The sequence below is a fragment of the Gopherus flavomarginatus genome, chromosome 5 (genome assembly GCF_025201925.1).
Source record: "Gopherus flavomarginatus isolate rGopFla2 chromosome 5, rGopFla2.mat.asm, whole genome shotgun sequence".
Classification (NCBI taxonomy): Eukaryota; Metazoa; Chordata; order Testudines; family Testudinidae; genus Gopherus; species Gopherus flavomarginatus.
The window spans coordinates 96,420,059-96,481,006 of NC_066621.1; the positions used below are offsets into that span (position 1 = coordinate 96,420,059).

At 43.9% G+C, this 60,948-nt stretch overlaps 1 protein-coding gene across 1 annotated transcript; it reads left to right on the forward strand.

Annotated features, from left to right (window-relative positions):
* The first annotated feature begins 18,888 nt into the window (after positions 1–18,888).
* LOC127051949 (cytosolic phospholipase A2 epsilon-like) lies at positions 18,889–58,915 on the forward strand. The gene is made up of 19 exons (XM_050954965.1): positions 18,889–18,955; positions 22,664–22,800; positions 23,661–23,792; positions 26,382–26,422; positions 30,500–30,542; positions 31,160–31,223; positions 32,551–32,717; positions 32,862–32,939; positions 33,864–33,901; positions 37,023–37,158; positions 38,740–38,876; positions 39,596–39,818; positions 41,142–41,256; positions 44,019–44,156; positions 46,004–46,111; positions 53,291–53,482; positions 53,902–54,071; positions 56,717–56,903; positions 58,680–58,915. The coding sequence occupies exons 1-19, from the start codon at positions 18,928–18,930 to the stop codon at positions 58,913–58,915; spliced, it is 2,370 nt and encodes a 789-aa protein (XP_050810922.1). The 5' UTR covers positions 18,889–18,927.
* The last annotated feature ends 2,033 nt before the right edge of the window (positions 58,916–60,948 follow it).

Genomic DNA, 60,948 nt, shown 5'->3' on the forward strand with positions numbered 1-60,948 from the left:
ATAAATGGTTTGTCCGATTAGTCTGTCGACATTTTTTACTACAAACAGACTACCAATGAAAGATCTGATGGTGACTTGATTTTCCTCTAGAGGAATATTCCTCATCCAAAGGCTAGAAAAACCAGTTTTACAAGATGCACAAGGAAACTGCACCTCAATTGTGGGTGCTCCACCCAAATTTATTCATAATAATTTAACATAGATTTGTTTCAGGGAGGTGTTGTGAAACAGGGATAAGGGGAGGTTTTAGTTCTCTTTGGGATGCAGGTGCTCAGTGTCCTTTAAAAATACATTTCTAAGGAGTCCTTCAGAGGCTGAACATTCAGATTTCCATCCAGAGCTTTTATACTTCAAATTGGGTTTGCATCAGCACCAGATTATAGCTGTCTGTATAGTGTACTATTGTGGAGTCAGGGACATTACTCTATTAGTAAGTACCAGGTCGTTCCTCTGTGTGTGTTATGAGATCTTATGAATAAGGTTAAGATTTTGTGATAGTTATTTTTAGTAAAAGCCACAGACAAGTCATGGGCAATAAACAAACATCCATGGAAGCCTTGACCTGTCTGTGACTTGGTGCTGCGGCTCCATGGTTTCCCCTGCCACCTTGATGACTGGGAGCTGTGAGGCCTCCCCCGTCCATGGTGGCTGGGAGCTGCAGAGTGACCATATTTCCCAAAGAGAAAAATGGGACACCTCCAGCTGCTCACCTGAGGCATTCCCCCCACATGAGGCTGTCACAATCATGGAATATTAGGGTTGGAAGGGACCTCAGGAGATCATCTAGTCCACCCCCTGCTCAAAGCAGGGCCAATCTCCAAATGGCCCCCCCAAGGATTGAACTCACAGCCCAGGGTTTAGCAGGCTAATGCTCAAACCACTGAGCTATCCCTCCCCCCTCAGGAGTCTGTCACTCATCACTGGAACCTCACAGGGGGTTCCCTGTTGCTGCTCTCACCGGAACCCTGCCAGGGCCCTGCTGACTGCCAGCTCCAGAGTCCCGCAGCCCCGGGGCTGAGGCAGAGAATGTCACAGAGATCTCTGGAAGTCACAGATTCCGTGACTTCCATGACCTCTGTGACATAAATGTAGCCTTATTTATGAACTGTGTGCGCTACACAGACACTAAAAACACACCAAAAACTTTGGTAAGAATAATAGGGGTTGTCACTGGACAAAATTACCAGTCCTTCCTTTCCAAGTGCTGTGCTGTTGGTTGCTAGCCTCCACCCTACAGATGACTGCATTTTAGAGGTGTTGTATATAGTTTATAAAGTGATTTTCTTTGGTGCCCTCAATAAGTGAGTTAACAATAACAGTCAGCCTGAGCTAGATTGTGACTGGGACTAATTACATACCTCTGGAGGGAACTATAACTTCCTTGTATGGGCTTCCTAAGTCCTGGAGCAGGTGGGGGAGGAAAGAGTGAACTAGGCAGAGTAGGGGCATGAACCTGCATCGCCCACATTATAGGCAAGCACCCTAACATTTAGGCCGTTGGATATTCTGAGGTGCTCTCTTTGTCTTTGGTTTTGACCAGCAATTTCATCCTGGACCTGAGAAACCTTCCCTGACAAGAGCTGTGTTGAAACTGGCACATTCCCATGACAAACTGGCATTTTCTGACTGAAAAACCATTTTGTTGAAAAATTCCTGAGTAGCTCTAATTATTACACTCTGGTGCATGGAGGACATAGGGAAGCCATTGTCCCTCAGAAGGTGTCTCTCAGGTGTAGTGCTGGCAGGGACTACTTCTGGGATGGATTATATTTATATATATATATTAATTCCTTTTAACTGAACCACTAAAATGAGCAAATTCTTACTGTGAAACTGCAGGTTCTTATTACTGTAACCCTTTTCCTTCCTCATCCTGTCCCCCCCTACTGTTCATCGTCTCCACTAGTCACATCTAAAATTAGATTGTAAGTTTCAGGGCAGGGACTTTATAGTTGTACTGGAAAGTGTCCAGTATGCTTTTCAGTGCTGTAAGATTAATTGGCCATATGTGTGTTGATATCCTTTGGGGACTACAGGCACTGTATAACTGTACTACATTATTTATTATTGTTAATTATTATTGTTTTTTGCTAGAAGGTTGTACTTGGGAGGATGGAGCCCCACTGATCTCAGTGTCCTCAGTAAGGTAAATCAAGGTGGCTGCACAATAAATAATCCCATCTTCCATTAACTCAGTAGACTTTCCTTAATAGGCTGAGGAAAGGAGGAAGAGATTGCTTAATTTTTGGAAATGACAGAGGGGTGGGGCTCCGAGTCAGTTAATAAAACACCTGCTTGTCCACTTCTGCCAGTGTAAAGACTGTAAATCTCCATCAGGAATCACTGCCAGCTGTGCAGGACATAGTACTCAAGTGCCTTTTTAACAGCTGACTTGTATGCAAGGGGGAGCGCAATGGGATCAAATTCAAGTTCCAATCAGGTAAGGAAAACCTCACTAAACCTCAACAAAATTGTGTGAGGTTCCAAATCAGATATTTCACATGAGAAGAAGTGGCGAGGGTTCTGCTTGAACTGTGAGGAGAATCTGGGAAGAGCAAGTCTGATGTTCCTCAGGTATCCGCAGTTGCAAGGGCTGTCCTCCTTCTGCATGTGGTTGTTGTAACTAAACTATATGCCCAACAACATTAATAAAACAAATGTATGAGGAATAACCTGTTGTTCAGGGCAGTGGGGAACTATCATGGTCTCCGAGGGCTTATTGTGTATCTTTAAATTTGGTTTTAATGTGGGATTGTAAATGTGAAATTATAATAAAAGCAGAAATGGAAGATTTTTTTAAATGTAACAATTTCTGCTCTCTTGATTTTTCAGGGCCTAAGCAGCATCTCAGGACAAAAAACGAGGCAGGTGGGTACTAAACAAATGGAACATCACTAAATGCTGTCCAGTGCTGATTATAAGATTCAGTACAGAAAATGTTAGGAACAAAATCTGGAGGTTTGGGGTGGGGGGAAGAAAAGTGACATATTGCTAATCACCATTCAATTTAACTTTAGGTGTGAAATACCTGTATGTATAACAGTTGAATCTATCCAGTCTAATCTATCTATCTATGATATTTCTAATGTGTGCCTAGCATTGTCATACTGCATCTAGGCAGTAGTTCATCTATTCTGTGTTCATTTTAAAATGTCTTGCTCCCCTCTGTGTTTTTTGGTGCAGGAACATGCATTCTTTCAGTGTCTCCAACCCTTCAGAGACAGGATTTATGTAAGCGGAGCCTCTGTCATTTTTTAATTTCAATTTGTTTGATTTACTTTTTGTAGTTGTAGTGCTTTGCCATAGCAGTTTAAGTGCACTATGCAATACAACATTTTAAAGCATACCCTACAAGGAATGTGTCAGAAATGTGTTTATTGGTGTATTGGTACACATTTGTTCCCCCCTTGGAGAATTTAGAGGCTAACGATAGGACGGGGAACACTATGGGAGAAAAAACAATGAGGAGTCCTTGTGGCATCTTAGAGACTAACAAATTTGTTTGGGCATAAGCTTTCATGGGCTAGAACCCACTTCATCAGATACATTAAGTGAAAAATACAGGAGCAGGTATAAATACATGAAAGGACGGGGGTTGCTTTACCAAATGTGAGATCAGTCTAACGAGATAAGTCAATTAACAGCAGGATACCAAGGAAGGAAAAATAATTTTTGAAGTGGTAAGACAGTGGCCCATTACAGACAGTTGACAAGAAGCTGTGAGTAACAGTAGGGAGAAATAAGTATTGGGGAAATTAAGTTTAGATTTTGTAATGACCTAACCACTCCCAGTCTTTATTCAGGACTAATGTGATGGTATCCAGTTTGCAAATTAATTCCAGTTCTGCAACTTCACTTTGGAGTCTGTTTATGAGGGTTTTTTTGTTGAAGAATTGCCACTTAGAGGTCTGTTATTGAGTGACCAGAGAGATTGAAGTGTTCTCCTGCTGGTTTTTGAATGTTATGATTCCTGATGTCAGATTTGTGTCCATTTATTCTTTTGCATAGAGACTGTCCGGTTTGGCCAATGTACATGGCAGAGGGGCATTGCTGGCACATGATAACATATATCACATTGGTAGGTGTGCAGGTAAAAGAGAGAGAAGAAATGCTTCAAATGAAAGAAGGCTCCCAGAGGGATGGGGGTATAGTGATTGTAGCTGGAATGTTCCTCTAAACAAATGGGCTTTCCTGAAGTTCTTAAGGGCCAGATTGTGGACCCCTTACTCACACTGATAAACCCTTACTCATGCAAGTAATTCCTTTGAAACTAAGGGCTCCACAATTCAGTCCTAAAGAGTGCTTCTACTCATAGAAGTGCCTGAGGGCTAGATTCTGGTGCTCTTAGTCATGCTGAGTAGCACCTTGCTCCAGAACGGTTGCACTGATTTCAGTGGGACAACTCAGGAAGTAAGGTACTAGTCAGCAAAATCTGGCCCTCAGTAAAAACAATCACTTCTTGCTCCACCTGTATGTGGATTTCTTATATAGGATTTGGGGTATTGTTTCTAGAGAAGGTTTCTTCTGGTATAAATTGTAAATTTGAAGGTAAAAGATATATATTTGGGGATTTTATCTTGGTCTTCAGAGGTTTCCAGAGAGCCTGGAGTATGGAATAGTTTTGTTGTAAGGCCTTCCATAATGTTTTAGAAATACGTTTAAAAGTCATCGTTGAAGATTATTATTAAGAAGTAGTTCAGATTTTCACTGAGCAGACTGGAGAAGTAATTAGCATGAAGCTGCATCCTACAGTTACAGTAGGAAAAAAAGTTGGGGGGATGGAGGGAAAGGATTTTCCCCAGGTTTATGGCAACATGTCCACAGCTAGAGAGTAGAGACAGAAGCTAGTGTATAGCTTGTGTTGAGAACCATATGGGCAGGTTCTGAGGTTTTTTTCATATCTTCAGAGATGGGCCACTGTTGGAGATGGGCCACGGTATGGGAGGCCAAGTGCTCTGTGGTGTTACAGAGAATCTTCTTTCTAGATGCTTGGCTGGTGGGTCTTGCTCATGTGTTCATGGTCACATCAGTCACCCCTTCTGGGGTCAGGAAGGAATTTCTCCCCAGGTCAGATTGGCTGGGACTTTGGAGGTTGTTTGCCTTCCTCTACAGCATGGGGCAGCATGGTTCACCTGCTGGGATCTTTTGGGCATCTCTCACCTAATCAATTCCCTGCCATTGACAGGGCCTCTGCCACCTGGTCTTTCCTGTTCTCTGCCTGTGGCACACAATTTAGTCTCCTGAGAACTGAAATGTTCTGGTCTAACTAAAGTCTTTGTGCTTAATATTTGGGTATCTATGGTACCTTCTAGCCTTAAACTCTATGAAACTATTCCTGTGCTCATGCAAAGCCTTGTTGATGTCAGTGAGGTTCTGCATGGGTACCAGGGTCTGCCTGTGCAGTTCTCAGTACAGACTCAGGGCCTAAAGCATTATATATAAGAGACTTAATTTGAAAAAGATGGAGCCATAGTTAATGCAGACATTTTCAGGAGGCAATTCCACATCAAAGCGGAGAACAGCAGAAACTTATCCAGCAACTAAAAAGGAGCTATAGCATGAACCAGTAGCATGTACCAAAAGTGTCATATACCAGGGCAAATGCTGTCTGCCTATTGAGAGAAATGGTGACCATCTAGGTCAAATAAGGGATGCAGTGCCAGATTATTATTAATTATTATTGTTACTATTTATTTATTATTACTTATTTTAAGTGCCGTGAATGTACTTGGTACTGTTTGCAGCCAATAACAGAAAAGCCTGCAATGGGCACTGAAAGAACACTGACTGTAAATTTTGTTTTCTGTCTTTGTCAGAATGTGAGAGATCATTTTTTGAATGAGCAGGGTTATTCTGATAGAGGGAAGAAAAATGTACAAAACATTTTCTGAGTCAATTCAGTGTATTACACACGACTGTAGAAATGTTCACACTGAGGTTAAAAATAATGGTTTTTGAAAATATACATTTTCTTTCCTGTGTTATAAATAGCACCTCAGTTTTTTAAAATGGAAAGAATTTTGAAGTCAGATTTAGTTTGTTGTTTATATTTGCTGTCTGTACTTTTGATGTTTTTTCCTCATTGTGAATAACAAAAATAGATCAGTCAGTTACTCTTTAGCTTCTACTCAGTTTCCCTCTGATGCACTTGCCACATGCTATAACGATTGGGTTACAAACACTAAAGAAAATATTTTTATTTAAAAAACATTTACATTAATTACCACTGGCAGTGTTTTAAAAAAAAATCATAGAAGCATTTATATTGATTTAAACTTTAGTAAAACTTATTTTTCACAAAATCTAAACTTGGAGCTCAATTTGACCTGACAGTTTACCATGAAATTGGGGTTGGAATTTGGAATTGGGGTCTGCCATAAGCGTTTAACTCTGCACACCCATTCATTTGGTAATAGAGAACCGAGGAAGTTTTTTGGCTCACAGCATATATGTGGAAGAAAATTCTCACAAATTAATGTTTCACTGGTCTTCTTGGAAAGAGGCTGAAGGACTGGAGTGAACGGGATGAGGAGGATGGAGAAGTGCATATGAGGCAAGGAGAAGTAGAGCAGATGACAGAAGGGGCAGCTTTAGGGCAGATGTGATCAGTAGTGGTGAAAAAGGGAGGAAGTGTGAGGAGGATGCTGGGCAGCTGGGAGAGAAGCAGGTGTGGCAGCAAGGGGGAAAGTTTAAGAATATGGATGCCAAATAGGGAGGGATGGTGAAATTTGAAAACTGAATGGGAGAAGCAGAAGGCAAGACAAGGCAGGAGATCAGGGATCAGGAGCCAGGAGATGAATGAGAGAAGCATGGTAGTGAGGAGAATGGGATTAGAAAGAAGTTAGACAATTACTGAGGATGGTAAATGATCCAAAAGACTAGGCAGGCAATATATCTGTTAACAATGAGAAGACAATTAAAGAAGTGAACAAACAAAAAGGCTTCCAAGTAGTCTCAGTGAGAGACTGTTGTAGTGGAAACTATGCAGATGAGTAAAGTTGTGGAGCAAGTTGCAAGGAACTGAGGATATGATGGCAGTGATAATGGTGAGGGAATATGTGAGGGCATTCCTTCTGGATGCACTGCTTCTGGCAGCTGTGATAGCTCTGTGGGGACTACGTGTTAGATGTCTTTAGAAGAAGAGTTCTATTCCTTACTGCATGGAGTGGTCACTCTGGTCATCAGTGATTGGAGACTCAGCCTGGTCTTCTAGAGCTCTTTTCTGTGAGGTTGCAGTGTCAGAATCCCAGGAGACTATTTATAGCTCACCTCAGTAAGTGGAGATTTGGTCCTTGCCTCATGGAGAAGTCACTCTCATTGCTAGTGGCAAAATCTGCTGACAATACAGTAATTGTATCCTGGAATCATTTTGTGCTTTACTTCTTGGGTTTGAAGTATATATACGAGAGTGCAGTGAGGATTTAAACTGCAGAGTTCTCTCGAAAGTGACTCTATAAAAATGGTACAGTGGGGTTCCTTGTTTATTATCTATCAAATGATCTCAATCAGGAGTGCTCAGTGTACAAGTAAAAAACCATGTTTATTTTAACTACCAGCCTGGGCTTTCAGTGTTAAGCAGGGTTCAATCCTCCATACACTTCATCACCTTGTTAATGGATCTGTAGTCCAAATATTTCCTTTCATGACACCCCTACAATCCCATTGTCTTTAAATTATGACTTCTGTCTTCAAGAAACGTGCACAGGTGTAACTGTGATTTGAACTTAGTAAACTTTTCTGTTGATGATGCACAAGATGGACTAGGATCCAACTCCTTTTCTCTCAGGTGGGTTGGCTGTTCAGTGCTGATAGGAATAAAAAGCAGTTAAAACCTTATTTTTGTCACTGAAGTTGGCAGATGTCACTGTGGATACACAGGGTAGATCTGTACATAAGAAGATGCCATTTTTACACAGTTACCTTTTCAGAGAAGTGCCAAACTTTAAAACTTGACTCTGAGGGCAACGTGCAGTTTTGCTTTAGTACAGATGATACTTAAATCAGATCAGTTGGCCGACATAAAACATATTTATTTGGTGGAAAGTTGTTGGCTGTGACCCAAAAGAATATGGCACTCATGCCAAAATGCAATATAATTAATAATTATCCAGCTACTTAAGGCACTGCACCCTGTCAAAAGAATGTGAAGCATGCAGATTAGCACTGTATTGATGCACAGTCATCTGAATCATGGCAATGATTAGGTCAATTTCTCTTTGCGTTTTTGAACCCATCAGAATGAGAAACTCGGAGCATGGGCCTATGCAGATCAGAAGTGAAGAAAAGTTTCACAAGAATTCTTGCAATCTGAAACCAGTGTAGTTTGCATAACCCTGAAAAAGAGATGGGTCCTGATTCATCACTGTGTTACTCCAATTTCATGCTGGGTAACTCCAGTGAATTCTGTTGAATACAGTAGCAAATCAACAGGGGCGGCTCCAGGCCCCAGCACGCCAAGTGCGTGCTTGGGGCAGTAAGCCACTGGCGATGCTCTGCTGGTGGCCATGAGGGCAGCAGGCAGGCTGCCTTTGGCGGCACGCCTGCGGGAGGTCCACCGAAGCTGCAGGACCAGCGGACCCTCCGCAGGCAAGCTGCTGAAGGCAGCCTGCCTGCCGTGCTTGGGGCGGCAGAATGCCTAGAGCTGCCCCTGCAAATCAGACCCTTTAGGGGACATTTCAAAGGGAGAGAAATGAGAAAGTTACAGCAGCAAATACAAGTGGAGGTGCTTTAAGTGCAGTTAACTTTGCTTGAGCTAGGGGGCATATAAAGGGAGGAAATGAAATCCTGCCTCCCAGGAACCTCTGGTGCACTCTAATGGTTATTAGCTGCTTCCTACCTGACAGACAGAGCTGAGAACTGAGCCTGTGGTCTGCACTTGAAGGGCTCCAGATTTCACAGAATCAACATTCTTCTTCGAGTGATTGCTCATATCCATTCCAGTTAGGTGTGCGCGCCGCGCGTGCACGTTCGTCGGAAACTTTTTACCCTAGCAACTCCAGTGGGCCGGCAGGTCGCCCCCTAGAGTGGCGCCACCATGGCGCTCGATATATACCCCTGCCGGCCCACCCGCTCCTCAGTTCCTTCTTACCGCCATGTCGGTCGTTGGAACTGTGGAGTGCGGCATTGCTGTCCTCCACGTCCCTAGCTCTCCTTCATTTTACGGTTCATAGTTGTAGTTAGTCAGTTAATTGTTGTTTGTAAATAGTTGTAAATACTTGTTCGCGGGTTTGGGCCGTAGCCCTTCCCGGCACCGGGCCCATGCCTGGTTCGCCGAGCTTCAAACAATGCGCGGCCTGTAAGAAGCCGATGCCGACCAACGATCCCCATGACGCTTGCCTAAAGTGCCTGGGGGAATCGCACATTTCAGACAAGTGCCGCATTTGCAAGGCTTTTAAGCCTAGGACAAAAAAGGAGAGGGATCAGAGATTAAGGACTCTCCTTATGGAAGCGGCACTCAACCTGGTAACTTCGCAGACCATCGCCTCTACACCGGCACTGGACCGCGCCGGCACCGGAAAGACACCCCGGCACCGTCCTTCCCCGGCACCAGGACCCGAAGGAAGGCCCTCGAAGACTGCGACTCCATCCAGGCAGACTCGAGTGGAGCGCCCGGCACCTACCTCGGCCGCGGCACCACCAGCAGGGATCCCGTCGACTCCGGGCCCTGAGGGTCCGTCGAGTCCGGTCCCTTCTAGCTCCCCCATAAGATCTGGGGTTGAGCTATTGGTCCCATCGACGCCGGAGACTTTTGCTTCTGCACGGGACCTGATCGCTCTTACAGAGCCAGCCCAGCCTCGACCCCTGGTATCCCCGGTGCGGGTTGTGTCCAGAGGCAAGCCGACAATGAGAGCGCCGTCTCAGGACTCACGATCTCTGTTGAGGTCCCGTCGCCATGGACGCTCTCGCTCCCGGCGCCGCTTGCAGTCCCGGCACCACTCCCCTCGGCGGTACCGGTCGCACTCGTGGCGCTAGTCATCCTCCAAACAGTCCCGGTCTGGTTCAAGTCACCGCTACCGGCACCAGGACTCTAGGAGCCGTTCCCATCGGCGATCAACTCCCCGGTCGACCTCCCGGCACCGAGCTGGTGGCAGGTCCCGGTCCCAGTCGACCTCCCGGCACCGGGTCGGTGGCAGGTCCCGGTCCCGATCGGCCTCCCGGCGCCGCGTCGGAGACAGGTCCCGGTCCCGATCCTGGCACCAAGTTGGAGGCAGGTACCGGTCCTGATCCCGGCACCGAGTCGGAAGCAGGTCCCGATCCCGGCACCGGTATGATTCCCGGTACCGGTCCCCGGCACCGAGAACATCTTCGGCGTCAGGACTAAGGGATCCCTACCAGCCGCGTTTGGCCCCTCCATGGCCTTCCAGACAGCCGTCTGTGTCGTCACAGGCAGACAGTGTTTATGCGCTGGACACAGACAGACAAGCGGCCCTTTTTCAGGACCCTCCTCCGCAGGACCAGGGACCGCAGAAGTGGGGGTTCTGGACACCCTGGGCGTACCACCAAGCCCAGGGCCCCCAGCAACTTCCTCCTCGGCCTGCGACGGCTGAGCACACGGCGCCGGAGGCATCGCTGTCTCGCCCCCCTCCCTCTCCGGAAGGGGAGGACAGGCCCAAACAGCAGGACCCTGAGCTCCCTCCGGAGTCAGAGGCGCGGGTTCAGACAGACCCCCCCATGGACGCTCTTTTGCCAGGGGTCTCCTCATCGTCCTCTCCCGATGATGCAGTGGCAGGCACATCTTCCACCAGCCCTTCCCCACTCGACCTCAGGGCGCACCAGGACCTCCTCAGGCGCGTAGCGCAGAATTTAAACCTGCAAGCTGAGGAGGTCTCCGAGATCGAAGATCCCGTGGTGAGCATCCTCTCCTCAGATGCTCCCACCAGGGTCGCCCTGCCCTTTATTCGGACTATCCAGGCCAACGCCAATACAATCTGGCAGTCGCCGGCCTCCATCCCTCCTGCTGCACGAGGCGTGGAGCGTAAGTACATGGCTCCCTCCAGGGGCTATGAGTACCTCCATGTTCACCCGACACCGTGCTACCTCGTAGTGCAGTCGGTGAACGAGAGGGAGAGTCATGGACAAGAGGCCCCAGCACCCAAGTCCAAGGAGGCGAGGCATATGGACCTCCTAGGCCGCAAGGTCTATTCGGCGGGTGCCCTTCAGCTCAGGGTTTCCAACCAACAAGCTCTCCTTAGCCGCTACGCCTTTAACTCTTGGGTGGCAGCGGATAAGTTTAAGGAGCTGTTGCCACAGGAGGCGCGTCAAGAATTTGCAGCAATTCTTGACGAGGGCAAGAAGGTCGCAAGAACCTCGTTGCAGGCCTCCTTGGACGCAGCAGACTCGGCCGCTCGAACCCTCGCCTCAGGGGTTACAATGAGCCGCATCTCCTGGCTTCAGGTTTCTGGCCTTCCACCGGAGCTCCAATATACCATCCAGGACCTCCCATTCGAAGGTCAGGGCCTGTTCTCGGAGAAGACAGACCCCAGGCTAAAAAGTCTGAAGGACAATCGGGTCATCATGCGCTCCCTTGGGATGCACACTCCCGGGACATAGCGCAGACCCTTCCGGCCTCAACAACAGCAGCAGCGCCGGCCGTACCCCCAGTTCCGCCAGCGGCAGGACCTCAATAGGCGCCGTGGCAGGAATGGCAGGCGCAGACAGTCGGGCAACCAAGGGGGGCAGAACCAGAGCTCCTCCAAAGCCCCACCCGGGCCCAAACCTTCGTTTTGAAGGTGCGCCCGAGGGCGCGGTACCAGTTTCCCCCACGGATCCTTCCCCCCCATTTTCCAACCGCCTTTCGTTTTTCCTCCAGGTGTGGATCCAAATAACATCCGACCGCTGGGTCTTACGCACTGTGCAGACGGGATACCGTCTGCAGTTTACGTCTTACCCTCCCTCCCGCCCCCCACCCTTGTCCCTCTTCAGGGACCCCTCTCACGAGCAATTCCTCCTCCAGGAGGTGCAGACGCTCCTCGACAAAGGAGCCATAGAGGCGGTTCCGGAGAACGAGAAGGGCAAGGGGTTTTATTCCTGCTACTTCCTGATCCCCAAGGCCAAGGGAGGCCTCAGACCTATCCTTGACCTGCGGGAACTCAACAAACATATGGTGAAGTTGAAGTTCCGCATGGTATCCCTGGGGACCATTATCCCATCTCTGGATCCTGGAGACTGGTACGCCGCCCTCGACATGCAGGACGCTTACTTTCATATTGCCATATTGCCACAACACAGACGTTTCCTTCGGTTCGTGGTCGACCGCCATCATTACCAATTTGCGGTCCTCCCATTTGGCCTTTCCACAGCCCCGAGGGTATTCACGAAATGAATGGCAGTCGTCGTCGCATACCTTCTGCGCAGTCGCATTCACGTGTTCCCTTACCTCGACGACTGGCTGATTCGAGGCACATCAGAGCTGCAGGTCCGCAACCACATCCGCAGGATCAGCGGACTCTTTGCTACCTTGGGCCTCATTATCAACGTGGACAAGTCCACTCTGCTCCCCACGCAGAGGATAGAGTTCATCGGGGCCATTCTGGACTCCACCTTGGCCAGGGCCCTTCTACCGTTGCCCAGGTTCCAGTCACTGTCGGCCATCATTCAACGCTTGCAGGCTGCCCCCTTGACCTCTATAAGGACATGCCTAACCCTCTTAGGCCACATGGCGGCCTGCACATTTATGACAGGTTATGCGCGGCTCCGCATGAGGCCCCTCCAATCTTGGCTCATCGCGCAGTACCGGCCGACCAGACATTCGCTGGACACAGTTATCACCATCCCCGAGGGGGTATTGGATTCCCTCCAGTGGTGGCTAGACCAGTCTGTCATGTGTGCAGGGCTCCCGTTTCATCCCCCCAACCCTCGGTGTCCCTAACAACGGATGCCTCAGACCTGGGCTGGGGGGCCCACCTGGGAACCCTGAGGACACAGGGCCTGTGGTCCCCTCAGGAAGTGGACCTCCACATCAACATACAGGAGTTGAGAGCGGTCCGTCTTGCTTGTCAAGCGTTCTCCCATCAGCTTTGAGGTCGTTGTGTCGCGGTGTTCACCGACAACACGACGACCATGTACTATATCAACAAGCAGGGCGGCACGAGATCCTCTCCCCTATGTCAGGAGGCGATGCGGCTCTGGGACTTTTGTATAGCCCACTCCATTCACCTCATGGCTTCCTTCCTCCCTGGAGTACGGAACACGCTGGTAGACCGCCTGAGCAGATCCTTCCTCTCACACGAGTGGTCCCTTCGCCCGGACGTCGCCCTCTCACTCTTCCAGAGGTGGGGTTGTCCCCGGGTGGACCTCTTCACGTCCAGGGAGAACAGGAAATGCCAGGCGTTCTGCTCCTTTCAGGGCTGGGAGCCCGGGTCGGTAGCGGACGCCTTCCTTATCCCGTGGACGACCCACTTGTTCTACGTGTTCCCTCCGTTCCTGCTGGTCCACAAGGTCCTTCTGAAGGTGCGCAGGGACAGGGCCCGCGTGATTATGATAGCTCCAGCGTGGCCCAGGCAACATTGGTACCCCATGTTGCTGGACCTGGCCATAGCCGACCCAGTCCCCCTGCCCCTTCACCCGGACCTGATCACCCAGGACCACGGCAGACTCTGTCACCCGGACCTCCAGTCGCTGCACCTTGCGGCGTGGCTCCTGCGTGGCTGACCAGATCCAAATTACGCTGCTCTACCCCAGTACGTGAAGTACTCCTGGGCAACAGGAAGCCTTCCACCAGAGCGACGTACTCGGTCAAGTGGAAGCGTTTCTCTTGTTGGTGCCCGGAGAGGGGTTTCCTCCCTATGGAGGTTTCTGTAGCCAATATTTTGGACTACATCTGGTCCCTCAAGCAACAGGGCCTGGCGATATCGTCCCTTCGGGTTCACCTGGCGGCTATCTCCACCTTTCATCCGGGTGGGGATGGCCACTCGGTTTTCTCTCATCCGACGGTGACTAGATTCCTGAAGGGACTAAAACGTCTTTACCCCAACATCCGACCCCCTGCCCCTACCTGGGATCTCAACCTGGTTCTGGCTCGGCTCATGGGCCCTCCTTTTGAGCCGTTAGCGACTTGTTCCTTGCTCTATCTTTCCTGGAAGACTGCCTTTCTAGTGGCCATCACCTCAGCTAGACGGGTGTCGGAACTCCGGGCCCTCACGGTAGATCCCCCGTATACGGTCTTCCATAAAGATAAGGTGCAGCTGAGACAGCACCCTGCCTTTCTCCCCAAGGTGGTCTCAGCCTTTCACGTCAACCAGGAGATCTTCCTCCCCGTCTTTTTCCCGAAGCCTCATTCGTCACGCAGGGAGCAACAACTCCACTCGCTTGATGTCCATCGGGCTCTCGCGTTTTATCTGGACAGGACCAAACCGTTCCGCAAATCCCCCCAGCTTTTCGTGGCAGTAGCTGACTGAATTAAGGGGTTTCCCATTTCCTCACAGAGGATATCCTCGTGGGTAACGTCCTGTATCAGGACCTGCTATGACTTGGCTCACGTCCCTACGGGCCGTGTGACTGCGCACTCTACCAGGGCACAGGCGTCGTCGCTGGCTTTCCTCGCCCGCGTACCCATCCAAGAGATATGTTGGGCAGCGACCTGGTCATCGGTCCACACCTTTGCTTCCCACTACGCCCTGGTCCAGCAGGCCAGAGATGATGCGGCCTTTGGCTCTGCAGTGCTCCATGCCGTGACTTCTCATTCCGACCCCACCACCTACGTAAGGCTTGGGATTCACCTAACTGGAATGGATATGAGCAATCACTTGAAGAAGAAAAGACGGTTACTCACCTTTGTAACTGTTGTTCTTCGAGATGTGTTGCTCATATCCATTCCACACCCGCCCTCCTTCCCCACTGTCGGAGTAGCTGGCAAGAAGGAACTGAGGAGCGGGTGGGCCAGCAGGGGTGTATATCGAGCGCCATGGCGGCGCCACTCTAGGGGGCGACCTGCCAGCCCACTGGAGTTGCTAGGGTAAAAAGTTTCCGACGAACGTGCACTTGCGGCGCGCACACCTAACTGGAATGGATATGAGCAACACATCTCGAAGAACAACAGTTACAAAGGTGAGTAACCGTCTTTTTTATGTATTTTATTCTTCTATTTTAATAACATTTTAAATAAGAAGTGCATATCCTAGTTCTCTCTCTCTCTCTCTCTCTTTTTTTTTAAAGAACTTGAAATATAGAAGAGAGGAAAATGTTTTTTATCATAAGTATAGTATTTGGCAGACTATTTTACTTCGGTATTTACCCTTTTCTCTTGATATAACAGAAATGTTTCTCATGTTTCATTTTATTTTTCACATAAGACTATTCATATTTTCATAAGTCGTGACTTATTGGGATCTGAGATCAATTTCTCCTCTTTTATTGCATGTTATATCAATCTATTGTCTAAGGATTCTTTTGCCACTGTTAAACTGAGTGTAAGAAACCTGTTTGGCCATTGTGTAGGAAATATCTGACAGTACTGAGCAGTCAGGGTACGTTGACTAAATATCATTAGGATAAAGACAATCATAATCGTAGTTGTCAGTAGGATATTCCAGAATTTCTGGGTTCATGGGGGACCCCAAAATACGTGATCCTAAGCCTGGAGGCATCAGTTAGCAAAACACTCCTCGGATCTACTTGTACAACTCTTACATGAGCACTTATGCATGTGGGTGGTTCCATTGACTTCAGTGAGAATAAATGTGTAAGTCAGCATTGCACAATTAGGTTCATAGACATTAATGAGACTTTTGCTTGAGGTATGACTGCATGAAGCATGACTGTATGATCAGGCCCTGTGTTTGTAACCTCATATTTTTTTAGCAGTTCTGGCAGTAATAATTATAGTGATTACACCGTGCTTCCTGTTTACGAGGTAATAAGTGATGTCCAAAATAGATACAGAGACTGAAAGCTGAGGTGTTTGTAACCAATGAACTCAGAGGCCTTTGGCCTCCAAACTTATTAGCCTATGATAGGGCTATTGTTGAGTTTAACAGGGAAGACCGAAAAGTTGTTGGTTATTGATAAAGAGAAGGAGGATTGTCTATGGTTAGAGAATTAGACTTTGACTTTGGAGACCTCCATTCAATTAACTGCTCCTCCACAGACTTCCTATGTGTCCATGGGCAAGTCACTTAGCAACTCTGTGCCTCAGTCCCCCATCTGTAAAATGTACTAGTCAGTAAATACTTCCTTAGTAACTAGTACTGCCTTACCTCAAGAAATTTAATTGAAAAATGTGGCAAAATTATTAACCCTGTACTTTTTTTCCCAATATTATTTGACCAGCTCACTTCAACTTTCTTATCCATCAACCAATTAGTGCCAATTCTGAAGAATGCTGATGACAACAGAACATAGCTTTGCCAAACTCCTGTGGAGATAGAAAACCATGTCTTGTGTCTGCCATTAACTCAAACGCAGCTTTCCATTCTATCAACGATACTACCTTCCCAGGGATGCTGAGTCACCTCATCAGATCCCACAAACTTGCTTGATGCTCTGAATCAAAGGCCTGATGGAAATCTAAAGTGCTGCACGGGGTTTATTAAACTCATCCATCTTCTCAGAAGCTGCGTCAAGGTACAGATCTGGTTGACAGTGGAACAACCTGGTCTAAAGATGCACTGAGTATCCCAGCCTTTGCTACCCAGTGCAATATTGGCATTGAATGGCTGATGGATAAGCTTGAGGAAGGAGCTAACAGTGGCATTGTGGGCTGAATGTTATTCTGCTTTGTGATCTCAAATATGCCATAGGTTGGCTCAGTTTGATGTATCGCTGCAGATGATGGCTGAACTAGTTAGGCAAAGAACAGCACGAATTGGTCTGGTTATTAAGCTGAATAAAAAGAGGTCACTGGTCATTACCATCACGCAGCCTCCTGTTCCAGATTACAACCAGGTCAGTATTAACTTGTCCAGGCATGACACTGAGCAGGTGGCAACTGTCAAATATTTGAGCAATGTCACAATCAGTGCTTGGAGGATGCTTGAAAATGTGGCCACTTGAATAGCAACAGCTGCTGCCATGTTTCAGCCCCTTTAGAGGTCTCTGTGGGGATGCCATGTCATTAAACTTGCTAATGAGCTGTGGATTTATAGAACCACAGTTATGCCAACTGCAGTGTATGGCAGTGAAACATGGGCACTGAGGAAGGTCGGAGAACAGTGGATTCATGTTTTCGATTCTTGTTGTCTTCTTCAACTGCTCCATATCAAGTGGCAGGACAAGATCGGAAATGAGGATATTTGAAGCCTAACCCAGCAATTGCCTCCAACAGCAATGAATCAGTTTTGCAGGCTTTCTTTGTATAGATATATTATTTGAATGGAAGACCAACAAATACAGAAGCCTATGTACCAAGGAATGTGGCTACATGGCAAATGATCACATGGATGTCAAAACTCCAGTGGTACCACAAGATTGCCAGGAAGGACATAAATAGAATATATAACCAGACACCACCTGCAGCACCTTGCCAGAGATGGATCTGGGAGGAGCTCAATTTGCACAGAGGCCAGTCCCTTAGATATTTGACCAGCTCTGCTAGCAGACAGTGATCTTGCCATGCCCCTTTTCATTTGCAGTTGTGAAAAATGTGGTATTTTGTCAAACAAGTCAAACTTTTAAAATTGTTTTCTGGCTCTGCTTATCCCTAACTATGAGTAGCCTGTTTCCCTTTACTATCTCACAGATGTATATGCTTATGTGAGTATTTCCTTGTACGCATTTTTTTCAGAGTATTTTCTTCCATGTTTTCCACATGTGCATTGGACTAGAATCAGTATCATGTAAATCAGAACATGAATAAAAAAATAGTGTCCTGAATGTTTGGTATTAGTAATACCTTGTTCAGTGTTTCCCTAGGGCGTTCATGTTTGTTGATGTACTTGCAAATACTTTAACTTTTGGCATATATAATAAGCTATTTGATGTACTCTTAAATTTGACAGTTTGAACCCTGCATTGCATAGACCACTATGTCATTTGAACCATTTTAATTTGAGTTTGTAATGTTGCTACAAAAAGATTGAAAGTGTTCTTTCTGTGGCCATGAAGGACCTTGGGCACAGCAAAACAGGTGCAGTTTTGCTGCACTGGGGTATGGATGGTAGGATTTCTGGAGCCCATGTAGAGTGTCTATGTCTCCACGGTGCCAAAAAATCTTGCTCTTTATGGATGAGTGTGCAGTGGAGCGGAGTTTGGGCAGGCTGAGGAAATGTAGAGCTAATTCACCTGCTGGGGCAAAAGGATTGCTCTAAATGATATAAGTTTCCTGGCAACTGCTCTGCTGCCAGAGAATTGCTAGGATGGATCGTGCTTCAGCTCTGCCTCTTCGTGCCGCCTTCTGCATTCTGTGCTCAGGAATGGGGTGGGTGGACTATGCTGGCTTTACGTACCTATGCTATTGGTATCCCAAGCTGTGTTCATGTGACAACTGTGCTGATTCTTTGAAACATCAGAGTGGCTCAAAGAGGAGAAACTGGGGCTAGGGTCTGTTCCATTACTTATATTGTGTTAATGTCCAAAGCAAATGAAGTTGGGTCCCCATTGTGCTAGGCCCTGTACAAACAGGTAAGATTTGTTTCACAGATGTAGAGATACTATACAACTGAACATTTTTAGCTCTAGTAGATTTAAAAAAAACAGTTAAATATACTGAGAAAATGATGGTAAAATACACAGATTTTATTAGCACTTATTTCGGATGACCTATGTATCAGTAACTCGCTTATGCCTTTTCCTCTCTTGAGTAATATGGTTATTGCAAACTCAGGCCAATACAGCCTTTGTACCATGCCATATCATCATGTGTCTCATTTCTCTGTATTCGATGTGTGTCTATTGATGAATACACACCTTAATATGCATCTGTGTATCTTGTTAATCATTCTTCTGCAGGAAGAAGTAATTTCTATCAACTTGCTCCATGTAAAAATAATAGGAATGAGAAATCTCCGGAAGGCTGACTTGTGTGAGTATTTCTACTGTTCTTAGCTGTTTCTTATAGTTCTTGAAAGCAACGAGAGTATTTAATAAAAGTATTATTGTCATTGGGATGCACTCAAGCACTAAGAGCTCCCATAGCACCCTGTTTATTATCAGAGTACAAGTACCTGTATGGGTGTCCAAGTATAACTAGGATTTGAAAAAGCATACGGTACCTGACACACTACAGTCTACATGGACTGCCATATTTATCACCTGTAATGTCAGATTTCAATCCTAAATGGAGTTACTATAGTCTGTACCTTGTACTACAGGATACCCACAGAAATGTGAGACTCCAGCATCTTGGAGCTAACTGGAGGAAAAAAGAGATAATCTTAGGGTAAATAATTCTAACATACAACAATTTTCTAGGGTGAAAGGAAAAGGAATAATCTTTTTTGTATATCTGTGCTAGCATTGTATTTTGTTTCTGCAAACTTGCAAGAACTATTTTTTGTGGTGTTAAAATAATATATTTTATTCTTGTTAGTCTTATGGATTGATATTTGTAACAAGGAGGACAATAGATTACCCAATAGGTTACAGGTTAAAAGGGTGAAATGATCCAGTGATTTTTAGGATTAAAAAAAATCTCACTGTGCCAGATTTTCTTTCAAATAATGATATCAGGACTCAGTTCCAATCAAAAAGACATGTATGAAAGAGTGAAGAATTGATTGACATACTTTTCATTTAGCAACCTGAGTAAACTCTAAACAATCCCAAAGGGGAGAACCTTATAATTCAAATTTTAGTGCAATTTCCTTTAACATCAAAGCTCAAAAATAAACACAAAGAAAACCACACCTGAGTTTTTATTATAAAACATTTTGGCGACAAGTAACAAAAGAGAAAAAGCTACATGCAGAAGACGTGGTAAAACTCAACATGCATGGAAAATGTTCACCACCCACAAAGCCGAATAATATAAGAGTCAGGAAAAAGAACACTGTATGGCACTGTGTGGACCTTAAAATAGGTGGAAATTATGCATAGTGAAGAAGAATCAGGGAAGGGGTGATGTCCGCAACAGAGGTAGTTAAAGAACTGTCACTTATCAGATCACAGCACTAGAGATAATAGCAAAGAAGAGCCCAAGATAGTGGAGACCTTTACAATAGAAGTGGTCACAGAGCTCTACCGATGTCTGATCATGGCAGTGCTGGGATTGGGAATGAAGTTCCATCTTCTCCACCAATACATCTTAGTGAGAAGTAGCTTACTGAAGATTGTGATAATAGATCAGTGATGTATTTAGATGCAAATTTAACACTGATAGCCTTAGAAAGCAGGGAACTTGTAGTAAGTGGAAAGTAAAGTTAGCTCACTGAGTGGATACTAATTTGACTCTCCCAGCAAAGAATTTGGGTCCCCCTCTGGGTTTAAAAAGGTCCAGCTCCTGGAAGAGCTTGCAGATGGCTGATGATCAAGTTAGGAGGAGTGAGCTTCTTTTCCACCAAACCAGGTCTTGTATGGCCCAAGTCCCAGGCTGCAATGAGACCTATTGAAATGCCATTTGTAATTGTTATGATGGAAAAGAGAATGATCTGTGTGCTCACTTTGTTTCTGAACTTCTGAGTGGTCCATCGGGTTCTTCAGAGAATCCTGAGCTACAGAATGTGGAAAGGTAGAGAAAGAAAGAGGTAAAATTAAGAAAAAAAAAGAAAAAGAAAAATGCCAGATATAAAGACTAAGGGAAGAAAAGGAGAGAGCCCAAAATCAAAGAGGGAAAAAAGGTAATACATTGTTAGAGAGCCTGCTGAATAGGACTCTGAATAATCTTGTTGGTAGGCGAGGAGGTAGGCTACCATGTTCTCCCATTAAAACTTATATTCAGCCTTGTTGATATTAATATGTGTTATAAATTAAGATTATAAACAAGTATGAATAACCATGGTTTGGGAAGAATGTTTTTGGATTTGGCACGTGCTAGAAGGCACTCAAAGTTAATTCTGTGGGTAATTAATATGCCCAGAAGTAGGGCTGACTAGCTGGGTCACTTCCTGATTATTGCTAATCTCTGCTGCAATCACATGTGACTTCGCTTCCTGCTCCTACCTGACCCACAGTATGACACTGGTACAGTAGTATGCAGGGTTGTTGTAGCTGTGTTGGGCCCAGCGTGTTAGAGAAACAAGGTGGGTGAGATCATATCGTTTATTGCAGGGGTTCTGAACCTTTTTCTTTCTGAGGCTCCCCCAACATGCTATAAAAATTCCACGGCCCAGCTGTGCCGCAATTGATTTTCTGCATATAAAAGCCAGGACCAGCATTAGAGAGTAGCAAGCAGGACAGTTGCCTAGGGCCCCAAGCCACAGGGGCCCTGGTGAAGCTAAGTTGCTCAGGCTTTGGCTTCAACCCCAAGTGGCAGGGATCAGAGACCTGGGCTTCAGCCCCATGTGGCAAGGCTTCAGCTTTCTGCCCTGGGCCCCAGTGAGTCTAATGCTGGCCCTGCTTGGCAGCTCCCCTGAAACCTGCTTGTGACCCCCAGGCGATCCTGGACCCCTGGTTGAGAACCACTGTTTTATTGGACCCACTTCTGTTGGTAAGAGAGACAAGTTTTCAAAATAACACAGAGCTCTTTTTCAGGTCTGGAAAATATACTGAGAATGTCGCAGCTAAATACAAGATGGAACAGATTGTTTAGTATAAATAGTTAAAACAACCACAAGACACTAAAAAGTCATGGACTTAGTAAGTCATAAATCCAGTGTCTCTGTTGCAAAGATCTATAACCGACTATGACTGCAGAGGTGCTAATTAGCCACTTCACCTTGAATGGTCCCTTGAAATATGTGTTAACTACTTGTGCTAAACAATCTGTTTCATTTTGTATTTAGCTGTTTACATTTCCCAGACCTGAAAGAAGAGCTCAGTGTAAGCTCGAAAGCTTGTCTCTTTTGCCCACTGTTGGTTCAATAAAAGATATCCCCTTACCCTCCTTGCCTCATTAGTGATGTAACTCTGTCAAACATTACTGTCAGGCACCTCTTATTCTCAGGTTTTAAAGGCATATCATACAGGTGGCATAATCTAAAGTCTTAGCATCTTGTAAAGGACAAAGAAGGGTATGTTTTATGTACAAAGCAACTTTACCGCACACACATCTTAGTGGTTTGTGTAAATATGAATGCAAGTGTATGTAGAGATGTGTTTGCACATTATTATTTTTCTGATAAAAATGTTTTAAGAAAAAACCTGGGTAGATGTATAGAAGCTGGAAAAGGGCTGAGAGATGTGTTTTGTGGATTGTAAAATGGTTGGGGGACCTATCTTACAGCACCTGCCTCCTACCAGACCAGGCTTTGCTCTTGTTGAGTCAGCTCACTCCCTGGGTTAATTCTGTCTGGGCTCTCTGAAGGAATCTAGAGAAGCAGTTTCCAGTAGGGTTAGCTGTTTTATTTAAGCCTTATTTAAGCCTTCTTAATGAACAAATCAAAACCTAGTAGACTCTTCCCTCAAATGTCTGTGGAGGCTGAGTAGCCCCTCCCTCAATTCTCCCCCTCATGCTAGCAACTTCAGTAATCAATATTTCCTGGCTATTACCTCAGACCCTCAGCAATGAAGGACTCCACACACTCCCTTCTGTCTGTTTGATTTTTAAGTTTTAAATGAGTCTGATTCACTAATTCCTTCAGTGATACTGCAGATCGGGTAGACTGTTACTTATAATTTACCTTCTTTTATACAGTAAGCCAGTCCGATTGCTATGTGGAACTGTGGCTGCCAACTGCCTCAACTCAAAGGGTCCGGACCAAAACAATCAAAAACTGTAAAAATCCAGTCTGGAATGAAACCTTCTGTTACAGGATTGACAGTCGTCTTAAGGTATGATACACGAGAGCTCCCCACTCCTGTCAGGGATCTGAAGCTCTCCTGTAGATCTAAACTGAGCCAGAATTTCTTTAGAATTCACCCTGAAATTAATTACCCACTCATTTACTGGAACTCTTTGAAGGACCCTTAACAGATGTGTGCATATCTCAGCTGTCCTCTACCCATTAATTCGTCTCCTCAAGTACTTATTCTAACATTCCCAAGTCCTGGACAGCTTCAAGGGGCAGCCATTTTATTTTCCAGTCAACCTATCTCAAAAATGCTTCCTCCTCCTTCCCCAGAAAATTACCCCCATCTGAGGTCTAGGACAGGCAAAATTCAGTCCTGGGCCAGTGACTGTTTTCCTAGCCATAACATTGTTATGAATATGTAAAGTCCTAAATCTTGGAATTCTGCAGGATTAAATATGAACATCCTACACCATTGGACGGGAAAGTTTCTTACTGGGGACCATAACCTGTTTCTAGTCCTACAAGGTACCAAGATAATAGACTTAAAAATGGAGACATTTTAAAGCATGGAAATACTATTTTAGGTCATTTTTCGATGTTTTATTCTCACTCAGAACCCTATAGTTACATAGGTCCAGAATCAGACTCTAGAGAGATATACATATGCATATACATATGGCCTGAGTGGAACCCGCACCCCTATTACTCAGTTTATTTCTTTAAAGTAGAATAAGTGTAATATGGCCTCACCCATTCTGTCTTACTCTCTCACTTCTCCCATTCCTTCTTTTACTACTTGTCCTATGTGCAGAGACTAAACACGCATAGCCTCAAGGATTTCCTACTAACAGGGTTCTTTGAAATTATATAATTTGTAAAAACCTTTACTTCTGTTCCCAGAACATGCTGGAGCTGAAAGTCTGTGATGAAGATAGATTCAGCAACGATGATGAACTCTGCACAGTTCTTTTTGACGTAGCTAAACTTCAAGTTGGGTATAAAGGTCGTGTGAAGTTTGTGTTGAATCCCCAGGTGAGCAATGAAATCATAGTGAGAACTGAAGGAAGAGACACTTGTGTGGGTTTTTCTTCTAAATATTTTCTTGTATTGTATTTTATTGGTCCTTCCTGTGGATTGGACATCCTCATCCGTCTATCAATCTTTATTCTGCCATTATTATAATGAAGAGTTTGGCCAGAATTTCAACATCCTTGACCAGTGGAAGTTGACTGTGGTTTGATACGGTTGGTCAGGTTTGTTTTTTTCTGGGAACAAATCTCTCCACTGACTTTCGAAGGTTGTATTTTCCTGACATTATGAGCACCCGATAGCACTATTCATAATTACTCTGTCATAATTTGTTTCCTGTGAGTTAGTAGCTCTGACTTTCCAATCAGTTTGGTATAAAACAGCTGATAATTTTTACATAGGTAGTGCAATGTTCAAACATGAGCAGCCTAGGTAGAATAGCCAAATCCCACCTCTGGATATTCACACTGGCACTGAGGCACCTAAATGTTGATTCAAGCAATCTATGGCATGATTTCAGCATGAAGTTTAGGTGCTCTGTTTTGGAAATTGGGCCCACTATTTCAAAGAATTTTCCTAACTGATAATTTACAAAGTATATATAGCTGGGAAAAGACTATGTTGAAGAGCTGTACAATGTGCGGAACACAGGTGATGAAATGGTGCTGGGGAAGCTTCCTGGCACTAATGAGGGAGAGCAGATACCAGAATTCTTAGAAGAAGTAGAAAAGATTTTGATAGAAAGCTGAAAACAAAAAGGTGCCAGGAAGTGACAATATAATTGTAGAACTGCTTCAAGTAGGTGAGGAACACACAGTAAAGATGATGCACCAGCTATTTAACAAGATTCACAAACAAGACTGTGCTGGGAAAAGCATTCACCAAGATTTGCAGAAGAGAATGAAGAGCTATGTGGAACTGATACTTGCAGGTGAACAGGCCAGATTTAGGCTGGGACAAAGTACAATAAATCAGCTCTTTGTAATAAGACAGATATTGGAGATATAGAACATTCTCTGGGAACCAAACCTATTACAGCAACTTTATAAATTTCAAACTTACATTTGTCAGAAAGGGCTATGGCAAGTCTTGGGAATGTCTGGCATCCCTGCAAAGTTGATCAAGGTGATAGAAAATGTCTACAGTGGGGGTAGTCAATTATTTTTTTGCAAGGTCCAAATTTCTTGGTCAAGGTATAGTCAAGGTCCAGACTCCAGAGAAAATAATAATTAAAAAAGATAATATGTAAATAAAAAGATTTTGGGGCCCATTCAAAAGTGTCTAGCAGTCCAGATTTGACTCGTGTTCCTCCTATTGATTACCCCGGTCTACAGCATGTAGATGAGTGCAGTGAGAGTACCAAGAAGCTGATAGAATGATTTAAGATGGCTATAAGAGTAAGACAAGGATTCATGCTATCACCAGATTTGTTCAACTTGATAGTGGAAGCAACAATGGTTGTAGGGCTGAGAGATGAAATGGGAGAAGTCATATTATATTGGAGGACAGTGAATAATCTTAGAATCTCAGATAATTTTGACCTCAAAGCATTGATCAAGGAGGATTTACAGGGACTAACTGACAAGGTAGATCAAGAAAGCAGAAAATTTGGACTGAAGAGCAGCACCAGAGAAGAGAAATGTTATGGCAACTGGGAGACAAGAGGAAAAGATAAAAGTCAGAAACAAAGAACTTGAACAATTGAAAAAACGTGTACACTGGAAGACTAATATCAAAGAATGGGAATTGTGAAGATGACATAAGAAGCAGCCTCAGACTGATTGCTACTGCATTTGAAAAACTCTAAGATCTGGAAAGCCAAACACATTTCCATAAAAATGAAATTCAGCATATATGAGACAATTGTGCCATTACTGCTGCTTAGGTCAGAAAGCTGGAGTATAAGGAAAGACATTGACAGCAGATATGAACTGACTGAAGCTGAAGGACATACCAAGAATTTCAAGAACATAGAAAATAAAGAACAGAGTGATAAGAAAACAGCAAGGGCAAAAAATAATGCTTTTACAGAAAATTCAAGAAAGATGACTGTGATGGTTTAAACATGTGTCAAGAATGGACTTGGAAAGGATACCATACGTGGTGATATATACCAGAGTGCAAGGAACTAGACTAGAAGAAAATGTGTTGGATAGACATTGAACAATAAGGTTTAAAGATGAAGAAAGCCAGGAAGCTGGTACAAGACAGAAAGTGGTGGAAAGACTTCATTTGGCCCAATCATTGCTGTTTAGCTGATGGATGGGAATCATAGAAGAAGAAGAATATAGCTGGGATGGTGGGTGTTGGCAGAAAACAGACTGCCCAATGTCTTATGTCCAGGTAACAATGATGGCAATTGTGGTAAGGTGCTAGACATATTAGCTAGGAGAGTTAAGAATCTCTCTTCCTCATTCAGTGATGTCCATCTCCACTGAAGTGCAGGGAGCTTTTTCAAAGTAACCTTTGCTATTTTTTTCCTGCTGATAGTCTCCTTGTACACCTGTGGATCCAGGCTCATATAATCAACAGTTACCTTTATGTGGAAGGGTTATTTCATATTGACTTAATTCACTTCTTTTTGATTTTCAGGAACAGGAGGAGCTGGAGGTGGAGTTCATACTGCAGAACCTGTGAGTAAAACCTTGAATGTTATAGACTCTCTAACTGATAGAAGAAAAACAATTTGAACAGTAATAAATTGGCAATGGGGAATGTATTCTATGTGCCTGCTGCCTCCTAAGGAATATCCAGACCCACCAGAATTCTGTCTTTTTCCAAATTCTTATGGATTCTTGAGTGGAACAATGTACACAACTTATTTCCATAGCTGAATATGGTAGCTTCTCTTGTAATGTAATCATCGTCAAGATTAAGTTTTTGTCCCGGATATTTTTAGTAAAAGTCAGGGACAGGTCATAGGCAATAAATAAAAATTCATGGAAACCCGTGACCTGTCCCTGACTTTTACTAAAAATATCCCTGACAAAAGGGGTTCAGCACCCACTGCTGCTAGGGCTCCCAGGTGCTCACTGCTGCGATGCCTGGGAGCTCTGGGGTCCCCCTGCCCATGGGGCTGGGCTGCTGCTTGGTCCCCCCTCCCCTATGGTAGCTGTGGGGTCCTCCAGCTGCTGGCTATAACTGGGCAGCTGCCGGGGGTCCTCCCATGGCTCGCTGCTGCTGGGCAGCTGCAGGGGTTACCCCCCCCAGCTACTGCTGCTGGACAGTTTTGGGGTCTGCTGGCCAGCTGCCATGGATCAGCAGCTGTGGGGAGTCCCCCTCCATTTGTCACAGCAGCGAGGAGTCACTGCCCCCCTGCAGTGCTGTGCAGCTGCAAGGTCTGCCGGTCCCTTGCTGCCTGCCTTGGCTAGGCAGCTGTTGGGTCACCCAACAGGGTCACCAACAGGGTGGGGGCTGGGAGCTATGGGGGCAGGGCTGGCTGGGAGCTCCAGCCCCAGGGCAGAAAATGTCATGGAACTCAATAGAAGTCATGGATTTCGTGACATAATCGTAGTCTTAATCATCATTCATGTAAAGAAATTTCGCCTGATGTGGTTATTGCCTATTGTCTCCCCAGCTTAGGGTGACCAGATGTCCTGATTTTATAGGGACAGTCCCGATTTTTGGGTCTTTTTCGTACATTGGCTCCTATTACACCCCACCCCATCCCGATTTTTCACATTTGCTGTGTTGTTACCCTACCCCACCTTAAATCAAGGTCTTGTTGATTGCTATTAAGAAAAGCTTATTTGTATGGGTCTGTTACTTTGTTACCAAGATCTTAAAATAATAATTTTATTTAGAAAGTGTAATCGCAGGCCCAGAAAGGTGGTTGCAGCACAGTACAGTGACTTTTTAACATTTTCCTTTGTTGATTTCATGACTCTGGCCTGCAGTGTGACCTCAGTGGAAAAGTTATGCCTTTTGACTTCTAAAAAATGTTTGTTGAATTTTCCGTATTATTTCATCACCAGATGGCAGCACGAAATTAATTTTATGCATTCATTCCAATTCACTTTTATTTAAAGGGGAAGAAAATATTTTGGTTGTTTAGTTTCTGTGACTGTGATGAAAACCTTCTTTAGCCTTCTGCCTCCACTCCTTACATCACTATCCGCAGTCTGACAGGTGTATACCTGTCACTAGAGAGTCCCACTTCTTAGTATCAATATCAATAGTATGGTCCAAGAACCAGATACTTTGGTTCTGACCAGCCCAAGTAGCTGCATATGCGCTTACCTGCAGACTGCCTCTGCACCAACAGCTGAGCCAAACCATGGCAGACACATTGCCCACTGTCTGTGGGCCCATAACCCAGGCCTGTGTGTGGGTGACAACTGCTTGCCCCTGGGTAGCAATGACTGAAGAGGTAAGTTATTTTTATTTAGGTGGTTGTTTTGTGCCTTTTGTGTTGATTTTTGTTGTGTATTAAACTTTGTGTTTAATCAATACTCATGTTTCCTTTCTCTTTCATGTTTGCACTGGTAGGATCCAGAAACGGGGCGACCCTGTGAGAAGGGCTGAGGGGATAGGATCCAGGCTAGCTGGGTGGCTTGGCTTGGCCAATATTCCCTTTCTCCGTGATCTAATATAGCCCAGGCCCTGATACCAAGGGGCAGGCAAGGACTTGTGGCAGATCCTGGCAAACCAAAAGGTACTGTCAGTGTATAAAGAGGTTGTGGGGACCTAGAGGGCCCAATGGGTTGTTGACTCTTGACATTCTTTCTTCCTTCTGTCTGTCTTTCAGATGTCCCAACTTGAGGAGGTGCTTCAGTCTTCTAGGAACTGCAGCAGAAGGCCCTTCAGTCCCCCTCCAAAGGCTTTCATGTCACACACACTCCCTCCCTTGTTTGGAAATGTGAAGGAAAATATTTTTTAAAAACATGTAAAATAGAAGAAATAAATGTAAATAGATGTACAAAAAGTTGTGTAAAATGTGAATGTTAAAAGATAATAATCACAAAAGGTGAAAGCATGTTTTTTGCAATTTTTAGTAAATAAACGGTCCTTGGTTGCTTTAACTCTGGTATATTATTTCTAGAAGTTTCCCCTACTGTGCTAAGAGCAGCTGATTCCATTAGTTAGCTGTTTTGGATCCTGCAGAAGGAAATCAGAGCAACAGGCACAGGGGATGGTGGCTTCTGAAGCTTTATGTATATTGTATCTTTAAATCTGAAGCAGGAAGTCAGGCATAATGGTGGGACTGGGGAAAATTCTTGACAGAAGCTTGAAAATGAAGGCGAGGGACAGACAAAGTAGCTTTGGGGCTCGTAATTGTTTCTTTATTCCAATATACTGTTAGAAGTGACACTTTCTGTGATTCTTTACCATGTTCACAGGACAGTGGAATTTTCAAGAGATGAGAGGCTGGTGACATGAAAACCCAGACTTATAGCCTGATCCTGAGGTCACCCAGGTTTTACACCCTTGTAACTTCATGGTCTTCAGAACACGTACTCCAGATTTATACTAGTGTCTCCGAGAACAGAATCAGGTCCACAGCGAGCTTATGAATCAAGAGGCCACTGAGCTGTGTGTGGCAGCTATTGAAAAACAGGGAGGCCAGGTCTTCCCTGTGAAAAAGTTTAAAAAGTACATATTTATCTAGGAATTCATCTTATCTTGTATTTATTAAACACAGCATAATTGCCCACCCCTGCCTGAAACAAGAACTGTAATGACAGTATCTGTCTAACAACAACTTTAACTACTAACACAGGAACCAAATATCAGGAGCTTTGGTGTCCATTTCCTGGAATCGGCTTTGTGTAACTGAGAATGTGTAGGGCACAGGTTGCGACATCTCCACACACCCTCCAGAATAACATGCCATCCATCTCTGGTTTTATGTGCTCATGTTCCCTATACAGCTCCATTGGGTAGCATATTTACATATTTAATACTTAAGGGCCAGATTTGCAACTGGTGGAAGTCATTTAAGTCAATGGAGCAACAATGTACATGAACTTGAGGATCTGACTCTAAGTTATTATGACTATGTTCCATACCTCACTAATAACATGAGTTACATGGGCTGCAATGTGAGTTTGCGACTGTAATATCAAAGAATAATGCATTATATGATGTCTTGAATATATCAGGAATTGCCTGATTAATCAGAGAGGGGGACATTTTTATACACACACACACACACACACACACACACACACACACACACACACACACACACACACACACACACACACACACACACACAAAATCTGGTATTATTTTGAGTTTCATTTCCATCTTGCAGTTCACCTTTAAAATGAGTGTAGAAAATTCTCCCCTCATTGTGCTAGTATGGAATCTTAGATGAATGTATCCGATTTTCATTTATGGAGGCCTGGGTTTGAACTGTTCTGACAGATCTCAAACTCTTCACAGTTTAGGTGTACAGTATATAAGAAATTGCTGCATGCTTTGACACAGTGCACAGCTTCTGCTTGGCACAGTGCCAGGGCTGGAATATCAGGGGCTTTAAAGATTAACTTCTATTTTTCACGGTTAAAGAAGTGCATGGAAACTTGCACAATACCCATATGCTAGAACTGGCTTCTAGTGCTAGTCCCACTTCCGGGACATCTATGAGTTTAAAAAAAAAATTAAGTGAGCAATACAAAAGTTGAGGGGAAAAGTCTGTGTCTGATATACTTAGTCATTTAAATAATTCTAATCTTGACATTTGTATTTTTAATTTTGTTTTTTAGTCTGGACTGTCCTGAAAACATCATTACTAATGGAGTACTAGTGGTAATCTTATTTCCTGAGATCTTTCCTGTCCCGCACAAGTACTGCCATTACTGCTAGCACTAGGAAAATGTGCTGTCCAGTGCTTGAATAGCACACTCCTCTGGAGAGACAGTCTGGAACTGGGATAGCTGTGAACTCTCTGCTACTCTAGCAGACTGTCACCTTCTGCCAAAGTCTGAAAGTGGTACAGCTGTGAGCACTCACCTTTTAATGCAAGTGTGAGAATTTCCCTAGCCACTACTCCTATGCTCTTCCCTGAAGTGGTTAGTGCTTGATTATTCAAAGTGATAAAAACACACACAAGCCGCTTCCCTCAAGCTATTCTCTCTAAAAACCCCCTGTTATCTGAATAGCTTTCCATTCCATTATTCCCCCTCCCTTGAAGAGTACATTACTTTTCTGTTCATACTTGTAAGATGCACTTATTTTCTCCTCCTTTATACTCCCCAACATGGAAACAATATGTCCCAGTCACCACCCCCCCATCTAAGGACTAGGTATGATTCCCTTTGTTGTCACTGCTTAATCAACTAGAGGAGTTAATGGAGGACAATGTGACTCACTTAGAACCCCATCTGTGTCACTCTTTGTCATTTATTTGGTCATCTCTCTTACAGTCTCGTGAAGTTTCCTGTTTGGAAGTTAATGGGCAGGCAAAGAAGCTCAAGCAACAATCCACAAGTGAGGTTATTGCTTCATTAACTGGCTTTTTATATGTTATGATTCAGTAGTTATAATAGAAGTTAGAAAATGAGTAATCCATTATTAAGGGCTTTATAAAAGGGACTGTGTTCAGTTGTTCTCCCTGCTCACTGACTGTAGGACAAGAAGTAATGTGCTTAATCTGCACTTTGGGAGATTTAGATTAGATATTAGGAGCCACTTGCCAACTGTAAGGGTGGTTAAGCACTGGACTAGGCTTCCAAGGGAGGTTGTGGAATCCCCATCATTGGAGGTTATTAAGAACAGATTGGACAAACACCTGTCAGGGATGGTCCTGCCCAAAGCTGTCCCTAGCCATTTGGGTGCCCTATGCAGTCCCCCTGCATGGGGAGGAGGGCTGTGTTGGGCTCCAGGCCTCCCCTACCCCAGGATCTGTGAGGCAGGGGCTGTGGGAAGTCTGCTTCTGTACCGTGGAGTGCAGGGTAGTCTGCAGAGAACTTCACCCCTGGCAGTACTGGCTTGGCTCGTGTGCTGTGTGGATTAGAGACAGGGTACTTTCTGGCTGAGGAGACCTAGGGACTCTGTGAGAATGGGGACCAGAACAGGGTCCCTGCCAGGGAGGGAAGGAGTGGAATTTTCCCCCCATGCCACCTCCAAGAAATATCTGAATTGACGCCACTGAATGGAAAGATCGTTTCAACTGTAACAACACCATTGCTGCCGCTTGTTAATGTGTGTGCAATGTGCCTCAGGTGGCATGTGACCAGGATTCATCACTGAATTTGGTCCACTGGTTGGATCATTAGCTTCCCTGGGCTGGGCCGGGCACTGACAGGGAGTGCAACATGAATGCTGATCCATGTCCTCCACCATCGCTACTCAACAGTTATCACAGAAAGACACTGATAAATCAGTCTATTTGAATTGCAATTAGGACCTTTGGCTTTTATAAGGAGTATGGCATATAGTACAATGCATATCAGAATAGCAGAATGGCAGTGAATAAATGGCTCCCATATCCAGTTTGAATCATATTTATCCAAAAAAACCCTTTAATCTGAAATTCCTTCTAATCTAAATCTTGGTTAGAGTCCTCCAATTAAAGCACTTACTCAGTGACTCACTGAATTATTTGAATCCTCATTTACCTGAATATTTGTTATGGGATTTTAGATAGATGGGATTTTTAGTATCTTTTGGGGGCAGTCTCTAGATTTACTAAGCAACCACTATTATGAGGACAATGCAAAGAACTCCTCAGTGAACGCAGTGTATAAATCATGAAAAGTTTATTTCTGGGCAACTACTGTTAAGGTTCTCCTTGTTCACTGTCTTTTGTCTTTAGAGGAGGAACTCACACTTACAGTCAAAGGATCCTATGAAGAAACCCAGAAGATTTCATTGGATGCTGACTCCAGCCTCAGGAATAGAGATTCCACTGTGTTTCACTACGTAAAGAATAACCAAACAAAATTGGATGTTACACTGCCAAAGAAGATGCATGACTGTGGTGTATGTAATCATTAGCCTTAATGAAAATATCATTTGGAGTAGAATGTAAACAGCAACATCAATCTAATTCATGTGTTTTGGGGAGAGTTAGCCCCTTTCTTCTTGTGATAAATCACCACCATTTCCACTTTTCTTTTAATTCAGCAGACCTCAGATAAAGAAGAATCCCTGCCTCTGCCTCTAAATTCACTCCCTTTGCAAAAGAAAATAACAATAGCAATGGTGAGTGCTGCAAACTCTTTTGGAATAAATATTTTAACTACATTTCTACTCTGATATAAAGTGACCTGATATAACATGAATTCGGATATAATGTGGTAAAGCAGTGCTCGGGGGGCGGGGGAGCTGCTCACTCTGGCGGATCAAAGCGAGTTTGATATAACACAGTTTCACCTATAACACGGTAAGATTTTTTGGCTCCCAAGGACAGCATTATATCGGGGTAGAGGTGTATGTTTAAATTTTTATTAATGCGAGGAAGTTATTAACATCATAATTGTTGTGCAAAGTGTAGCTGATTATGTAGGTTTATAAAAATTGCTCAAAAAAATCATCATACTTATTATTAAAGTACAAAATAGCAACACTGATTTTTTTTGTCCTGATAACCATTTGAAACCTACAACCTTAAGATTCTATACTTAAATGATCTATAAGACCACAAATCCCTCTGTCACACACACACCAGAATGCATTTATAAAAAATGGGGGTAATGCCTTTTCGTTATTGTTGTGATAAAATGAAATTTCAGTGTACATTGTTTAATTACAATCAGATGTTCCTTCGGTGTTGATTTCCTTCATTATATTGAAGGCAACCACAATTTATTGATAATACTTCTCCCACTATATTCTATCTAACACATGGTATTTTATCAAACTAACAATTAATATTGCATTCTATTACTAACATCCTGTCACAATAAACCTCCAAATAGAACATGAGACTGTTCCACTTATTACTTTATCCATTGTATATTTGCATTTTTCCATTATCTGCAAATACATTTGCAGTTATTTGAGCATATACTATAGTTACACGTTTCAGATATTGCTAACTGAAGAGCAGGAAAAACTCACTCTAAGACTAAGAGAAAGGAGGGTTTAAAAATATGATGGTAATTTATCTACTTTCTTAATTTCCAGGACAAAACATCTGACTTGCATGTGAAGGCAAAAGGCTGGTAAGATTTCTTATCTTGGTTCTTAGGCATTGTCTATGCTGGCAAGTGAAAGACAAAACTTTTGTCCTTCAGAGGTGTGACAAAACACATAGCCCTGAAAGTGAGAAGGGTTCCATTGCTTCTCATGCATCATCAAAGGAAATGTTACCTGAGATTCAACCAGTTGTATCTACGCAGGCATTGCCGAAAGCATAATGTGAAGACAATGAGGTTGCACTGATATAACCGAGGCACAATTTGGCTGACAGAATCTCTATTACTGGGTCTGATGCACAAGAGAAAAAGAACACAGCTTGACTTTCAGGTGGAATTTGTAGGGCCAGAAGTCAGGGGAAAAACTTTTTACTTGTAAACTTAGCACATTTGATATGGAATCACTGAAACAGTAAACATGGAATTCCATGCTGCCATTTCTGCAGTTGCTTTCGGGGGGAATAATTACACTTTACAAACCAACCAAACATAAAAGAGCACATGTTGTGTGTATTATAACACACAATTGGCCAGATTCTGGAGTCCAGGTGAAGGTCTTCCAGCGCAAGGTGTGGGCAGGGTGGAAAGGTGACTAAGTCACCTATGTAGTCTCCCAATGCTGGTGCTGCTCTAAGCTAGGTCAAACCCCAGGTGTCAATGGCCTGAAGGAGCTTTTGGCTGTTGGGAATCACTGGGATGCAAGGATTTTTTGGTGACCCCCCCCATTTCTCCTTTCCATATCCTCTGCTCTAGACAAGAGGAGAGAGTGGCTTAGGCACTGTCAGAATAGCTCAATGTCACCAGAGAATCCTCTTGTATTGGATAAATCTTTCTGTGGGCTGGTTAAACAAAGATTCTGTCTGCATGAGTGAGTCTGGTTCAGTATGATCATTATTTTCATGGGGCTCATAAAACAGAAGTTAGCCAGCAATCTGAAATTTAGACACACACTGAATGATGCTTCCCTTCTCCTCAAATGAACCTATAATCTTGCAAGGTTAAACTAATATTACATGTAATATTGTAATTAGAGCTGGTTGAGAATTTTTGATGAAACGTTGTTTCACTGGAAAATGTCAATTCATGGAAATGGACCCTCTCTCATGGAAAGTTTCAGTTTCAGCAAACTTTTTAACTGGATTTTTTTTTAAAAAAGGTTTGAATTATTGAAATATTTCATTTCAACATTTTCTTAATGAAAAATTCCAGTTTTCCAGGCTGAAATGTCTTTTTGTTTAAAAATTCAAGGTAATTATAGTACTGTAAAAATGTTTTTTTAAAGGTCAAAAATCTAAACAAAATGTTTCAGAATTATTAAAACAAAGTTCTTCAACTGAATTTTTTTCAGATTTTGTTTTGTGGAAATTTTTGAGATTCTGACTTTTCATCCTGATTCAAGATGGGAATTTTTTTTTCAAAATCTTGGTTTTTTGCAGAATGGGAAAAGTGTTTCCTGTTTGGCTATAACTGCAATATCTTATAGAATATTATCTAGTCAGATCAGAGAAGACATGGTAAAGAATGTGTCACTGCAGCCTTGAAAATTTTTTTCAGATCTTGACAGTACTGTAGTTTACAAAGAAAAAGGACCACATAAACTAAACCCTTCCACTTTCTAGAAAAGAGGAAGAGCTGTGTGCTTAATCTCAATCCAGAAGTGAACTTTATTAGAAAGTCTGAAGAAAATAGGTACAGCTGTTTGGGACTTTTTTTGGGTGTGAGGGTTTTTTTCCCTACCATTCTGAAAATATTCAGACACATTTTTACATTCAGAAAATCATTAAAATGAATTTGTTTTTAAAGATTAAACTTGGTAAGTGAATGATGCGTGCTTTGCAAAGGTGGCTGGGAATGGAAAATTATTATAGTCACACATGAACATAGGTTTCAGAGTAGCAGCCGTGTTAGTCTGTATCTGCAAAAAGAACAGGAGTATTTGTGGCATCTGATGAAGTGGGCTGTAGCCCACGAAAGCTTATGCTCAAATAAATTTGTTAGTCTCTAAGGTGCCACAAGTACTCCTGTTCTTTTTCCATGAAACATACATACTCATGAACTATCATTTCAGCTAATATCCTGTGTAAGTTTGCAACCACCAGAGGGTAATATCACCAAAGCCTCTTGGGAAATTCTGACATTCTATCCTGTAGGAGTTTTTGAAGACAAACACACAGATATGAATCACAATCTGTGTTTTTGTCTTTTAAGTCCCAATTCTGCAAACACTTAAGCACATGCTTAATTTTACTCATGTGAGGAAATTCATTGGAATTGTCCATGTGCTTAAGTGTTTGCAGGGACAGAAACTTAGATTAACCCAAATGGCCATGGAGGTCTACTTGGGAGGGGAGGTCTTGAGGTATCTGTGCCTTAGATTGCAAGATCTCCGTGCATATCTCTAGGCAACACTTACCACATTTTGGGTGCTAATGTAATATAAACAAATGAAAATAGAACATTGCCCAGCATACTTGTTTATTACCAATGTAAGAAGTGCACACAGAGTGGGGTTATCCAGCTGTTTTCTGTTATCCAGCAAATTATACACAGAACTCCACCTGTATAACTGCACACAAGTCAATAGGGTTTCATGAGTTAGCTGAGGGCAGAATTTGACCAGGTGCAATGGTAACTGTATCACAGTTAAGGTTGTGTTGCAGAATTCAGTTTAACAGGAACACTAAACATTTACTTTGTACACAACCTCATTGCAAGGGCAAAAACCAAAAGATGAAACTATAAACTCGGAATGCTATTTGAATTTTTCAGGGTGGTTTGATGAGAAATAGATTGACACAGAAAGACTACTAAGAGTTCAAAAATCACCCTTCAGATGAAAATTTGCCAAATTGTCACACTTTCCCTTGTGACTCCTTTTGCAAGAAACCTGAAGCATGCTGGGACCTATCCTTTGTCCACATTGTTGCTCCTCATGTGCCAGTAATAGAAATATCACTCTCTCTTTTACATTGCTCAGTCTATATACAGGTGTGGAAATAGCCTGTCGTGTAAGTCTGATGATGGAGTTTATTGATTGTCTGCTCTGTATAGGCCCTAAGTAATAATATATGTGCATACATTTTTTGTCATTGCTGAGCTGATGGATGGGAATCAAAGAAGACGACATTTGCTGTGGTTTGTGTTTCAGGCCAAAAGACATGGACGTGCGCTTTGGGTTTGACTTGTGCACAGAGGAGCAGGATTTCCTGTGTAAAAGGAAGAAGTATGTTGCTGCTGCTGTGAAGAAAGTGCTCCAGCTAGAGGAGGACCTGCAGGACCATGAAGTATGTGGAACTGAATTGTGGGTATCCCCGCTTTCCTCTTTCCAATGGTAGTGCTGCGAGCAGCTGGTGGTATTTTTCTTACAGGAGCTGTACATCTTCCGAGTAGTCAGGAAGCCTTAGAAGTAAGCAGTGGGTTATTTGCTTTCAAGGAGTGCAATGAGTGGCTCCAGGATTATTCAGATATATTAGACTACATTTATTGGTAGCTTTGAACAGAGATGACACTCCCTGGACAGATGCTGACCACTGGCAGGAGAAACGAGTCTAGGAGTTGTACAGCCTGCCAGTGCCTCCTCCCTCCCACACATCCCCAGGCAAAAGTTTGAGGATGTCCAGGATACTGGGTCCCAGTCACTCACCTCCACCTCCAGCACCATGCAGGGCAGGAGTCCTTTCCCTCCTGTTACCTCCCAAGGGCAGGTCCAGATCTCTGGACCGAGAGACTGGGAGCATAGGAGCTGCCAGAGCAATATGGTGAGCCAGGTGGGGCAGAGCAGGTCAGGTGGGATGTATGTCTTTACAGCCTCTCTACAGTCCCCTGATGTTATGAGTTACAGTTTCCTTTTGTACTGCTCATTTGTATCAAGGAAAGGGAGATGCTTGTCGGGTAGGAGATTTGTAGTAGACACTGGAGGAGTGTCTGCAATTGCTGAGTTTGTGGTAGTTTGTATGATGGAGGCAGGGTGGGGATATGTCTGCTGTAATGGGGATCTTTGGCTGACTTTGGCTGAAAAGTCATTTTGAACTTTTAGGCAAGTTACACTAAAAAAATTAACGATTTTTTTGCAAAGGTCAAAATCAAAACAAAACCAGTGTTGCTGAAACAAAATGTTTCCATTAATGCAATCTGATTTTTGGGTGGGAAGCTGGGGTATTGATTGGCAAAAATTTTTGCCCTCTCAAAAATTCTTGGGGGACAGGAAAACTGTTTCCCACCCAGCTCTATTCATTTACTCTTTTCCATGACAAAAGAACAGCAGAGCACATGATGAAATTGAAAGATAACAAATTTAAATAGGCAGATGAACCTATCTTTCTATACAAGATATAATCAGCCATGCAACTCACTGTCACAGGATGTTATGAAGTAAATGGCTTAATAAGATTAAGAAGGACATCAAGTAATGATCAGGTTGGGGTCAGGAAGCACCCTCATGATATTGTACTGCACAATTCCACTTATTATAAGGTGTTTGTGCATTTTTCTGAGGCCCTGACCAGTGTCAGAGCCAGAATCATGGATTAAAAAGCAGTTCTGGTAGGGCAATGCCTATATTTTTATGCTGACTTCCAGGTGATGCACATTAGGTGAATTCTAATATAGTGAGTTGGTCTCCAATTGTATAATAAAAACAAACAAACAAACAAATCTGAAGCAAACAGAATGCGAGCCTCACTGTCCCATCAGTTAGGAGATAGGAATGGAAGTAGTTAACATAAATCATGTAATTGCTCACAAACTGACATAATTTTATATTGGTATTATCCATGCCTTTACCATTTCTATCCTTCATACAAATCATTTCTTATCTCTGACATTCAGTTGTTTTTCACCTGTCTTCTCCACCATGTGTTGAGCAGGTGCCGGTGGTGGCAATCACGACAACAGGGGGTGGGACAAGATCATTAACAGCAATGTATGGCAGCCTGTTGGGTCTTCAGAAACTGAATATCTTCGACAGTGTTTCTTACATAACTGGTTTATCGGGCACTACATGGTAAGCTGACATGAGCAATGATTTTATTTGATCATTCTGCATGCCACTGTTATTTATTTATTAGTTATATAACACTGTTGGTTTGCGTGACACTTTACAGATAAAAAATAAGCCCACATATTTCCCTATGTATCCACTGAGAACAAAAATACCATAAGCTAAGTGGTGGGCAGTCACACTGACCAACTGACTATGCCACCTAATGGATACTGTGTGTGTCTTAGATCTCAGAAGTAGAGTTCAAATCACTGTTAAGAATGTATATTTATTTAAATGTCGATTACCTTTCTGTATTATGTCAATTATACCCTAGATCCATCATACTGAATCTTGTCTTTGGGATAAGATTGGAGATAGGAAGATGAAGTGGTGGGATTTTACATCCTGGCCATGCACACTGACCATTTCCTCCTACAGTGGAGTTGGAGGTGTAATTTGCAGTTTGGGTAGACATACCTGCACTAGCTTTAGCATATTAAAATTACCAGTGTAACCATGACAGTGGAATGGGCTAACCACCATGAGAGCAATCCCATCTGAAACCCTAGGTGTGTACTCAGGGCAGCTATCCCATCCCACTGCCATGCAATCTCAGCTACACTGCTATTTTTAGCAGGCTGTCTCAATAAAAGTAAGTGCTAGTATGTCTGCCCAAGCAGACTATCTCCATCTCCAGTGTAGGCCTACCAATACTGTTTAATATCCTCCCTCTTCCTTAGGACTATGGCAAACTTGTATGAAGATGCTAATTGGTCACAGAAGTATCTGGAGGAAGCAATCAATAAAGCTCGGAAGCAAGTGACCAAATGCAAGATTAAGGGTTTTACTTTGGACCGTCTGAAGTACTATTACAATGAGCTGAAAGAGCGGCGCCAAGAAGGACACAACACGTCTTTTATAGACTTGTGGGGACTCATGGTTGAATACATGCTACATGATGAGGTATTGAATATACCATTCTTTTCAGAGACCTGATGAACTTCTATCACTAAGAATGAGCAGAAAATAAACACGGAAAGGGATGCCTAGCCAACAACACTGTAGGGTTATTGAGGCAAAGAATTTGTTAGGATCTTTTGTTGCAAATATACGAAACTATATATTCAAATACAAACACTGTTCTCTCTTTAAAAATGTGGCAGACCTATGGGTACCATGGCACCTTAAACTGTTCGAGCCAAGAAATTCCAACATGCCAGCCTTTGGCTGCCATTTTTTGTCTTTAAAAATCTGAATCCCTGGGATTCATTTTGTAATTCAGATGCCTATTTGCACATTGCACATGCTCAAACATTCATTTTTAGTTAAAAACTAAAATTGACACTGTAAAATTGGCTTCAAGAAGGTGACAAAAATCCTAGTTACATCACAGACCACTTGTTTCGTATGTGTTTGTAATACTGTCCTATTTCTATTCTTTCAGTGTTGTTTTTAGAGCTAGTTGAATAGCAGAAAAGAACATTCCTTTAATGTATTATTGTATGGATTTCACTTGTACTGATTTAGAAATGTATTTGCCAAATGGTATTAGATCAGCTGTGCAGCTAGTTAAATCTGTTTTTAAAAAAGTATTTGACAAATGCATTTTTTGGATGGAAAATGGTGAAATTTGTCAAATATATTCGCTAAATATTGGACAGGTCTTACTGTTATATATGCATATCTAAAGAATTTTAGAACAGCTAAGGAAGTAAAGCATGGATTTATTAAATCATTTGGTGCTGGAATAACTTCAAAATGTTTTAAAAACTTCAGGCAATGTCACATTAGGATGAGTGCCATTAACAAGGTTGAAAATTTTTTTGTTTAGAAATAAACAGTATTTGAAAACCAACTAAAATAGATTATTTCCTAATAATTTCTTTTTACAAGCAAAGAAGTTTAATGCATCAGATCCAGTATAATGCATACCTCAGCACTTATCTATCTGGAACATTGCAGCATAACCTGCCTAAGATGATCATAACTTAGACAGCTCCAGTCCCTGCTGCACTCTAGTCACCTATCTCTTCCTATGAATTTCCCTCTCTGTGCTTGTTTGAATCTACAATCAAACTGATCACATTTTTAATAACATGTAAGCATCAAAGAATTGCTGCTGTTCCTGAGACTTCTGGGAACTTTGGAATAGCCTAGAGAAACATTTGTACACAGCCCAAGGAGTTGAGAACATAAAAGAAAACCTGGCTGAAGTTCAGAAGTTACATTATAAACATTCAAATGCACATCCATTTTTTCTTATTAATTATTTTCCTTCAAAAACAGAAAGATAACCATAAACTCTCGGATCAGCGACAGGCAATCAATGAGGGCCAGAATCCGCTGCCCATTTACCTGGCTATCAACCTCAAAAACAGCTATAGTGCTCAAGATTTTAGAGGTAATGGTAATATTTTAGAGTATGTGATTTATATTCTAAGAAATCTTCATTCATTTTGTGTGATAAACCAATTCCACTAACATTATAACCCTTTGTCCCTAGCCCCGAACTAACTATTTTTTTAAAGTTCAAAAAACTGTGGATACAGTTTTAAAAAATAATGTTAAATGTTTTTGTTTGGTGCATGTAGTCTTTTGAGTTCTGACCTGGACCAGAAATGAAAGTTCATTTGTAGCACAGGACATGTCAAGTTCAGAGTTTATCCTCACTACAAAAATCAGAAAGTCCCAAGACGCCTCAGATAAACCTGTGAACCTTTGGGTGCAATGCCAATCAAATATACATCTCATTTATTATTGATTTAACTATGCTTCCTTAGTATGAATAGTCAAGAGGAGTGAAAGCAAATAGAAGTACTGGGCTTCTTAACAGCGTTGGCCTGAAGGAAACAACTTTTACCTCAGCTATAATGTATGTCTGTTGTATCTGATGGTGACATCACAGCATCACATGTGTAGTCATGTGGCTGTATAGTTCAGATATGTGAGGAGCATGAACACATGCCACACAGGAATACAGAAGTTCCCACTGAAGACTTGGTATGATGCTTGGTCCTTTAAAAAAAATTTTTTTTCATCTGTCTTCCTTAAAGTATTTACAACCTTTACTGATAGTTGCTCTCCATTCAGGTCTCTCCTTGGCTATGTCTTCAAAGTTGTAACAATTTATGCTGCATAAGGTCAGTTTCTGCCTAAGGATGTCTTTCAAGTGTTTTTGTTGACCACCCTTCCTGCATTTTCCAAGTGTCAGCTCACCACAGAGAGCTTTTTTTCTTTTTTGGGAGACTGTCATTGCCCATTCTGATAACATAACCTATCCCTCTAGAATTTTCCAGAGGCCATTTCTACTCATCTTGTCAAAACAAATTGTTTAGATCAACAAAGACAGCATACAGTTCAATGTTTTGCTCAGTGCATTTTTCCTGAATCTGCCTCACAACAAATATCAGGCCTGTGGTGCTCCAAATTCACACTGGGTCTCTCGTAGAAACTTCTGTGATACTGGTTCTACAAGCTGACTGAGAAAAATGCAAGCAAGGATTTTACTATCAATAGATAGCATGGAGATATCCTGGTAGTTACCACAGTCAGATTTGTAGCCTTTATTGTTGTAAAGATTAACTAGGATTGAATAGTTGAAGTCCTGAGGAATTTCCTTGGCTTCCCAGATATTCTTAATGATTTTGTATAGATAGCTGACAGTTTTGGGGCCTGCAAGTTCAAAGATTTCAGCTGGGATGCTATCTTAACCTGGTGATTTACCTGACTTCATTTCTTCGACAGCTTTTTTCATTTCCTCAGTAATAGATGGCTGGTCAGTTTCTTCATATATGGGGTACTAGGTTGGTTCCTCTAGCACCTGTTGGTTGCCCGTAGAGGGGTGGTTGAGTAGATCAGTGAAGTTCTACACTTATTTTTCAGAGATGCCTCTTGTCCTTGATTAAGGTAGATCCATCTGAACCCTTCAATGGAGCTAGTCTGGATTTCAATGGGCCATAAATGGTCTTCAGGAACTCCTAAAACAACTTTGTGGTCTTAGAATTGGCATATTGCTGTATTTCTTCTGCTTTCTTTTCCCACCAGTTATCCTGTAGAACACAAAGCTGTCTTTGATCCTTGGCTTGCAGATATTTGAACGTATCTTTCTTTGACGTTGATTCTTTGTCTATGTGCCAAGACATAAACGCATCTTTAATATAACCAATCTTGGTACTATCTTTGATTTTTGCTTAGAGTTTCTTCTGAGGCTTGAAGAATGGCTGATTTGAATATATTCCACTTTTTGAGTAGATTCCTCTAAGTTTTCCCTTAGTTTTTGTTGATGAAATGGATGTTTCAGCTTTGCTCGGTTCAATTTTGATTTAATCTTGTTCAGCATTGTTTTGCTGAACAGCATTTAAATTAAAAATGGCTCTGATCATCCCCTAGCCAGCTCAACAGTTTGTCCCCTGCACTGTTCTGGTGATCTTGATGACCCTGATGCCTCTTTGCCTTATCATGGCATAATCAATCAGGTGACAGTGCTTTGGTGGTGGATGCATCCAAGAGATTTTATGTCTGTTGGCTTGCCTGAAGATTGTGTTGATAATAACAAACTCATGCTCAACACACCATTGCTGTTTATTTTTCTGACTCCATTGCTCTTTATTACACCATTCCAAACCTCACTATCTTTTCCGACTCTGGCATTCTAGTCTCCCAGAACTATAAGCTTATCTTTGCAGGGTATAGATTTAATTATGTCATCCAAATCAGAATAGGACTGTTCCTTTGTTCTGTACTGTTCACTGTTGGAGCATAGGCACTTAAAAGACTCTTAGAGCATGATTTTCCAATGGGAATTTGACCTATATAAAATGTTATAGATGAACAACTATAGCTGAGTACTAATGGCTTTGTTCAGTCCAAACTCCTTCCATCCCCAAATTGCTGTATTAATGGACCTTAGTCCGTACATGGAGGGACCATCCCCTGCTGATGTATGAGGAAAATTTGCTTTCTAGGCTTATCAATGTTGCAACCAGTATTGAATAGAAATATAGCTAGTTACAAAATCTGATGGTTTTTAAATTATAATTATACACAAAGAAGTTGATGCTGGAAGGTGTATTCCATTTGATTTTTTTCTAGTCATATAATACGTGTGTCTTTCCCCACAGTCTAGCACTGCAGTAAAAGCCTTTTTTGTTGCTCTCACTATAGAATGGTTGGAGTTCACTCCCTATGAGGTGGGATTCTGGAAATATGGAGCATTTATTCGCTCAGAAGATTTTGGAAGTGAATTTTTCATGGGAAGGCTGATGAAGAAGTTCCCAGAAAGCCGGATTTGCTACATGGAAGGTGACGGTTATCTAGAGCAAATGTTAACCAAATAAAAATACAGCTGGGTGTGTAACTAGGCGTTGGAGAGTAAGTGATCTGTCAATGGTGACACTGGTGTGGAATCACCTGCCAGAAATCTACGCATTGTACCACCTATGTCACTAACAGATAATGATTTTCCATGTGAATTTAAGTTGTCCTAGTGTAACTAAACCTGTTGTTTGTTTGGTTTAACTGTGCTATGAAACTAGGCAACTGACAAACATAGGGCAGCTGCTAGGTTCTATATACCTTTACTTGAGTTGATTTGTCCAATATTGGCATTTGCTACCTTTTATATCACAATTATTTGGAATTCAGCCCTTTTCAGTTTTAAAGCCTGACTTGAAACTGACCAGACCACAATAAATTTGAACCTGACCCAAGCTAGAGATCGTTGAGTTGTTTTCATACCCGACCTGAACCCAACTCTTGCAGTTAAGTCCTGTTGGAGTTGGGTCGGATTGCAAGGGTCTCATGTGTAATGGGGGTGGAGAAGGTGTGGAAGAGAATGGGAGGGGGCAAGTGGTGCCATTGCCTGTGGAGCCAACAGCTACTGCACCCGTTGTAGCTGTGCCCAGGAGGAGGATGGTGGTAGTAGCTGGAGTTGCTTCAGTTTCAGTCTTTCAGTGGTTGCCAGGCTCCCCAGCATTGTGCCCCATCTGTGATGGCTCCACACTTTGGCTTCCCTGCCCAGGCCCCAGCAGCACTGGGTGAGCCCCCGGCTTCCCGCATCACCTCCTGCGGGTGCTGCCACACAGACAATGGGGAGCCTGCGCAGGCGAGCCAAGTGTGGAGCTGCCTACAGGGTGCAAGAGCAGAGTTTTTCTTCCTGCAGTTGCTGCACAGTTCCTAGGAGGGAAGGATGAAAGGAGAGACAATGGCAGCAGGGTTGGGTTCAGGAGGTCTGGCATGGTAATGTGAAGCACGGTGTCTTCTTGTTACAGCATTGACCTCTGCGGACTTAGGTCTACTTGGGCCTAATTTTAAAGCCTAATCCTAACATGACCTAAGCCTGAGAATTTTGAGTTGTTTTCGTATCTGACCTGACCCACACCCAACCCTTGTTGTCAGGTTTGGGTGGGGCTGCCAAGGTGTACTTTGCAGCATAGTCCAATTGCTAACTTTTAACTGTAGCTTGTGAGAAAATGTTCATCAAAACAAGATTTTGACCAAAAATGAAACAGAATGTTTTGATTTATTCTATTCTTTTCCACTTGGTACTTATTTGAATCCTGATGCATATAACAACATAGCATGGATATGTAGCCTAATAAACATCAACATCATTAAACAGAACAGTAATGTTCTGAAACAGTAGAATACAAACCAGCTTTTTAATGCAATCTTCAGAGAGCTAATAATGTTATTCAAAATTAAATAATAATAGCAAAGGGGAAAGAGAAAGTATAATATTAAAAAAGGAACAAAATATCTATGTTTTTCTGATGAAATATGGAGAAGCTGCAAAGCTGAGATGGGAAGATAACTTGAAAACTGCTACCTTATGTAGTTAAACAATTTAACATTTTCTGAGTCTGACTTTACTTGGAACTAGATAGCATTTAAAGCTCCTACAACTGAAGTAGTTATAACAGTAGCTCAGATAGGCTCCAGTCTTGCAAACACTTGATTTCAATGGGAATACTCATGCAAAGAAGTGTAAGCATATGTGTAAGTGTTTGCAGTATTGGAACTATGCCCACAAAGATGTCTATAACATTTGGAAGGAAATGTTCAAGGGGTAGGACAAAAGGCAGTTTTTAGTTAAAATGCTTCCAAGACTTCATCAAATTAGTTTCCATTGAATCTCTTCCTCTTTACAGGCATGTGGAGTGGTATATTTTCCTTGGACGTGATGTACTTCTGGAATTTAGCCTTTGATTCAGAGGACTTCTGGTACAGATGGACTAGAGACCGAGTAAAAGACATTGGTGGGTGGTTTATCTTTTTTTTAATCTCATTCACCTGTTGTTTTTGTTTTCCCGTACTTAGTACGCCACACTTGTCTGATGTATAAATAATACACACTAATTTTGAAGGGATTTTAAAGCCTTACTGCAAAGATAGCATAGTCAGAGGGGGAAGGGCAGGAAAGGGGTTAACAGGATCTTCTATTGTTGTGAAGCAATCTCTTTTCTTGATTTAGGAGCTACTTTGCCTTGAGTAAGGGAGATGCAAAGGACATAGGAAAAATATTCAAGGGTAATCGCCAAGTTACCACCTCAAAAGTTGAGGGAGCAGTGTTGTCTTCATAGAAGGCCCTTGACCCTGCATACTGTTCCCTGCACCATACACCAAATCATAGGTATCAACTCTATGGGGACTCTGGGGCTGGAGCACCCACAGAAAAAAATAGTGGGTGCTCAGCACTCACCAGTGGACCCTGCTGATCAGCTCCTCCCACCTGCCAATGGGCCCTGCTGATCTGTTCCTCTCCCTCCACCCCAGCACCTCCCAAACGCAGATTAGCTGTTCTTCTTCGAGTGCTTGCTCATATCCATTCCAATTAGGTGTGTGCGCGCCATGTGCATGTTCGTCGGAAGATTTTTACCCTAGCAACACCCGGCGGGTCGGCTGGGCGCCCCCGGCGTAATGCCGCTATGGCACCGAATATATACCCCTGCCGACCTGTCCGCTCCTCAGTTCCTTCTTACCGCCCGTGTCGGTCGTTGGAACAGTGAAGCGCGGCTTAGCTGATCTCCACTTCCCTAGCTATTCACTCGTTCTAGTACTTATTGTGTATATAGTTTAGTTTTATAGTTATAGTTAATACTTTTAATACCCTTTTGTAAACTTAGTTAGTGTATATAGTTCAGAGGGTTGGGGATTAGCCCCTTCCCCTCTCCCAGTGCCCAGGCCCTTGCCTGGTTCACTGGGTTTCAAACTGTGCTCGGCCTGCCGGTGGCCGATGCCAATGGGAGACCCCCACGACTCCTGCCTAAAGTGCCTGGGAGAATCCCATCCTGCAGATAAGTGCTGGATTTGCAAGTCGTTTAAGCCGCGAACAAAAAAGGAGTGGGACTTTCACCTTAAGCAGCTCCTAATGGAGGCAGCCCTCACTCTTCCGTCTTTGGCACCGCGTGCCGCACAGTCTGCGCCGGGGAGAAATGCCTTGTTGGCACCGGAGAGCACCGGCACTGCGAAAATGTCCTGGCACCAGCCGTCACCGGCCCAGAAGCCAGCCCGGCACCGCTCCCTCTCCCCATGTGCCAGAAAGCTCAAAGCTCCTGCGGCTCCAATATCTGCACCGCAGTCTGAGCAGCAGCCGAAACCGAGCCGCCCGGCACCAGCAACTGCCGCAGCACCGGCAATCTCGGCACCGTTGATTCTGGCCATGCAAGAGCCGTCGAGTCCTGTGCATGACAGCTCCCCGGCACATGCCTCGGTAGAGTTTATCGTTCCCACCACGCCAGAGACCTTTTCGATGGTGAGGGAACTCATTGCCCTAACGGAGCCCACCCTGCCTCAACCCTCAGCACCGCCGGTGCGGGTTGTTACGTCAACAGGGAAACCTGCCCTGGTCAGGCCATCTTCCATCGACGCCGCAGGCAGGCAGCACTCAAGATTGAGGTCTTGCCAGCGCTCCCAATCTCGCCACCGGTCCTGATCTAGGCACTGCTCGCAGTCCCAGTACCGATCTTCTTCTCGGTACCGGTCGTACTCGTGGCACAGTTCAAGATCCCGCTCTCCGGACTGATATTCCAGACAGTGGTCCAGCTCCCGGCACCGTTCACGCCGCAGCCGCTCTCACCATAGAGCTTCACGATCCCAGTTGACCTCCCGGCACCGCGCCGGTCGCAGGTCCCGGTCACCCTCTCGGCACCGGTACAAATTCCGGTACCGCTCTCCGGTGCGGCACGATGTACGGTACCCTGCGCACTGGGCTCCTCCTCACGTGCTCTCTGCTCCACCATGGCCGTCACGGCGCCCATCTGAGTCTTCGCACACTGATAGCGCTGCCTATGGGGATTCAGAGACGCATAGCCGTGTCCTCCAGGAGGCTCAGGGCCCAGAACAAGCGCCTCAGTGGTCCTTCTGGACGCCTTGGGCATATCACCAGGCCCAAGGTGAACCCACGGTACCATCTCGTTCTGCCCCGTCAGAACATCGCGCACCAGAGGCCACTGTTAGCCGCCCTCCTTCAGCGGGTACAGACGAATCGGCTCTGGTGCCAGACCCTCAGGTGTTCCCGGACGCTGATGCTCCTCAGGAACAGGAGTCACTACATGAGCCAGTTGTGCTGGGTCTGTTGTCCTCCTCTTCACCAGACGAGGCAGTAGCCGGTACTTCTTTATCGGGCCCGCCCCCGATCGACCTCCCAGCCCACCAGGACCTTCTGAGGCGAGTTGCCTTAAATATCAATCTCCAGGTGGAGGAGGTCCCGGAGGTGGAAGACCCGGTCATAGACATACTGTTGGCGGATGCGCTAGCTCGTGTGGCTCTGCCATTCATCCGTTCCATCCAAGCCAAAGCGGACACCATTTGGCAATCTCCGGCATCTATCCCTCCCACGGCCAGAGGGGTGGAAAGGAAATACATGGTACCCTCTAAAGGATACAAATACTTATATACCCATCCTCCTCCATGTTCTCTGGTCGTTCAATCTGTGAATGAGCAAGAGCGCCATGGCCAGCATGCCCCTGCCCCGAAATCGCGGGAGGCTAGACAGATGGACCTATTGGGACGAAAAGTCTACTCCGCCAGAGGCCTCCAACTGCGGGTGGCTAACCAACAGGCCCTGCTCAGCAGATATAATTATAATACCTGGCAATCGGTGGGTAAGTTCCCTGAACTGGTCCCACAGGACTCCCGCCAGGAATTCCAGGCCCTTCTGGAGGCAGGAAAGAAAGTGGCACCGACTTCCCTGCAGGCCTCACTCGACGCTGCTGATTCGGTGGCCAGAACCGTGGCCTCGGGAATTACAATGCGGAGGATATCGTGGCTGCAGGTGTCAGGCCTACCTCCTGAACTGCAACACACTATCCAGGACCTTCCGTTTGATGGAGAGGGCCTTTTCTCTCAGAAAATGGACCCTAGACTCCAGAGTCTCAAGGATAATCGTGTCATCATGCGTTGCCTCTGGATGCATACTCCGCAAACCCAACGGAGGTCCTTCCGTACCCAGCCTCAGCGCCCTTACCCCCCACCCAGGCCACGACAAGACTTTGGCAGAAGGTGTGGTCGTGGGAACTGCAGATGGCAGTCGGGTTCCCAAAGGGGCCAGAATAACGGTCCCGCCAAGCCATCAGCGGGACCCAAACCGAACTTTTGAAGGTGCGCCCGAGAGCAGAGCACCAGTCCTTCCCCAGGATCCCCTTCAGTTTTCCAACCACCTTTCCTCCTTCCTCCCTGCGTGGGCCCAATTAACTTTGGATCGTTGGGTCCTAAGCACGGTGGAATTTGGATACCACCTCCAATTTATTTCGCCCCCTCCCTCCGACCCTCCCTCCCCGTCCCTCTTCAGGGGCCCCTCTCACGAGCAATTCCTCTGGCAAGAGGTTTGTACACTCCTTTCCATCGGAGCTATAGAGGAGGTACCGGAGGAATTCAGGGGCAAGGGATTTTACTACCTATATTTCCTAATCCCCAAGGCAAAAGGAGGTCTTCGTCCCATCCTGGACCTGCGCGGACTCAAAGTCTTTCTGAAGAAGTTGAAGTTCTGCATGGTGTCCCTGGGGACCATCATCTCATCCTTGGATCCCGGAGACTGGTACGCTGCTCTCGACATGAAGGATGCATACTTTCACATCGCCATTTACCCTCCGCACAGATAGTACCTACAGTTTATGGTGCACCATCAACATTTTCAGTTTGTGGTCCTTCCGTTTGGCCTCTCTACCGCCCCACGCGTGTTTACAAAGTGCATGGCTGTAGTGGCCACCGTCCTGCGTCGTTGACAAATACACGTCTTTCCTTACCTAGACGACTGGCTTATTCGCGGGACCTCCGAGGCCCAAGTCACCAGGCATGTTGCCATCATCACGGACCTATTCGACCGGTTGGGCCTGATGATCAGTCTAGAGAAGCCTACTCTAGTGCCCACTCAAAGAATAGAATTCATTGGGGCCATTCTAGACTCCAAACTCTCAACAGCCTGCCTTCCAGTACCCCGGTTTCGGGCACTAGTTTCGGTTATAGAAAGCCTCCAAACTTTTCCGACGACCTCGGCCCGCACCTGCCTCAGCCTTCTTGGTCACATGGCAGCATGCACTTTTGTAACCAAGCATGCCTAACTACGCCTGCGTCCCCTTCAAACCTGGCTCACCTCAGTTTACCGCCCAGGCAGGGACGCCATGGACATGGTTGTCACTGTTCCTCAGGGTGTTTTAGGCTCCCTCAACTGGTGGCTAATACCTTCCCTGGTGTGTGCAGGAATGCCATTCCAACCGAGACAGCCCTCAGTATCCCTAACAACGGAAGCGTTGTCTCTCGGCTGGGGGGCACACCTAGGCCATCGTCGCACGCAAGGCCTCTGGTCATCTCAAGAGCTAGCGTTGCACATAAATGTCTGGGAGCTGAGAGCAGTCCGCCTCGCGTGCCAGACGTTTCAACATCATCTGCAGGGCTATTGTGTTCTAGTGCTTACGGACAACACAACAGCAATACACTAGATAAACAAGCAGGGAGGGACTTGATCCTCCCCCCTTTGTCAGGAGGCTATCCAACTGTGGGAATTTTGCATAGCCCACTCTATAGACCTTGTAGCGTCCTTCCTCCCAGGGGTCCGGAACACTCTGGCAGACCATCTCAGCAGATTCTTTCTCTCCCACGAGTGGTCGCTTCGCCCGGACATTGTACATTCCATCTTCCAGAAGTGGGGCTTTCCCCACACAGACCTCTTCTCTTCCCGCAACAACAGGAAGTGTCAGAGGTTCTGCTCCTTCCAAGGTCTCGCCCCGGGCTCAATATCGGATGCCTTCCTAATCTCTTGGGCGAACCACCTGCTTTATGCCTTTCCACCCTTCCCGATGGTGCACAGGGTTCTCGTAAAGCTTCGCAGGGACAGGGCTCGCCTGATCCTGATCGCCCCTGCGTGGCCCCGACAACACTGGTACACCACGTTGCTGGACCACTCGATAGCCAACCCGATCCCTCTGCCCCTTCATCAGGATCTGATAACGCAAGACCACGGCAGGCTTCACCACCCAGACCTGCAATCCCTCCATCTCATGGCATGGCTCCTGCATGGTTAACCCAATCGGAGTTACGCTGCTCTGCCCCAGTGCAAGAGGTACTCCTGGGTAGCAGCAAACCTTCCACTCGGTCTACTTACTTGGCCAAGTGGAAGCGGTTTTCCTGCTGGTGTCAAACGCAGAATGTCGCACCTACCGAGGTTCCCATCCCCACTATTTTGGACTACCTCTGGTATCTTAAACAGCAAGGCCTTGCTATGTCATCTTTGTGAGTGCACTTGGCGGCTATTTCTACTTTCCACCCCGGAGAAGGTACTCACTCCATCTTCTCCCACCCTATGGTCTCAAGGTTCCTCAAAGTCTTGGAGGGTCTATACCCCCTAGTACGACGCCCCGCCCCTTCCTGGGACCTCAATTTAGTCCTGACGAGACTTACGTCCCCTCCATTTGAGCCATTGGCAACCTGCTCACTCCTATATTTGTCATGGAAAACAGCCTTCCTTGTAGCCATCACATCGGCTAGGAGAGTCTCTGAGCTTCGGGCTCTGATGGTGGACCCACCATACATGGTGTTCCACAAGGACAAGGTGCAGTTACACCCACATCCGGCGTTCCTCCCTAAAGTAGTCTCGGCCTTTCATCTCAACCAGGATATATTCCTCCCGGTCTTCTTCCCCAAACCGCATACATCTCGTAGGGAGCAGCAGTTACATTCGCTCGACGTCTGTAGGGCGCTCACCTTCTATATCGACCGAACGAGGCCCTTCTGCAAAACGCCCAACTCTTTGTTGCAGTGGTGGACCGGATGAAAGGCCAACCTGTCTCTTCTCAGAGAATTTCGTCCTGGGTAACGGCGTGCATCTGGACTTGCTATGATCTAGCTCTTGCCTCTCCGGGTCATATTACCGCACATTCTACCAGAGCCCAGGCCTCGTCCGCCGCCTTCTTAGCTCGAGTATCTATTCAGGAGATATGTCGAGCAGCTACATGGTCTTCAGTACACACCTTTACTTCCCATTATGCCCTAGTGCAACAATCCAGAGACGATGCAGCCTTCGGCTTAGCAGTTCTGCATTCTGCAGTATCTCACTCCGACCCCACCGCCTAGGTAAGGCTTGGGATTCATCTAAATGGAATGGATATGAGCAAGCACTCGAAGAAGAAAAGACGGTTACTCACCTTTGCAACTGTTGTTCTTCCAGATGTGTTGCTCATATCCATTCCAAAACCCACCCTCCTTCCCCACTGTCAGAGTAGCCAGCAAGAAGGAACTGAGGAGCGGACGGGTCGGCAGGGGTATATATTCGGTGCCATAGCGGCGCCACGCCAGGGGGCGCCCAGCCGACCCACCGGGTGTTGCGCACACCTAATTGGAATGGATATGAGCAACACATCTCGAAGAACAACAGATACAAAGGTGAGTAACCGTCTTTTCAGCAGTGAGCAGGAGGTGCTGGGGAGGGAGAGTGGAGCAGGGGCAGGAAGAGGCGGAGCAAGGGGGCACATTTGGCAGAGGAGGTGGAATTGGGGGAAGGGGCAGGTTGGGGCAGGAAGAGGCTGGCTGGGGTGGGGACTTGGGGGAAGGAGTGGAGAGGGGGTGGGGTCTGGAGCAGAGGTTGAGCACCCCCCGAGAAATCAGAAAGTTGGCACCTTTGCACCAAATTACAAATGGGACACCATTCTAGTTAAGTCTAAAATGTTAGGTTTTAATTGTAGATTTAATGTTTTATTTGTGGGTAGTAGTTCATTTAATGTACTGAGCTTTTGTGGGGTTTCTTTATTGTTTTGCTCCCACTCTGAGTTTTATTTGGATTCAAAACCGTAGCTTATTACAGTTATCCTTTTTATGGGTTGGCCAGAAATTCAATTTATGAATGATTGCATTCTTCTTCTTCTTTATTGCTTCAGAGAACTCCCCATCCCCAAATTAATCTAGACAAACTAAGAATTTTAGATTTTTTTTCTCCCTTTCTGCAGAGGAAGATCCTGTTCTGCACATAAAGCCTCATGACACAGAGACTCGCCTGTTGACTCCTGCAGGCGTCCTTTCTACTGCTTTCCGAGATGTCTTAACAGGGCGCCCAACAATTGCAGAATTCCCTAATTTCCTAAGGGGCTTCCAGATGCACAATGAGTACCTGGAGAATGAGCATTTTTCTACATGGAAAGGCACAGTAATAAAGCATGATTTGCAGTGGTATATTTTGAGATGGTTTGGAATGCACTGAGGAGAGCTGCGTGCAGTAGAGAATATGTGGATTTCATGTTTAAATTCCACCTCCCCTTCCTCTAGCACTGAAGTTTGAACTAAAGTTCAGTCTGTTGGCTTGTAAAGGGCTGAATGTTCATGATGAAATTGCTTTGTTGGGTCTCAGTTTTTTGTTGGGTTGCATGTCACCAGGCACAGTGACTGCAAAGTTGTGGGGAGGGGTAAAATAGATAGACAAAAAGGCTGAAAACAATGTCAGGTTGCAATGGGGTAGGAGCAGAATTCTCCTTTCTTCTCTTTGACCCATTTATTATTATTCATCAGGGAAGCAGCTCATCTATTCTTATGGTAGTTATAACAGGACATGTTTGTATTTCAGACACTGTGATAGACACTTACCCTAACAAACTAATTGAAACAGCACAGCACCCTCTATCCCTGGCAGATACTGGATTTTTTATCAATACCAGTTACCCACCACTCTTGATACCTCAGAGGAAAGTGGACGTCATCCTGCATTTAAATTACAGTGGAGGATCACAGACATTGGTGAGAAGAGTCAAATTATCCTTTGGTTTTTCCATTATGGCCATTTGCCTCAAAGCATTTAGCATTTAGTAGCCAAAACCATAGGCACCAATTGTGTGGGTGCTCCAGGGCTGGAGTATCCATGAAGTAAAATTAGCTGCTGCTTAGCACACCCTGGCAGCCAAGCTCTCCCCTACCACCCACTCCAGCCCACCGATCAACTCCTCCCCTCCCTCCCAGCGCCTCTTGCATGCTGCTGTTCCACCACATGCAGGGGGTGCTGGGAGGAGGGGGGATGGGGCATGCTCGGAGGGGGGGAGAATAGGTGGAGTAGGGGGGGAGCGGGGGAGGGAAGAGGTGGGGTGGGGCCTTGGGGGGGATGGGTGGAGTGGGTCCCATCACTATCACCTGGGGCTGAGCACAGATTGAGCGCCCCTGGGGAAAATTAGAAGCCGGCGCTTGTGGCCAAAATTACTAACTTTCCAACAGTAGAAGAGGAAACTGATTCCAGAAGAATAAAACTTCATTTAGTTTGACAATGGCACACCTCTTTGCCTCAGAAACTGTGGCCTAAATTCTCTATTTAATTGACACTATCTTTGCTTCTAATTCTCTGTTTTAATTACTAAATCTGTCAATGGCTGATCTGACAAGAAATCCTAACAACGGCATTGGTCCATTACTAGTTCAAAACGGTAGAATTGTTAATAATAGAGATGTTTGATAAATCTTTCTGTTCTGTGTATTGTACTTGAAGCAGGACTTAATTCAGGGAAGTCCTATGGCCTGTGTTATGCAGGAGGTCAGATAATAGATGATGACAATTGCCCTTAAAAATCTATGAATCTATATTATTCCAACAAATTCACGGAAGATAATTTATGAAGCAATTCTCAGTGTTCCTCAGTAATTTTCTAGTAAAACTAGGAAAAGTAATTGGCAGGCACACACAATAAGAAAAAAGTAATTATTAAGGCTGATAAAAATTTCTTGTGAAGAAAATATACCTACCAAAAAGTACAGTTGTGTTGAAACTGATTTCTTCGTGGAGGGGAATGTCAATTCCAACAAAAATTAGATTTTCCTGCATTAAATCTCAAATGACAAATCAATATTTTGAAACAAAACTCATTTTTTCATTTTATTGCAACTTACACAGTTGTGTCTTTTCAACTTTTTGGTTTATAAAAAACCCTAAAACCCCAACATTTTATTTAAAAATGGTGACTTGAAATGACAGTTTTAATTTTGGACTTAAAATGTTTAATTTTGGGTTGCTGAAACTCAAAAACTTGAAACAAAATAACATTTTAAGTTCTGTTCTATATAGGTTTTCATACTGTGCTCATTACCATAATATCTGAGTGCCTTCCAGTATTGCATTAAGCAATGTGACTACACATCTGTCACATGCTGTTTGTTCTCTCATTTTCTCCCCAGAGGGAGAAGTGCATGGTGTGTCATGTTTGGTAGGCGATGGTTGTTAAATAAATGTACCTGTTGATTTGTATTCCTATTAGAGGAAGCAAGATCAACAAAATTCCCCTTGCACTTGGAGTGGAAAGTGATGAGGTTTTTGATGGTCCTTTGTTTGTGGGGGAGTTCTTTTCACTGTCTCAGATCACCCCTGGAGAAGGTTATATCTCCTGCATGGACCAGCTTTACTCTTATTGTGGAGAGTTCCATTGTGACTTAGGAGTGAAGTTGTTGAAATGAAATGAAAAATGTTTCATTTTGAAATGTTGATTTGAAACAAAAAATTTCACTTTTAATCAGTTCAAATGTTTCTGAATAAAAAACTGTTTTCTTTTTTTTCTAAAATATTTAAGATGAAGATTATTTTTTTTGTTGTTCAAAATTGCTTACAGGAAAAATTTCAGTTTTCTGACTAGTTCTAATAGTGACAGTGTTCATCACAAAATTACATGTAATTACATGGCTATTACTTCCTTTTTGATTAGATGATATGAGGTTTTCTGGCAGCTGACTCTGTGGTAGATGGAACAATTCAATACCTTTTGGACTCAAATTTCTACAAGGTCTTTCATTAACTAATTTTGCATGTTACAAATTATCCCAATGAAGGACGGACTGGTAGTTGGAGCACTAGCCCAGGCTTTGGGAAGTCCAGGTTCAATTCCCCACAGACTTTGTGTGACATTGGGTAGATCACTTAGCTTTTCTGTGCTTCATCCTCTGATCTGTGAAGATGGGGATAATTGCACTTCCCTACCTCAGAGGGGCGATGTGAAGCTAAATACATTAAAGATTGTAAGGTGCTTGGATACTTTAGTGATGGGGCCCATATAAGAAAGATACATATACTCTTTGTGCTTTCCTCTCTGATGTTTCATTTCAAAATCTATTTAACGAATCCTCTTACTCGGTAGTAGATTTAAATTAATACTTTAGTTTTCAGCTGTCTGTGGAATCTATACTACTGTAACTGCTTTCTCATTTTGTTTCAAGTGCTACAGGGAGCAAAATAAACTGCAACATGAGTATTCTATGATGTAGTCTTTCTCCAACCTCATGTGTTCCCATAGGAATTCCTGTGTAACCCCTGAGGTATAGAAAGGCAGTTTAACATTAGTTACTGTGTTTCAGGAAATCCTGGTCTTTGTCCCTTCTTTGAGTTCTAAAATCTTTGTTCTGTGATGATTCAGCCTCTGGACCTAACTGTGAAGTACTTCTCAGAGCAGGGAATCCCATTCCCCAGAATCGAGATGAGTGACGAAGACCGGAAAAATCTAAAGGAGTGCTATCTGTTTGAAGATGCTGAGAATCCAAGAGCTCCTATAGTGCTTTTTTTCCCATTGGTAAATGACACCTTCAAAAAATACAAAGCTCCTGGTAAGTTATCAGCAGACAGTAATGTTATCTCCCTGATCAGCCTGTCCTGCCCGTTTCATATCTGAGGACTCTCTGTTGGCTGTATCCTCCTTTCTCATTTCAATATGATCAACTTTTCCATGGATAAGAATGACCATTTTCACTGAGTCAATGCCACTTAACCATCCATCATTAAAGGCACAGTGCTCATTTTAGCCACACAATTATTTTGATCTCACACACATGATGACTTGCTGTATATAAATGAAAATTAACTTAATCAAAAATGCAAATCCTTAAAATGGAGGGTCTGAGAAACACTATATTGTTGAAGCGATGCCCAGAACCACTGCAAGCTTCATTGACATCCGACAAAGTGGGTATTCACCCACGAAAGCTCATGCTCCAAAACGTCTGTTAGTCTATAAGGTGCCACAAGACTCTGCTGCTTTTACAAGATTCATTGACATCTACTGTTTTGGGGGTTTTTTAACACAAATTTAAAGGCATGTGTCATACACTTGGGTCTTGACTGGTTGGGAACTTTGCTTTCCACATTGTTGATAAATTGTATAGTCAATTGCTTGACCACACTTCAGTTTGTTATGAAATATACTCAAGAGACCAAATAACCAATGTCGGTCAGGTTCATTGCTTTAACTCAATAATAATATAGTACAGGAAAAAGGTTCTATGTGATACCACACTCAGAGAAGCCATCTTGTGCAGCAGAGTTACATTCACCTTACGCAGAAGGTGTGCTCCCAAAGTTACACCTCATGAGCCATGTTTTTATACCCTGCCGGTTTACAAGCAAAAGATATTGTGTACGTCATCTGAAACGAGATTTAAACGATCAGCTTTCTACTTTGTTTTTCTGGTACGATGGTATACTTCTCTCTCTGTTCTGAACACCTGCATTTCAGGCACCAACAGGCATGAAAGCACCTCCTAGGTTTGTACTAGAGTAGAAGAATCATGTGGCTTGTCCAATTTTCTTTGGAACATTCCAATACAGGCCTGTGAGAGTAACTCCCTTTCTGTTGCTATGGTAAAGAACTCATCTGTCCTGATCTTGACAGCTTTTTTAATTGTGCAAGCCAAAACGTACTTCAGGGGATGCAACAGGTTATGAGATACTTAGCATAAGTGAGCAGCATTATATAAAAATCATAGGCCAATTTAGGCCATATAACTGCTATATTTGTGCTTAATGATATTTGTGCTGAACACTTACTGATACCTTTTATTAATAGATGTATATATGCTAGCCAGCAGTCAATGGTATCAACAATCTGCGCACTGAATGGGTCATCATTTTCCCTTCAGTATGGCCAGCCTGTGTCGGCTGGGTCATTGTTTCACTGATTATAATACATTTTCGAGTGGCCATCTGTCTTTTACATTTTCTCCCGCTCTCAGTATTCCATTTTGTTTTTGCTCACTACCATTGAGGCATCTTCCTTTCTAGATTGGGGAAACAGATATGCAGACCATGTAGGTCCCCGTAAATGATACTCAGAGGGCTGACCTGTAGTAAGCGTTGTTACAGTGGGTTCTTCCTCATCCTGACCCTATCAGCAATCTGGTTTTCATCAGTTCTGGACAGTGGTGATGTAGAGATTGAAAAACTTGATTTTGCTAGAGATACTTGTATATCCCTGTGGCAATTAACTTTGCAAGCTATCTTGCTAGAGAGAAATCTCCCTCCCTGGCCAATTATTGTCCTGTTAATTGATATAAGCTCCAAACTGCAGTAATGTTTCATGGGTAAAACTTGCAACATTTTTTTCTTAGGTGTGGAACGCAGCCCCACAGAGATGGAGGAAGGGAAAGTTGATGTCTCCAGTCCCCTTTCCCCATATACTACAAGGGAGGTCTCATTTAGTGAAGAGAATTTTGACAATCTGGTGAAAATGACTGACTACAATATCCTGAATAATGAAAACTTGATTATTCAGGCCTTGCGCACAGCAGTGGAACGGAGGAAACAGCAAGCTCCCATATGCTATAAGGGAGCTCTCATTCAGTAAAGAGAATTTTGACAATCTGGTGAAAATGATTGACTACAATATCCTGAATAATGAAAACTTGATTGTTCGGGCCTTGCGCACAGTAGTGGAATGGAGGAAACAGGAAATAAAATAGTCACTCTCCAGTAGACTTAATCTCCCAGGATTCTATTTCTTGTGTCTTCTACTATGTAGAGAGACCAAAGCCTTTTGAGGGCTTGCTAATGTTATATATCCAATAGTAGCCTCATCATCATGCCTCCATAGACTCCAGTTCATCCAGTTAAGTGAAGGTTCAAATAAACAGAGTTTGCTAAATCACATCATGACCAAGACTTTACAGATGGTTCAATTGCAACCAAACTTCACACCTTCAAGGTTAAATTTTAGATTTTCTTACCTTATCAGTTTATCCACAGATATACATTCATTTTAAGTTAAAGAAGTGCACCTTGTCATGTTAATAAAATATATAACCCATTAAAAAGTATTTTAACATGCTCACACAAAAATATAACCGTGTCTGAATCATCCTTTTAAAAAGTCAGTAATTCTGCTTTGTTTTCTGCCAGAAATGCTGCTTTGTGAATTGGAGTCTTTATAGCACATAGCTAATCCATTTTGCTGGCACTATTTCATTGTCGTGGACACACAGGAGAAGAGTCTGTCGTCATTGATCTGATTATTTGTCTCTTGTCTCTGTTATTTTCAATTGGATCTCTCTGCTGCCCTTAGCACTTCAGTTTGATGACTCTTTGGCATTCTTAAAAAAAATCTGTGAAGTCGTCACTGTCCATAAACAATATCACAGGGTTCAGTGATTTTTGTTACAACTCATTTTCGCTGCCACACAAATTGTTAAATAACACATTATTAAAGAAGTAGTTCAAGGTGTATCTTTTCATAGGTTGCCATGCATAAGGGAGCATGCAGATTATTAGGAATGTGCAACTTTGATAGTGATTTTCAAGATACGTTATTTGTGTGACCAAATGTTGACTAGAAATATGTGGGTCCCAAGTGTTCAACTTGCCCAGCCTTCAGGTAGAAACACCTTCTTTCCCCTTCCCCAAGTGGCCTAAAATACCTCTCCCCACCAGTCTAACCTCTTTTGGAGCTGGATGGCCCTTCAACTTCTCCCTGATCTTCAGAAGGTGGTAGGTAGCCACAACCCTTGCTATAAATGGTCTTCTAGGGGGCTGCCCTGGGTGGTTCCTCTCTCTCTCACCTTTCTTAGAAACATTTTGTGGGTTGATAGCTGCTTGTGACAACATTCCCACAATCCTGCAGCAGCTAGATCGTTCATGAACTATTCCTGCAGACAGTGCTAGCACTAGACAACATGACTGAGGTGTTCATCAGGCCTTGCCACAGCCTCTAAGGAAACCCCGGCATTTTCTAGCTGCAACTAAGGGGCTCATCTTCTTGCTACCTATTTACAACCCAGAGCCAGTGAATCAGAACTGACAGTGAGAATGGGAATGTGTTTTTGCTCGTGCTCAGGCAGGGTGGACAGGATACTTCTAGCTCATCCAGAAGACTTTTCTGGACATGAGTGGGAGCAAAAAACAAGGCTGTTCCCTCAGAGAAACAGTATTAGGGGGGCAGTCAATCAGAACTACTTGAATATTGGATGAAGAGAAGTGGGCCATCATTTTTACTTACTGTAGTAGTTATGCAGTAGGTATGGTCTTGAAAGGATATGAGGTAATCCTGTTTTTGTGTGTGTGTTCTGCACCTTTAAACATAGAGAAGTCTCCCTGCCTGTGACAAGGACAGTTGTGAGACAGCCATAATTGTATGTTTCAGGTCAGACTCGGTATGTAACAGAGTCAGCAACAGTTGCTCACTCTATCCTGGAAATCTATATATGTACTTTTGTTGTTTGTTTTTTAATTGGAAATAAAACACATTCAGACTAGAGGTACGTGTTTTACTCTTTGCATATGGGGAAATACAGACTATAAAAAGATTCAGGTTTGAAGTGATTTCAATGGCATAGGCAGAATGTTCTTCATTTATTATATCATTTTGCCAGCTACCTTTCAACTCTT

What these genes read in the sequence shown, in the direction of transcription:
- LOC127051949 (XM_050954965.1), top strand. Translation starts at nt 18,928, where the DNA reads ATGAGAAATCTCCGGAAGGCTGACTTGT. An exon ending in AGAAGATGCATGACTGTGGT is followed by an intron (nt 32,718 to 32,861) that starts GTATGTAATCAT and finishes CTTTTAATTCAG; the next exon opens with CAGACCTCAGATAAAGAAGA. An exon ending in CATGTGAAGGCAAAAGGCTG is followed by an intron (nt 33,902 to 37,022) that starts GTAAGATTTCTT and finishes TTTGTGTTTCAG; the next exon opens with GCCAAAAGACATGGACGTGC.